Source organism: Lethenteron reissneri, chromosome 20 (genome assembly GCF_015708825.2).
Source record: "Lethenteron reissneri isolate LAM-NWPU_2019-01 chromosome 20, ASM1570882v1, whole genome shotgun sequence".
NCBI classification, from domain to species: domain Eukaryota; kingdom Metazoa; phylum Chordata; class Hyperoartia; order Petromyzontiformes; family Petromyzontidae; genus Lethenteron; species Lethenteron reissneri.
Window position 1 is genome coordinate 6,310,681 of NC_083798.1, and position 60,948 is coordinate 6,371,628.

The following is a 60,948-nucleotide window of genomic DNA, read 5'->3' on the forward strand; positions in this document are numbered from 1 at the left end:
ACCACTTCACCGTTTCCATCCACAACATCGTTGCAATACTTCCTGTCGCAATTTATAGAAAAAAAATGTTTTGTCCGAACAGTTATATATAAGCGGAAGCGTCCATTTGACCGTGGCAACGGCCCACTTTGGTCACGAGACTCGAACAGTCCCGGACCGCGTGTTCATCTTCCTTGCCCTCCTCCCCACGTGCCACGTGAACTCCACTGGGGGGGGGGGGGGGTGCAGCCCCCTGGGTCCGTAGGTCATTGCCGATCGCAGCCGTCGATATATAAAGGGCCTTGCCGAGTAAGGCTCACTATGGTCCCGGTCTGGCCCCCAGAGTGTATCATCATCAGCATCATCACCGTCACCGTCGTGATCATATTCATGAAAAAAACACAACGCATTACACAGCATCAGCATTGTAGTGATCAGTGGAGAAGGGCACGAGTTAGTCCAACGTGGAACCTCCGCAGAAAAGTGCCCAATGCTGCGATGTCTTCCTGCACCGATGTCCAACCCGGGTTTCGCCTCGCAGCAAACCACGACCCCCCACCCCCCGCCATCCCATCCCCTCTCTTCATCTCTCGCGTGCTGAGCGCACCTCCTGTCCCACTCACAACCCCATCCCCAGCAGCAGCAGCAGCATCCCCTCCTGCTCCTCCGCCCCATCATCCTCCTCCCGCTGCTCAGTCACCGCCCTCGCTGCGCTTGCTGCACCACACGACGAGGCCTGCGGCCACCGTGGTGAGGACCATGGGCACCGAGATGAAGAGCGCGAGGATCTCCTCGGGCGGGTCGCGCAGAGAGCTCGACTCCGTCACGCAGCCCGACAGCTGCTGGCGGTGGACCTCCACGAAGAAGCTGTCCACCTCGTGATTGGGCCAGAAGCAATGCTGCCACGACGCGGCCTTCTGCGTGCAGTGCGACAGGGACTCGTAGTGGCTGCGGTGGCGGCGACGGGCACACAGAGGGCCGGGGATGAAGGGGGGAGGGCAGTGAGGGGGGTGGGGGCAGAGGGAGCAGGGGGCGGACGGGGTAGGGAAGGTGACCTCGGAGTTAAAGCTCAAGACACGATGCGTTGCTGGAGCCAGGGCTGCCCGGCAGGCTTCTCGGAGGCACTGGGGGCTGGAGGTGTACGTGGGCCGAACGCTGTTGTCTAGCCCTCCTCTCACAACAACGAGCGCAGTGCCAGGCGGCTAAAACGCAGCAAGTTGACACAGCAGGCGGCACAGGTGATGCATCTGCTAGTCATCTCAGTCAGTCAACCTATGGCCTCTGGGTCTTTCCCGTACACCTGCGAGCGGACATTCGACACTTCACGTGGACTTAAAGTGCACATAGCCTTGCACTAGCGCCGTGGTGATGTCACTGCCGCTCCGTGGCGAATGGTGGTTGTGGTTGTAACCCAATGTGCGTGTGCGTGAGTGCGCGGTTCAGATAATCGCCACTGGTGTCGAACAGCAAATGCCCCCAAGAGTCGGTTAAGGCGATGTGGTGGAGGGGGGGGGGGTCTTTGTCTTTGGTGTGAAAAGTTTCTCTCCCGGTCAGCGGCCAGACACGTCCTTCATCCCTCTGGGGCCGACACTATACGTGCGGTAGTTGTTCCATGGCCAAACTCGATCCTGTCATGGAACCGTGGAATTTACACCACTGGTCCCGGGGCACTTAACAGGAGGTGACGAGTGCCACCCCACGCTTGTTTGAGTCGGAAGCCACGGGGGGCTTTTTTTATTTTTAATCGGATAAGCCGCGCAAATCTTGCGAGTAAATTGTTTTTAGTTTCGCTCATGTTCCTGTTCCGCGAGAAGTCGCCCGCCTGGCGGGGTTTGCCTTCCTGTTTTTAACGTGCCTTGCACAATCGCGCAAGCGTTCACGGTTTTTTGGCGTTTGAAAAGTGTCGTGCTTGAGGTCCTGCTAATGTCCTGTGCTACTGCGCTGGCTTGGCCAGCAAGTTGAGCGTCGTCGTCTCTTCGTCGGCCGCGTGACTCGGTGCGGGAAGCTGTCTGGCCTCGTCGCTCCACACAGAGCTCCAGGTCTTGTAGACCCTGTGATCGTCACATTTGTTTTTGGCAACTGTGTCACCCCCTCGTTGAATGTTCTTTCAACCGAGAACTGCCCCCCCCCCCCCATTGCCTAGCGGCCCTAACCCAACATGGTTTCGGAAAAAGAAATGTTGTAAATAATGAACGGCAACATTTTAACCAAATGTCCATTTTGTCAGGTATCCTAACTGGCTAGCAACTGGTGTGCGTGTGTGTGTGTGCGTGTGTGTGTGCGTGTGTGTGTGTGCGTGCGTGTGTGCGTGTGTGTGTGCGTGCGTGCGTGTGTGCGTGTGTGTGTGTGTGCGTGTGTGTGCGTGTGTGTGCGTGTGTGTGTGTGCACGTGTGTGCGTGTGTGCGTGTGTGTGTGCGTGTGTGTGCGCGCGCCACGGGCTCCACACCTGTATATCAGAGACCAGTTGCAGCGCTCGAAGCTACTCAAGTTGCGCAGCTCGAACTCGAACTCGGGGAGGCAGAACTCGTCCATGGCGATGATCATACCCGTGGTGTTGCATGCGGCGCTCAGCGCCAGCGACAACACTGCGGCACACGGGAGACATGGGGCACATGGCACATGGGACACGAAGACAAAAAGATTCCACCCCGTAGAGCCTCTAACAAACCGTCCGGGGGGCCGGGTGTTGTGAGCGAGCCCCGTAACCTTTGAAGTTCCGTTCAAATATTCGCCGCTGTTGTTGCAGGTCGCGAGCGGGAATCAAACTCGTGTGGCCGGGTTCGTAGTGCGGTGCGCTAACACGCGACGAAGGCAAAGACGCTCCTCACACGCACCGCTACCGCTCCCCACATACATGTTTATATATACACACACACATACAAACCTATGCACTCATGTGCATATATCCATACAAAGACAAAGATCCTCCGTATAGCCTTTAACAGTCTGTAGAGGTAAGTGCTGTTAGCGAGCACCTATAGAGGCCAAAACGGTACACGAGGGGGTGCTTGGGCAGCACAACGCCCGACCGCCTTTGTCTCCCCAGTGGCGATGCTTACACACCCCACCAGGTACTCATTTAAGGCTGAGTCGACCTAGGGGAGGCCTAGAACCGGCTCAGATAATCGTCACCGGTGTTGGTGGCCGTGAGCGGGAATCGAACATAGGTCGCTGGGTTCGTAGCGCAGCGCGTTAACCGCTCCGCCACCGCTCCCCAACCACACTGGTCACAGACGTTGGGCACACGACAGGAGACACGTGGTGCAGGGCAGTGGTCGTCTAGAGATAGGGGGGGGGGGGTGCATTTGTAATTGTACTGTGCTCAGTCTATGTGTATGTATGTGTTGAACTTCTTTCGCGCCATACATAGCCAACCGTGCTAATCGAAGGTGTGGGGGAAGGACGCCAAACGAAACACAAAAAGCAGTTCTAACGAAATTAGTTTTCAATCCAGTCAAAGATTTATAAGAAATAATCATCTGCCCGAGCCGACTTGTGCCAGAGGTATTTGACGAACGTTGATTCACATTTTGCAATATTTCTGATTTCGTTTGTAGCGCAGTTGTTTATATTTGCTTCATTGCTGAAATTTTATTTTAATTTCGTGTCATTTTGGTGACCCGATTCACTGGCTACAAATGAGACTCCTATCGTGGTATCTCCAGTTCTTACCCAGTAACACAACAATCAACGTGAACCTGAGGTGCTGACAGGCCATGGGACATGGATGGCAGCTAGTTACACGGGTAATATTTCACATATACTATCACCATCACCAGTGAACCATGGTCCACCCTAAACCGCATCCGCACAAACCATGGCAGATGCGGATACCTGATGCAGAAATGGAAAAATAAAAACCTTCCAGTATGCGACTGTGGTCATCCACAACATTCCGTACAGTGTATGACTCCGCAATGCCCCGATCCACAAATAAACGAAGGAGACATCACGGTGACACACTCCGCTGCTCCTGACGCGCTCATCGGGCTGGAACACCTGAACGTGAAACGTGCTCGTTGCTCTGCAGCTACATCGGCAGCCGTGCGAAAAACGAACAAGTGAAACCAATCTGGATTTGAAGCTTTCGTGATTGCAGGTTATTTCGGTAAAGTCACATAGGTAGATTATTTTTTTCGATGTAAAGCTTTCGTGACTGCAGGGATTCATCTTCTTGGTTCTTTCGTAAAAATCTCCCCGACAGACCTGTTCTTCACCTGAGGACGGCTGCTTGCGTTGTGGCCGAAACGTCGTGAGAATTATTTTATTATGTTTTATTTTTATTATTTTATTATTTCCCTTCTACGTGACTTTACCGAAAGAACCAAGAAGATTATTTTTGGTTTTATTTTTCTACCTATGTGACTTTACCGAAAGAACCAAAGAGTAAATGAAACCATGTTTGTCGCCTGCCGTGGTGTTTGGCGATAATGCTGATGGGATGGTGCTGGAACACACCGCCGCGTCAAATTATGTCATATTGCCACGCGTCGTATTCTATCCGCAAATCGTGACTTAGGAGAGTGATTGGTTGACGTTCGAGTATTTTTTTTAAGGCGACACTACAATGGTGAATGGAAATCTATGAATTATCTCAGCGCCCTTTGTTGTACGGTAGTTGGGTGCAGCAGATTGCACAGCCAAGCGCCTTGTCCTGCTGCTTGAGTCGTTAGGCTGAGAGCAGTCGTCTGGCTTTCGTCAACGTCACTAAAGCCTCCTGTAGACTTGGAGTTTGCGTGTCATCTCTCTCTCTCTCCCTGTGGTCTCTCTCTCCCTGTGGATTGTTCTCCCGGGTCCTCCGGAGTTTTTTCCCCTCCACATTCAGAATCAACGTCACGCGTTCAGAGCATTTGGGCTGCAAAACATAACCAGGCGACCAGCCACTTCGTTGAGATGTCATTTGTGGAAAGCCAGGTCGCTTCTGAAAAAGAGCAACATTTTCTCAGGGTGCCTTACACCTGGTGAAATAAAAACAAAAAACTAGTTTAGTTTAAAGCGGTTGCAAGTGGTAACTGGTGACGCAGCGTGGTTTGCGTGGCCCCTGGGTGCTTCGGCGGTCCAATGTCCCTCGCTCTTCAGAGCCCAGGGCCTGCCCCCCCCCAGCCCCGGGCACCCCCCCCCCCCCGCTCCTTCCGTGCCCCTCCCTCCCGACCCCTGCCCCCAGCCGGTGGGTCCCAGCCCAATGTCACAGGCTGCCCACTGAGTCGCAGCGTTTCTCTCCGTAGACACGTATAGGTTCATTTACGAAACCAGATATATTTTTTATTTGACCAGGTAAGGCCCACTGAGCTATACTGCTCTTTTTGTCAGAAGCGACCTGGTCACAAATGATCGCTCACCGAAGTGGCTTATCACGTGGAAATGTATTGCAGCCAAATACTCCGAGCGGCATGTTTCTAAGTGTGGAGGGGGGAAAACCGGAGGAAAAAAATCCACGTTAACACGGGGAGAACATGCAAACTCCAAATTTACGGCAGGTGTCAGGATCGGGATCGAATCCACGACCTTCGGTGTACCAGGCGAGGTAGTTAACATCTCGCCACCGTGGCGCCCCATATATTAGACGCGTCCACGGAAGCTCTGGGTGGAAACCAATGCAACACAAACAGCAGATACCTTATAAAGACAGCGAGGCAGATTTGTCAAAACAAATTTCAACTGAGGGCGCAACATAGACTAAACGTAATGTTGAAGTTTAAATTGATGGTTCGATACAGAAAAAAAAAACTGTCTTCTCAAAATAAGTTACACATTCCTATATACTGTGTGCAAACTTAAAGTCTCGTATTCCAAATGGAGACACAACCGAGATATAAAGGGTAAAAATGCAATGCATACAATGTAAATGCGAGTTCAACTGGACATAGCAGAGGCAATTCAAAATGAGGTACGATTTCAAATGAGATATAAGACGAGGTAAAATGTTAACAAATGTAATCTAAGAAACCCATGCTACGTTGTGTCCTGCATGTGACAGTATCCTTGCCTGCTGTGGTCGTGTCACAGAGAATACAATGTCGAGCACGGCATCCGCAGTTATCGGCGATGTTTTAGGCGGTCGCCCTTCTACAAAGTACAAGGGCCCACTAGGTGGCTGTGATTGCACCATGGTGACCGTGCCAGAACATGTGCCATTTGAGGGCACGTAAAGTGTGGGAGGCTTTCTGGCAGGCCAGGTCCAGACCCAGGTGTTACGGGTGAACTGAGATGACTGGCAGACGCACCACCTGTGCTCCCCGCCGTGCCAACTGGCTGTGTATGAGCCGCCCGGCGCTCCGCTCGTTACTTTGAGTGTCGCTCGTCTACTTCCAGTTGTTGTTAGAGGGCAAACTACCTCTCTGGTTTCGATCCCTCTGGTCTATCTGCTGTGAAGAAAGGCCAATGCCTAAAACATCACACGTCATAGTTGTTATTGACGAAAGGTGTTCATTTTTTTCGTGTAGTTGTTTGTTTATGTGCGCCACTGACAATTCAGCAGCAGTAGCAGCAACGGATACCTTGTTGAGGACAGGCAAAGGGACAGCATCTCCCTGCTGATGTCGCCAAGGATCATCAACCATCATCACGCGAACTGCGGTCATCCTCGCAGCAGTAGCAGCTGCGGCAGCGGCCTTTGACTGCTGCCCATCGGTCAAAGACGGCGGTCACCGCATCGCGCGCTTGCCGATGCGCTTCTGCGGCCGTCTGGAACGCTCTTCCTTCCGATATTAGGAAGCCGCTGGAGCCGTGCACTTTTACATCAATCAATCTAGCATCGACATCTCATTTCTTTGGAACTGATTTTTGTGTTTAGTTTGTTGTCCTTCCCCCGCACATCCAATTAACGAGGTTGGATATGTACAGCGCAAAATAAGTTCAACATACACGCATGCATACATACATCTCCACCATGCATCCCTATAGGAACGGCTCCAGAAACCCTCGTGCAGGGTGCGGTGTGCTGGGGAGGAGACGGTGATGAGATGGAGGGACCTGGAGCTATGGACCGGCCCTCGTGAGAAGAAGAGGTCAGATTGTGGGCGATAATCAACAAATGCCTTGGTCAAGAGTGGTGCGATATAACGCAATTAATGAGATTGGGATGTAGATAGCGTCTGAATGAAACTCCGTCTCAAGGCACCGTTCACTGGATAAAATAGGGGCAAATTATTAAATTGAGGGCCACCAAAATTGGAGCTATTTTATATATATTAAAATATTTTACAAAAAATATATTTTATATACGCAGGGTATCGATTAAGGTGTCACCCACCAATAGGGACCCACACTAATACAGCTGAATGAGCAGGGTCAGTTAAGACAAAGAACCCCCGTATAGCCGTAACAGAATGTTGGAGCAAGTGCCGTCGTGCGAGTCTCTTGTCTCTAACCACCCACAAGTCCTGCACACAGCGTTGGTGTGCGGTGTTTTTTTCTTCAATATTTTGCTGTCTTTTCTTGGATTTTCTGTTTGCACTCAGTCACATATTCACTTTAAGATGTTTTTTTGTTCATGTTTTTATTTTTTGTTTGTTGCCGTTGCACCCGATTCAAGAGCCGAATGGCTCACATGGCTATACCTGATAAATGAACTTGAACTTGAAGTCCTGCGTGGAGTCCTAGGGCCTAGAGCCAGACACTTCACTCGTCGCTACCACTGGAGGTGGCAGAACTCTCGCGGTTCCAGTTTCTTTACGAGGCCAATAACAGCGAATTGTGTGATGACTCACTGAAGTTAGTGGCGTTATCAGATAATTCACACTCTTGTTGACCGTATAAATAAATCGGTGCAACGCGTAGGTTTTCATGAGCAATATTATCCAAAATAAAGGGATATTTTGGGTTAGATCGCGTGAACATAAATGTGTCGTTTAACCCACCACCACCCGGCACAGCCCATCAGTAAGGTTTGTCACGTCAACAAAAGTTACTACTTCGGCACACCGGTGTGTTGGAGAGTAAACCCACAACATTTAACAAATAAACGCGTCCGACTATAGTCTTTGCAACCCTTACGCCGGCTACCGATTAATCTTGCTCTGGCTCGTGGACCGAGTGCTTCGAGACATTCCTCCGGCGTTCGCCGGCATCGAGAGAGGAGTTGATTGTCGCGAACGCGTCTCTTGACGGAGCCCACTTGAAGCTCTCCTCGAGCTTTTCAGTGGTAGGTGAGGAAAAAAAAAAGAGACTCGAGCATATATAAGGTGTCTGTTGTGAGTCATTTCAACCGCAGGGGCTTAAACCGCCGTCTAATTATAACCGCTCAACAATGGAAGGGGACTCCCATGGGATGCCCGCTATTTTCAGGGAGTGCGAGAACAAAGTCACCGATTGAGGGCAGCTCTCGGGAGCACGGAGCGGCGTCTACGCGCCACGCCTCCTCTCAAGACGCGGGACGGAGGCGGTGGGCCACGTGCACCAGGAGGTAAGGATGCGATGCCGTTGGCCACGTGCACCACGAGGTAAGGATGCGATGCCGTTCTTATATAAAAAGAGGGTAACGGGTGATGGGTTCTTTTTAAATCCTTTATATTAAGTTCGCTTGCTTGCTTGCTTGCGTGCTTGCGTGCTTGCTTGCTTACTTACGACCGTGCAAATCTTTCGGTCGTTTTTTAACCCACTTCCCGTGATCCAATCGAGCTGACATTTTGCACACAGACTCGTTGTGCGTGACAATTAATTTTCGTGTAATTTTTTTCCCAAATTGTTACACTGTTTAGGGGCATTTTTAAAAATATTTAATTACCAATTGCTTAATGCTGGCAGACAATCATCTGACCCATAGGTGGCAGCCATCTCAAGCCAGAGGACGAGAGGACTCTAGCCGCCACGCATATAAAAGATTTAGAGTGAAAAACTTAGTTTTTACGGGTTAATTTTTTCTCTACATGGTTCATACGGTTGTTGTTTTCTCTCTCTCTCTCTACACACAAAACATGCATTTCGGGTATTTTGCTGCTGTAAATTTCCACACGATACGCCACTTCGTCGGGCTACCGTTTGTGGCAGCCAAGGCGCACCTGAAGAAGAGCAACGCAGCTCAATGGGCCTCACCTGGTAAAATAAAATATAACGTTTTGGGTTGTTTTAGAGTCGTGGGCGAAGGAGAAGTGGAAGTTATTCAGGCCGGACTCGAACGTGAGGTGCAGGGAGTCGACAGCGCGGGTGGCTGGCGGAGATGGGTTTCATTTCCAGAGCGTGGGGATAAAAGTTCCAAGTGGTTATTTTTTAAATGTTTTATACCATTCAGAACTTCTCTCCCACGGCACCAACTCCGGAGTGGTTTTGTGACTCGTAAAGTTACAATGCAGAACTACGAGGATAGAGTCTGTGGCCACGCAGGGGCGTTTACAAAACAGGGGCAAAAGGCGACGCTGGCAAGATAGGCCGCAGTTGATGATTCATTCAAAGCGTCGATACATATCCCCTCTGCCACGTGTGGTTGTTGTCCCTTTCCGCAGTCGTATCCCGATTGTGCTTTGTCAGCTCGTTACTCGAAGAAGCCATCGGGAACTCTCTCTCTCTCTCTCTCCGAGCAGCGCAGAAGCTTCGTGTCAGAGACGAGTTCACGGACGCTGATATCGTTGAGCTACCTCTGAGATCCTTTCAAGTGGCCTCTGGTTGACACAGCAAGGCGGTGGTGGCGGTGGTGGGGGGGGGGGGGGCAGCACTCCCCCAACCGTCACACCCCTGAGAGTAGTCGTCGTCGCATTACAGTCAAACCGATATGTGTAATTCTCAGAGCTCGGATTTAGCCAATTTTAGTGCAGAACCAAATTTCATGTGATGGGGGGGTTATTTTTTTTTCACTCTTTGGTGACCGGGTTGAGACCATCAACCCACTGCACTCGAGAACCCGAGTTTGACGACAGACGGCTGCCGAAATTTGGCAGAGCCCGATATCTCAGCGCTCTGGCCTCTGAATCACCCAGCCATCAATTTGAATTCGTTTATATCAATGGCCTGCGATGAGCGGGCACAAAGCGTTTGGCGGAGCGCGCTACAAACCCATGGCCTGAGATGAATTCCTGATCGTGGAGTGTGCTATCTGAACCGCTCCTGGGGTCCCTCACTTGACCACGTTAGCCAGCGTGGTGAAGTATGGTCAGACTACTCCTATGAACACCAACAGCTTGGAGAAGCCTCAGTGCAGCAGTCGATCGACAAAGGATTGAAAATGTCCGATCGATATTTCTGGACTATGTTATTCTTGGCCTTCATATGTTCTATGCCATTGTTATATTACCTTTATATGCGCGTCTTCTTTCCGTAACTGCTCTAATCTTTGTACTTTACTCACACAAAAAAAAACAACATTGCCACATTCATCTTGATCACCGCCTTTACAGCACAAATATTGACACACGGTTAGTCGACGTCTCGGGAAATGGCCCTTCGTCAGCAGAAAGAGGCACATACTGCAGAGGGGGTGACTCATAGCTAGAGATCACAGTTTACAGGTTACGCCTAAGCATTTAAGAAAGTTGATTAAAAAAATTAACACTTTTTAATCGACTTCAAAAACTGCATCGTGGAATTTTTATATATATAAAAGTGTGCGCTTGTGCAGCACTGCTCACCGCAGTCACTCAACGCAGAGGCACTCGGATGAATCTAGGGGGTGAGAGCGCCGACTCGGGCAACCACTCAGAAACCTGAGTTCGAATCCAGGCGCTCTCAGTCGCCCGCGATTCAACCTCGCGCGGTAGCGAGCTGACGGCGCGGGACTGGTCAGCGAACGGCCGCTCAAAAAAGAGGAATCATCACATGCAGCGTTGGGTTTCGAACCTTCTCGCGCCCAAGTTCCGGGCTCTGAGAAGCACGCGCACACGCGCACGCACAGCAGCGGTCGCAACCGGGTACCCGATACCCGTACCCTACCCGATACCCGGCTACCCGTACCCGGCCGGGTACGGGTACCCATTTGCGACCCTGCTGCGGCCGGGTACGGGTACGGGTAGGCCGTGAGTCACTGGTGAGTAACCGTTTGTCACTAATTTCCCAACGTCTTGACTCTTCTCACAATTCAAGTTCCTAGAATCAACCCACCTGCGCCGGCAACATGGCTTCATCCCAGAGGTCGCAATCGGGTACCCGTACCCTACCCGATACCCGGCCGGGTACGGGTAGCCGGGTATCGGGTAGGGTACGGGTACCCGTTTTCGACCCTGGTGCGGCGGGTACGCACAGAGGTCGGTCGGTTTGACAAACCGTCTCGCGACAAAGAGTGCATGGTGGGAGTGGTTGTGCCTCGTCGCTCCGCAAGAGGGTTCAACGTTGTGCGTTGAACTTCTTTCGCACCGTGCGTAGCCAACCGTGCTAATGGGAATGCTAGTGCTGCTACTCGAAGGGTGCTTTAGGATAAAAAAAAAATCCCGCGAAGAACATCGTTCTCCCAGACGTGAGCGGTACTACATCTGCTCTGTGAGATTTCCGAGTGGATTCCCCTTCTCATGACGCGTTCCCGACGGCACATTCGCGATGTAAATAAAAAAACAACACCAATATTGCACAAGTTGTTGTTGTTTGTACCCCTCCGTGTGTGCGGCACATTGCAGCCTTTAACATCCCAAAGCGTCCAGAGAGTAGAACGGCGCCAGTGCCGATGGGTATGGGAGCTGGTTATGAAGAATGTCGACTTGGTTAATCGATCACGCGAATGACGCAATTTCACTTGGAAGACATTGAATCGAGGTGCACGTGATGGATATTCACGGCAGGATTTCGCACTCTGAAGTTCCCAGCAGAGCCTCTGCGCTGCATTAGCGAGGCTATTAATAATCCCTGTTGTTGAGTTTCTGTGTCGAGACATCGCTGGGAGTGCATGGCAACTCGCCTTATCTCTCTCGGCAGGCGAGTGTAGCTAGGTAGGTGTATGCGAAGGTAGGCAGGTAAATGGATGTATAGGTCGGTTAGTGGATACGCACATAGGTAGGTGAGTGGGTATGCAGGTAGGTAAGTGTATACGCAGATTGGTAGGTGAGTGGGTATGCAGGTAGGTAAGTGTATACGCAGATTGGTAGGTGAGTGGGTATGCAGGTAGGTAAGTGTATACGCAGATTGGTAGGTGAGTGGGTATGCAGGTAAGTAAGTGTGTACGCAGATTGGTAGGTGAGTGGGTATGCAGGTAAGTAAGTGTATACGCAGATTGGTAGGTGAGTGGGTGTGCAAGTAGGTAAGTGTATACGCAGATTGGTAGGTGAGTGGGTATGCAGGTAAGTAAGTGTATACGCAGCATGATAGGTGAGTGGGTATGCAGGTAGGTAAGTGTATACGCAGATTGGTAGGTGAGTGGGTATGCAAGTAGGTAAGTGGATACGCAGTAAGGGAGGTAGGTAAATAGTAAGGCAGATAGCCAGGCATGTAGGCAGGTAGTGGTGCAATGCAGCATGGGGAAAAACACACGCTTGGGATGACTCCGGAGGGACAGACAGGTGAGCACGTGGATTTGAGGACACACGCAACAGATAAGTAAGGCGGGACTTGCGCGGGACATTCCGCGAGAAGAGATGATCGCCGTGGCGGGATAGGTAGATAAGTGGGTAATGCAGGTAAGTAGGTAAGTAGGCAGGTAGGCAGATATCCAGGCAGGTAGGTATGTTTATAGGTAGATAGCTAGGCGGTTAGGTAGGGGTGCATGCAGGCATAATAGCTCGGCAGGTGTGTGCTATGTCGACGTGTCGTAATGCAGGTAAGTAGGTACGGTACACTCGTATGTGATCAGGTTACTTTCATGATGTAGAAATGTAGGCGGGTAGGTAGGTACACAGGTAGGCAGATATCCAGGCAGGTAGGTACGTTTGTAGGTAGGTATATATGTAGAACGATAGGTAGGCGTAGAGGTAGGTACATAGGCAGGTCGGTAGGTCGGTAGTAAAGGAATAAGAACTCACCTAGTAGTCCCAGGACGCGAAGAACGTGTGGACCCATATTGCCCAGCAGCAGCAGACTTCTCACCACTCCCGATACCGATCTCCCTGCGTCTCGCTCTCTTGCACTCCACGTGCGTCCTCTGCTGCTCTCTCTGCGTTGAAGAGCAGCAGCAAGAGCAGCAGCAGCAGGAGCAGCAGCAGGAGCAAGCGAGCGAGAGCCGGAGACCGTGAGAGTGTCAGCCCGCGGCTTCCTCCTCTCGCTCAACGTGGCTCGCGCCGGCCAGAAGTGGAACCAAACACGGCACTCGCGAAGCCACTTTCAGCTGAATCAAAAGTGTGCCTTGCGTGTGTCTGTGTGTCAACGTGTATGCGTGTGTCAGTGTCTGTGTGTGTGTGTGTCTCTCTCTCTATTGTGAAGTGCAAAGTCTTGGATTGAGGCAGCTCACAGAGAGGTTCCCAGCGAGACACTGGAGTGGAGGGAGAGCTCTCGGGTCGTGTGAATTAGCCTCGAGTAGAGAGAGTCATGTTTCCTTCGGGGAGGGAGGGAGGGGAAGGGGCGGTGTGGAGAGCGTAGGGGAGGGAGGAGGATGTGGTTGTGGTGGTGGTGACGGCGGCACGAGGGGGTTGGGTGAGTGTCGGTGGGTGGATGCTATGGGTAGCGAGTGGGTGGTAATATGGGGGAGTGGATGCTATGGGGAGGGAGTGGATAATATGGGGAGGGAGTGGGTGGTAATATGGGGAGGGAGTGGGTAATATGGGGAGGGAGTGGGTGGTATGGGGAGGGAGTGGGCGATATGGGTAGCGAGTGGGTGGTATGGGGAGGGAGTGGATGATTTGGGGGTCTGGATACTATGGGGAAGGAGTGGGTACTTTGAGGGAGTGGGTGATACGGGGACGGAGTGGGTGTTATGCGGAGCGCGTGAGTGCTATGGGGAGAAGAGAGGCGAGTATTGTTCGGAAAATATTCAAAGAGACGGGGAAGTTGAAATATTGAGTTGTGGTGCGTGTGTGTGACGAGTGCGTGTGACAGTGTGTGTGCATGCGTGCGATGGTGTGTGTGTGGGTGCGTGTGTGGGTGCACGAGATAATATACCGTATGCCTATTTTGGGGAGCTTTTGTGTGTGTGTGTGTGTGTACTTGTGTGGAGTGTGTATATGTGTGTGTGCGTGTTTGTCTGGGGAGCGGTGGTGTAGCGGTTAGCGCGCTGCGTTATGAACCCAGCGACCCGGGTTCGATTCCCGCTCACGGCCAACACCAGTGACGATTATCTGAACCGGTACTGGGCCTCTCCTAGGTCGACTCAGCCTCAAACGAGTACCTGGTGCGGTGTGTAAAAAAACATCTCTACGAGAGAGACAAAGGCGGCCGAGCGTGGTGATGGCCACCCACACCCCCTCGTGTGACGTTCTGGCCTTCACAGGTGCTCGCTAACATCACTTGCCCCAACAGTCTGTTCAGGCTATATGTGAGATTTTTGTCTTTGTATAAACATGCATGTGGGGAGTGGTAGCGGTGCTGTGAGGAGCGTCGTTGACTTCGCAGCGCACCGCGCACTACGAACCCGGCCACCCGAGTTTGATTCCCGCTCGCGACCTGTAACAACAGCGGCGAATATTTGAACGGAACTTCATAGGTACGGTTGTTCGCTCACAGCACTCGCCCCCCCCCCCCAACGTTGAGGTTCTACGGGGGATGTTTGATGCTGAGGCGGAGTGTGGTGCTGCTCTGGGCTACAATCACCCACGGGCTTTGCGGAGGAACGGGATTATGGGGGCTTTTATGACTCAGGCACACGTGCAGCCACGGGGCTCCACGCACAGGGACCCACGCACAGACACACGCGCCACTAAAGACCCCCCCAACTAGTTAAGCCCGGCTACCATCAATGGCGATTGGCATACTTTAACCAGCCCCCCCCCTCCGCCTTCCCCTTCCTTCACCAACCAGAGCTTAACCGGCTTGGTGAAGTATGGTCAAACAAACCCCGAAGCCGACACGATGGGTGGGAGGCGGTTAATCCATACTTCACCACCACACTGGTCAATTGCACGGTGAAGAGGATGGGTGACGGTGTTCGACAATCATCCGGTCACTGGTGGTTAAGCGTTGCCGAGAATCTAACTCGGGCAACTGGGTGCAATAAATCCACCCACTTAGACACGCAAGGCGTCGCTCTTTTGCCACGTCCGTTCGATGAGTTACAGACAAAAGGTTCCCGTGAGAGGTTTGTGTTGTTGTAATCTCGTACTGTAATGTCGGGAAAACCGACGGTTTAAAACAGCGAGGCGCATTTGCCGTGTTCACAAAGGACACGTGTTTAGCAGAAATGTGAGTTTACATAGCGTGTGTTTAGATTTTCACATCAGCTTCACCGCGCCGTGTTCATATTTAACCACCGCAGAATACCCGTCGTCAATGAAGTTGAACAAATCCGGTCTCACTCACAACAAACACAAAGACCCCCCGTATAGCCTTAGCAGACTGTTGGGGAAAGTGCTGTTAGCGAGCACCTATGAAGGCCGGCACGGCACACGAGGGGGTGGGTGGCCATCACCGCTTTTGTCTCCCTAGTGTCGATGTTTATACACCGCACTAGGTACTCATTTGAGGCTGAGTCGACATAGGGGAGGCCATGGAAACGGTTCAGCTAATCGTCACTGATGTTGGCCGTTCAGCGGGAATCGAACTCGGGCAGCCAAGTTCATAACGCAGCGCGCAAACCGCTACACCACCGCTCCCCAGACAAACACGCACACTCACATATACACACTCCACACAAGTACACACACACACAAAAATCTCCTCAATATAGGCATACGGTATTTTATCTCTCATGCACCCACACACGCACCATCGCACGCATGCACACACACTGTCACACGCACTCGTCACACACACGCACCACAATCGCGCTCACCGCACTCACGAATGTTGCTTTGGAATAGACGGGGGGGGGGTTGATATCGCGTACTATTAAACGCGATTTCAGTATTTTTTGTAATTACTCGACCATCTCTTGAATGAACCTCACAGCCCAAACCCTTCACACGACACGTGCCAATTCCCAAGCGTCGTCCCATCAAGCAAGCGCTGAGAACCAGCCGAGAACACGCTTTAGCTTTACGAGACCCGTGTGAGCTAAGGCGCTTGATGGCATCAGTGTGCACCCCCCGCCTCCCCACCATCGCCCATCCATTCGCCACCTAAACACACTGCGAACAATGCCTTAGATAGCGAGCCTGGTTAACGCTGTGATTGTAAACGCTCTTCTGAGCCTTTGTTTGTAAGAAGTCGCGCCAACTCGTTGTGGTTCCCGAGACGAGTTGAGACGTTGCTATTTTTCACTTCTGTGTGTGTGTGGGGGGGGGGGACGTTAGCGCGCTACGCTACGAACCCGCACCCCCATTGCAGGTCACGGACAACACCAGTGACGATTAACTGCACCGGTACGAGGCCTCCTCTAGATCGACTTAGCCTCAAATCATAATAATTACATTTCTAGGGCTCTTTCCATCAAGGATCTCAAAGCGCTGTTCAGGACACTCAGCATAAAAACATAATTATGAATACATTTTAAAAAATACTATAACAACTAGAAATGTAATAAGCGGAAGCGTATAAATAGGTTTAAAGACGCATTTTAAACATGTCCACAGAATCAGAGATCCTGATACCTCGTGAGAGAGTACCCAGTGCGGTGTGTAGTAAACATCGCCACTGAAGAAAGAAAGGCGGCCGGGCGTGGTGCTGGCCACCCACCACTTCGTGTGCCGTGTTGGCCTTCATTGGTGCTCCTCGCTAACAGCACTTGCCCCAACAGTCTGTTAAGGCTACACGAGGGAGTGGGGGGGGGGCTGGTGGGTTGGAGTGAGTGAGTTCGTTGTGGCTAATGCACGTGTAAAAAAAATAATCAGAAGTTTACTCACAAACATCATCATGACAGAATAGCGCACTTCGGAAAACAATTCGTTTCACAAGCACGTGTTAAAGAGCAAAACAAACTCATCGCATTTGTCAATAACGCTGCGGCCTTTAAAGGAGGAAAAAAGGCATATATGAGGCGACGTTTCGGGCCCTTCTTCACAGCGCACGATGACTATGTTCGAGTTGTTGTCTTTGCCGGGATATGCGAGGAGCAAAAGTAGCTACATATGTAATTACGGGCCCCGCACTTTCAAGGGCCCCGCGCTAAATACTTTCAAGCTATCAATTCCGGTTCAAATGATTCTACACTTGCTCTATTACTATAGTACTATACTGCCTTCAACTTTTATGAACGACGGGGTGTTTAAGGTTAGCGATTTGTCCTATTATCTGACTGTATAGCAAATGCATTTATTTTGTTACTTTACTATGCAAGTAAAAAAATGCGTGTTTTTTTATATTTATGTTTTTTTCATTTTATAACATATACTACAGGCCCGCACTAGCTTAACCCGGCACTGGTTGTTGTAGTCGTAACGTCTCACTTGTCAAGTAAAACGCTAAAAAGGCTCGGCTTACCAAAACGTTTGGCCGGAGCTAATTTATGATGCCACTCGCAAATCTGCGAGGCTCAAATGTGTCCCCAGTGTCAGGGCTCTGTGCAACGACACTTTCCGTTACGTCACTCGGCAATTCAAAAGGAGGCAGGGCAACGGTATTTGGATATACAAGACCAACTTTAGGGCGCCACGGTGGGTATGAGATGCTAACTGCCTCGTCTGGTGTACAGGAGGTCGTGGGTTCGATCCCGACCCTGACGCCTGCTGTATATTTGGAGTTTGCGTGTCTCTCTCTCATCATCATCTTCACGGTGGCTAGGAGATGTTAACTGCCTCGTCTGATGTACAGGAGGTCGTGGGTTCGATCCCGAACCTGACGCCTGTTGTAATTTGGAGTTTGCGTGTCTCTCTCTCTCATCATCATCATCACGGTGGGTATGAGATGTTAACAACCTCGCCTGGTATGGAGGAGGTCGTTGGTTCGATGCCGACACTGACGCCTGCTGTATATTTGGAGTTTGCGTGTCTCTCTCTCAGTGGTCGCGTGGATTTTTCTCCGGGTCCTCCGGTTTTTCCCCTCCATATTTAGAAACATGCGCTTAGAGTATTTGGCTGCTATACATTTCCACATGATAAGCCACTTTGTTGAGCTAGCATTTGTGGCTGGCTCGCTTCTGAAAAATAGCTACATAGCTCAGTGGGCATTGCCTAATCAATTAAAAAACATCGTTAACACGCAGTTTAACTCGATATCAGCTGTAAGTAAACGACAGTTGAAATCCCTCTGGAGTCGATATAGTGCATACCACTTTTTGGTTTAGTTTGTAGTCTTTCTCCCGCACCTCCGATAAGCACGGCTGGCTACGCACGGTGCGAAAGAAGTTCAACATGCATACATACACACCATTGGTCGTCTTATGGAAATAATCGCCCCCGACATAGGAATGTGGAATTTCCTTTCCTGGCGCAGGGCTACAAACGCAACATGTGCACTACCCCAATGCTCGTCTGAGCAAGGAAATCACTTCGGACCTTTTGACTGCGGTAGAGTGGAGCATCTCTGGAGCGGAAGCACTTCAGCCAACAGTTGCGTGAGCAGGCACTTGCAGGGCTGCGCCTGCACCTGCGGTGTGCCTTCATGCACGGCCCTTGTGTATCGATCCACTGCCGGATTAGCGCCACGCTACGGCGCTAGACGACAATTATTGTGTCGCTCTGTGGCGTAACGCAGGGAGGAAGGGGGCAGCTGAGCGCACGGCGAGCCAAGCGGATATACATGCAGTACCTACGGCTGTCACAACACACTGACTGACACACACGCACACACTCTATGCTATCACTACACATACGCACACTCCCGCCGCCAAAGTTTCCAATTGACTGCGCGTCCCAAAAGTGTGAAGGGGCGACGCGCGGTGCTGAATTCGGGGGTGAACCAAACAGCTGCTCCCTCCCATCCTCCACCCCCCTCCACCGACAAGGTTCCACCACCCCACCCCCTGTACATCCCCCCCCCCCCCCGTTCCCCCGCACCCACAACCCTGTACCCTTCCACCCCACGCATTGCCTGGCTCCCACCCAGCTTGTAAGTTTTAAAGGGGCAGCGCATCGCGCGCGGCCGTGACGGATCGCTCGCACGGAGGTGGTGAAAACAGCGCGGAGCGGTGGCATCGTCAGAATCAGAATACGTATTCGTAGTGGACGAATCCGATGAGCTATGAAGCTCTTTTTGGCGGGTGTTCAGTAGGAGCGGTGGCATTGAGATTGTACAGGCGAAGGCGTGGGGCGTCAGTGATGCAGCTGCGCATTGGGTACGAGATCGTCTCGGTTGGGTGGACATCAGTCGAGTCGAACTGTGAGTCTGGTTCCTTTAGTCAGGCAGTCAGCCAGCCACTCGGCCAGATCGTCAATATGGCCCATCAGTGAATAAATTCGTAATTCAATAAACCAGTCATTGAGTTAGCCAGCCGGGCAATCGGAGAATGAATCATCGATTCAGTCGGGAAATTACTCAATGAGTCAGGAGCTCAGTCAGTCAGTAGATCATTGAGTCAAGTAGGTGAGTCAGACGGTCTTTCAGTAAATCAGTACTGGGAAGACAAAGGCGCTCGGGCGTGATTTTGGCTACCCACCCCCTTGTGCGCCGTGTCGGCCTTCATAGGTGCTCGCGAACAGCACTTGGCCCAAAAAGTATGTGATGGCTTTTTACGGGAGATCTTTGTTTCGTGTTAGAGATAGGGTGTGTGAGTGTGATTAGGTGTGTGAGTGGGTGTGTGAGTGTGAGTGGGTGTGTGAGTGTGAGTGGGTGTGTGAGTGGGTGTGTGAGTGTGAGTGGGTGTGTGAGTGGGTGTGTGAGTGTGAGTGGGATTGGGTGTGTGAGTATGTGTGTGAGTGGGTGTGTGAGTGTGATTGGGTGTGAGTGGGATTGGGTATGTGAGTGTGTGTGTGAGTGGGTGTATGAGAGTGAGTGGGTGTGAGTGGGTGTGAGTGTGAGTGGGTGTGTGAGTGTGTGTGGGTGTGTGAGTGTGTGTGTGAATGTGAGTAGGTGTGTGAGTGTGATTGGGTGTGAGTGTGAGTGGGTGTGTGAGTGTGATTGGGTGTGAGTGTGAGTGGGTGTGAATGTGAGTGGGTGTGAGTGTGTGTGTGAATGTGTGATTGCTATGCCACCACCTCGCGTGACGTTCCATGCCTAATAGGTAGTTGCGAACGGACTTGTCTCAAGAGGTTATGAAGATTAACGGGGTATATATTTGGATGTCACGTGAGTGTGTATGTCTGGGTCTGAGCGTGGCTACTATGGGCAGCGGAGGCGTATTGCTTGGCGCGCTATGCAACCGAACACAGCAAACCTGAATTATAATCCGGCCCACCGAGTGACAGACTTACACGAGTTCCAGGGCGGTTGGGTGTGAGGACATCCGCACTGGGAAGACAACGTGGTGGGGGGGAGGGGGGAGGTGTTGCTCATACAGCCCCATCAGTCGTCGTCTGTCCTTGACCAGGTGCTCGATTACACGTCCAGCACCTGGCACAGCAGTCGAGGAATCTCTGCGTCTCGGTGTCGCTGAAGTGGTGACCCCAACGGCTGAGGCATCTCAAATAATAATCGCACGGCTCGACTGGACAGCTGTGACAAGCGAATCGACCGCTCTTTGCGAGCACCTACTGAGGCCGGTTATGGGAGCGTACATAAATGACGTCACGTAATTTTTGACGATTTTGACCCCCCCCCCCACCCTCGTCACACAGCGCCATAAAAAAGTCATACCCCCCCCTCAAATATGACGTTACACAGCTCTGCCCCCCCCCCCCCCCAAAACCATATTTCCATTATGAAAATAAACCATGCTTCAAATCGCTTTACGCTATCGTCATTGTAGTGTGTATTTAATGTGGCGCTGCACTCTGATGCTGTAGGAGAAAACATTTATTTAAAAAAGTCTAGGTGCGTGACGTCATTTATGGACGGCCCGCGAGGTCATCTCATTGACACGTACATGCGGTGCATGCACGTGAACACCATCTTGTCAGTCGACTGCTGGATGAGGTCGTCTCTACACAGCGCGGCCCACACAGAGGGTATTTGTGAGGAGCGGTGGGGCAGTGGTTAGCGCACTGCGCTGCAAATTCGATTCCTGCTCACGACCAATATAACAGTGACGATCGTCTGAACCGGTCCTGGGGCTCTCCTCGGTCGACTCAGCCTCAAATGTGTACCTGGTGCGGTGTGTAAATATCGCCACTAGGGAGGCAAAGGCGGCCAGGCGTGGTGCTGGACACCCACCCCCTCGTGTGCCGTGCCGGCCTTCATAGGCGCTCGCTTACAGCACTTGCCCCGAAAGTCTGTTAAGGCTATACGGGTGACCCTTGCCTTTGTTTGTGTATTTGAACATGACCCCAAACAAAAATAAACAATCCGCTGGCACAGACTCAGAGCGAATAAAACACAGTGCAATAAAGATGCTGAAAGCAACTGTTGTTTGTGTGCGTACACCAAACACACACAGGCGAAGTCGAACTATGGGAAGAGGCCCAGGACCGGTTCAGATAATCGTCTCGGATGTTGGCCGTGAGCGAGAATCGAACTCGGGTCGCCAGGTTCGTAGCGCAGCGCGCTAACCGCCACACCACCGCTCTCTACAAAGAGCTCCCGCATAGCCTGCAACAGACTGTTGGGGCAAGCGCTGTTAGCGAGTAGCACCTATGAAGGCCGGCACGGTACATGAGGGGGTGGGTGGCCAGCACCACGCCCGGCCGCCTTTGTCTCCCCAGTGGTGATGTTTACTACACACCGCACCAGGTACTCATTTGAGGCTGAGTCGATCTGGGGGAGGCCCAGAACCGGTGCAGATAATCGTCACTGGTTGACCGTGAGTGGGAATCGAACTCGGGTCGCCGGGTTCGTAGCGAAGCAGCGTAGTGCTAACCACTACACCACCGCTCCCCGCTCCCTACAACACACACACACGTGCACGATGGAAAATGAAAAGACGCTTCAATACGCAAGTAGTAGCCCTGGTTCACGTCGGGGATGCGCTCCTGGAAGGCGCGACCGACGAATATGGAAACAGGGCTAATGAAGCGATCGACGGGGTAGGCGGAGGCGAAGGCGACATGAGCGTGTGGGGGTCGAGTGCGACGCAAATCCGGTGGTGAAGTTCACAAAGTGACGACGTATTTGCGAAAACGACGTAAATGGTGGTGGTGGTGGGTGACGTAAATCGGGGCATTGCTCGACTGTTTTTTGTTACGACGGAGTCAATCTACCAGAGCCCCACTACGCCTGCTATTGTGTTGTATTGTCGGTGAATGGGGGGAGCATAGATCGTCGCAGCATCGTATAGTAGTACAACAACGAATCGCTTGCCCAGCATTTGCTCTCTGATAACGTAGCCACCACACAGCAGCCTCCGTGCAATGCTCGTTGATGCATTTCAAGCACGCGCCAGACTCAACCCTGCGGAGGCCGTCTGGCAGTTGGAATCGCATGGCCTTAATAGGCGCTTGCTAACAGCACTTGTCCCGGCAGACTTAGTAGAAGTCCTCACGAGATGGGGTTTTTCTCCCCCCCTCTTCTGCCTTGCGCGTTCAGGTATTTTCCGACCATTTTAATAGCGTCATTCATTTTAAGTAATGTTTCCACCCAGGGAATAAATTGGACTGGCGTTGCCCGCTATGTAGTTTTCTTGGAATCGGATTCAACGCTTTTAATCCATTATCGTTTGCAAGCCCTCATCCCATCCAATATCGCGCAGTATATTCTGGGCTAACACTGAGCAAAAGAGACTGGGTTGAATATCTGACACCGTAAAACGACGCAACCAGCGTAGTCAACTTCGCGATTCGTGATATGTGTGTCGTTGACACTTTTTTTACAATAATAATAATTATTTCAACTTGTAACGCGCTGCATCAGCTTCATGCTCGCTTTCATGAAGAGAGAGATAGTGGCATACGAGACGCGAGGAGGAAGCACAGACGGGAAGGCAGCAGCCAGGCGGTGAGCCAGCGCCAACTATTGCCAAAGCTTGGCTGTCCTCTATATATCAGGATGTTTTCAGCCAATTCATGAGTGTTTATATACGTGATTTTTTACGATTTTTTTTTATTTTACCACGTGAGGTCCACTGAGCTATATCACTCTTTTGCAGAAGCGACCTCGCCACAAATGATAGCTCAACAAAAGTGGCTTATCGCGTGAACATTTATCGCCGCCAAACACTCCAAACGCATGCTTCTAAATGTGTAGAGAAAAACCGGTGGACCCGGAGAATATTCCATGCGACCACGGGGAGAACATGCAAACTCCAAATGTACAGGCGTCAGGGTTGGGATCGAACCCACGACCTCTGTATACCAGGCGAGGTAGTTAACTATTTTGCCACCACGGCGAGTTTACTCGCAAGAGCCGTGCACTGCCATCACGCACAGTCTTGGCAACTGGCAATCTGTGTTTGGGTGGCAGGGTTTGATTTGCAAAGAGATCTGGTGCCGGTGTTGTGTTGAACTTTATTCCAGTACCCTGCAGGGGTTTGATAGCAGACCACCGCTAACTGAGACAAATCTCCGGGTTTGATCTGTGGAAAAGGATGGAAACCCTGGGTTACGCCGTGTACTGCGACATCACAGCCTGTTCTGTCCAATGCTACGTTGCAGCCTACGTGTTGTTAACTACCTCGCCTGCTGTATATTTGGAGTTTGAATGTTTTTTTTTCTCCCGTGAGCACGTTGATTTTTTCTCCGGCTGCCATACATGTCCACGCCATAAGCCACTTCGTTGAGCTATCATTTGCGGTCAGGTCGCTTCTGACAAAGAGAGATATAGCTCAGTGGGCCATACCGAGTAAAATAAATATATACCGAATAGTTTTGAGAGGGCCCTAAATCCGGCCCTGGCCACGTCCATGCGGAAGGGTCGTGAGTTGGACAATGTCGTCCCCTGGTGTCCGAGTCGGGCATTACCTGCAAACTAAGTAGAGGCGTTCGTGACTGCAGGGATTCATCTTCTTGGTTCTTTCGGTAAAGTCACGTAGAAGGGAAGTAATAAAATAATAAAAATAAAACATTAATAAAACAATTCTCACGACGTTTCGGCCACAACGCAAGCAGCCGTCCTCAGGTGAAAACCAGGTCCGTCGAGGCGACAGAGTCTGAATGAATTCAGACTCTGTCGCCTCGACGGACCTGGTTTTCACCTGAGGACGGCTGCTTGCGTTGTGGCCGAAACGTCGTGAGAATTGTTTTATTATGTTTTATTTTTATTATTTTATTACTTCCCTTCTACGTGACTTTACCGAAAGAACCAAGAAGATAAGTAGAGGCGTTTTACCCTGTCTCTCTCACTCTCACGAAGCCATCTCATCGTGGCTCGCGACAGAGCCTCGACATCAACATTTAGCTCCTGAACGTATCGCTGCCATACACCAAGAGCGTAACGACAATCTGTCCGGCGTCTGCAACTCTGTGACACACGATTTATTCGCCTGAAGAAAAAAACAACGAAACAAAAAGCCACGTTGTTGTGATACTGCGTTGGCAGTGGCGCACAACAATGCCCTAAAAGGGGCAATTATATACATGCTGTATATAATTGGTAACATTTTCAGCAATTGGCATTCTTCATAGCAGATAAACATTGGGCCATTACCCACAATATCGCCTATTAGAGGGTTTTTTTCTCTTCCCCTTCTAAGGCCGCAGTGTCTTTGACGTGTGTGTTGAGATATTCACCTCGGTTGACATCGTCGTAAAAGTGGCGACAACACGATTCTGCAGTGCCACACGAGAGCACGTGTTGAAGTTACATCCAATTCATGTGTCCATGGTTGCGTGTCCTTCTCTGACTCGATATCTGCTTAAATTTGTGGAAACAACTTGTGTACAGAGCGATACACAAATTAGCCCGCGTGTCAACTTTAATTTAACACGTTTTTATTTTACCAGGTAATTAATGTCCACTGAGCTACATAGCTGTTCTTCAGAAACGAACCTGGCCACAAGTGATAGCTCAACCAAGTGGCTTATTGCGTGGCAATTTGTAGCAGCTGAAGACTCTAAACGCGTGACGTTGATTTTAAATGTGGAAGGACAACCCCAGAGGACCCGGAAAAAAGTCCTCGCGACCATGGGGAAGAAGATGCAAACTCCAAATACACAGGCGTCAGTGCGCATTCATTAGTTCCCGCGGGGTATATTAACGCGACCTAAAAACCGCACGTCCCAACATCCCTGCTCTCAACTAGGGCCGCGGCTGATGACAAACGTGGCGAGGTTTATGTTTTGTAAATTTTACATTACAGCAGACGGGGTTAGTAATTACATAACACTGGTCAACAAAAACATTTCATTTTTTTCTGGCCTGGACTTTTGCATCTGTTTTAGACTAATTCCAGGGTGCTGATTCCAAATCTGATCTCAGATTTGCTCTATCACATCTAATTTTTATGCTATCGGCATACCCCATTTTCATTGATTTTACCCGAAATTAACTCTGTCACTTATGATTGCAAGTTGTTGCGAGTCAGTGACTGCTTTAGTGTTAAAATATGGTGCTGTATTTTTTAGCATAGTGTGTTTATAATATAATTGTATGTAGATATCCACATTTATTTAATATTTTTCTTCTGCAGTTTTTATTTAAAATGCAATATTTGATATCTCAAAAACCCGATGTGATAGACAAAAACTGAAGCCAGATTTGGAATCAACACCCCAAAATTACCTTAAACCCGTTGGAATACCTTATGCCAGAAAAAGTGTTGACCAGTGTAATTAAACGCGTGCGGTAGGCTTTCTTTACAAATTAAGAAATTCCGCTAAACTGCCGGACGTATGATCATAACGGAACACCAACGTTCTCACGCGGCCTGCGGGTTTTAATAATGAGAGAGTTTAATCGTCCAACCCACAGACGTAACCATTGTGAGTCGTGCTCTGTCCACTGCTGGCGATGATATAGTGAGCCGTGCAACATCTTCCGCTGTGGATTAAGACATCACGAGCTTTGCTTTGACCACGACCAATACATCATCACGAGCAGTGCTCTGAATACTGCCAATTAAATTAACACACTGAGCTCTATCTACTGCAGAATAGAGTCTTTCATTGGACCCCCCGCTGTGACACCATGGCCCATTCATTATCTTAGTTGGGAGCGCATAGCAGCTTATTGAAATTATAATTTATCTCATGATGATGTTTTTATGAAAATCGGATTGATGCTTCCTCTAAACATATCGGTCATAAATTACATTTGACAGAAACTTACGGTATTTTGCTGTCTCGTCAAACTATTGATTTCTGGAAATATTAACGATGTCTTTCATCAAGGTGACTCCTTTACTTGCTCCAACTTTGCCTACTTCTCTTCTTAGTTCCACTCTGTGTCACGGTGGCTGGGAGATGTTAACTACCTCGCCTGGTATACAGGAGATCGTGGGTTCGATCTCGACCCTGACGCCTGCTGCTGTATATGTAGAGTTTGCGTGTTTCTCTCCACGTGGTCGTGTGAATTTTTCTCCAGGTCCTCTGGTTTCCCCCTCCACATTTAGAATCCACATGATACGCCACTTCATTGGGCTATCATTTGTGGCCAGGTTGTTTCTGAAAAAGAGCTAAAAGCCAAGTGGGCTTCATCTGGTAAAATAAATAAAAATTCGTTTAGTAGTTTATCCTCCCTCTCCTTCAGCGTATGCTTTCTTTGTGGCAGCACTACTCAAATCTATTCTCAAACACTTCCATTGTATCCTGCCTCTTTACGTATTCCTCGCCTCTTTTGAACTCTGCTATATGTTTCCGACATCACTGGCTTTCCCAGAATTCGCCCATTATTCTGTCGGCCTATAAATAGTCGAGAAAAGTGACCATTTATCTTTCGGAAAACATTACAGCACGTTCCATTCTATACATTCTCTTCTCTTAGCAGGAATATAATATAACATCTGGCCAATTTTTGTTAATCGTCCATCGAATCCCCTACCGAATTGTTCAAATGCCTCCCAGGAGTTAATTCGTTTATAAAAGAGCTTGGCGTGGCGCAGAGAAAAATCCGTCGGGGTCTTTGACCGAAACTCGTGGGCTTCACGGTAGAACGCTCACCAAAGCTGCGTCCCGACCTCCTCTGCCGTTCTGAGACACGGCCGACTTAGAACGTCCAGAATTGTACCTCAGGGTACGAGGGCGGCAATGTCTCTTCCGGGTTGGACCGGCCTGCAAGAGGTGGCGGCAGTTGCAATGTATGTTCAAAAGGAATGTATTCTGCCGTCTCCATCCGCACCATCTCTACACCGAGATTGCCTTGAAGCAATTGTGCTAAACGTTGGTCTACTAATGGAAAATCGACCCTTGACCCTGATGTGCTACTATTGGCTGCCTAATGGTTCTGGTAGAAGCCTGTTTCTGAAGTAAATCATCTCAAAATTTTGACTTAAAACTTTCGTGACTGCAGGAATTCATATTATTTCGTTATTTCAGTAAAGTCACGTAGATATAAAAAATAAAACAAAATAAAACATTTTTTCTACGTTACTTTGCTGAAAAAAAACTCATGAAGACGATCGCTTGTGTTGTTTTAATATTTGTATTTTGTTTTATTATTATTTCTATCTACGTGACTTTACCGAAAGAACCAAAAATAAATCATCGCTACTCAACCTAAAGGTGGATTCATTATTATTGGGGACTTCAATTGGGACTGGAATAATCCCCCACCAGAAGCTCTCCGATGTTATAATAACGTTAACGTTGAAAGTTTAATTTCACAATCTATCGGAATTATGTAAAGATTCCTACCCGATCACCAACTTGAGATATTTTTCTAAGTAAATAAATGTTGTTTATTGTTTTATATTAGGTTATCTTTCTAATCATCATCATCACCATCAGCCATAATCAAGCCGCTGATAAATTAAGGCATCCCAAAGGATTCCGTGGTATTCAGAGGGCTTCGGGTTAATGGTTGTTGTCCATTATTATGCTAAGTGGAGAGACGCAACTGGAAACCAGCAGAATGTGGATTGCTTAAGGGGCCGTCCATAAATGACGTCACGCGATTTTGGACGATTTTTTACCCCCCCCCCCCCCGCCTTCGTCACAAAGCTCTGCCCCCCCCCAAATAAAACATGCTTCAAATCGCTTTAAACTATTGTCATTGTAGTGCGTATTTAATGTGGCGCTGCACTGTGATGTAGGAGAAAACAACTATTAAAAAGTCGATTTAATTAAGTAAAACGTGTTGTCTATATTTATATAAAGTTGCGCATTTTGATGTGACGTCACATTTCTCAAACCCACCCCCCCTCGTCACACATCGCCACAAATGTCTGACCCCCCTCCACTTTGCTACCGCAGGCCCCAGAAAAGCCCCATAAAATCGCGAACGTATATGCAACAACTACAACTGTCATTTGCCACTAAGTGGCGGTAACGTCACCAGGGCGCTTGTGCCAGGCCAGGTGCACTTTAGGGCCACGTGAAGTGTCGAACGCCCGCTGGCAGGAAATCACTGGACAGAGACCCAGGTGCCATGGGTTGACTGACTGGGATGGCGTATAATGAATACAAAGACGCAAGCACAACGGACAGTACCAGAGGTGACCAGTCGACTTACGGGTCAGGGAACTGACCCCAGGTTTCAGCCACCAGTGACTAACCTAGGGTGTGTTGTATACTAAACGTATGATCTCAATCCAGTGATCAGTGGCTTACGTAGAGACCTGCAGACTTAAACAGCTACCTACAGACTTGCATAGACTGAGTTGTGATTAAACCGGGTTCTCAAATGTCGCGAGTTGATCGCCTGCGCCCAATCACCAACGCCTGCTCAAAAAACCATCGCGTGAAATTTCTGATTTCTCACAAAATTTTCTAAAGAAACACCATCTCTAAAGGGCAAAAGTAAACACGTATTGCCATGTAACAAATATGTATTCTTGTAGGAGGGCATGTGGGAAGGTGAGCAACCTACTACGTAGATAACAAAAGGGTCGCTGGAAGGGATCTCGGAAGTAGTTCTGTAAAATCTGCTTCCGTGGCCCTTTCTCTGACATGGGGGGGGGGGGGTGATGAACTGCTCGGTGGAAATTTCTGATCGGAAACTCCATAGTGTGACATCGATAGCATGATCGGAATAAACTCACGAACAAAACCACAATCAGAGTATTTCGTCGTGAGCCTTGCGGGGAGAAAACTGAGAAAAACCCGAGGAGATGGATTTAGTCATCCGTTTGCCGAACTGCCAAATTGCGTGCATGTTGAACTTCTGTTGCACCGTACATAGCCAACCGTGCTAATCGGTGGTGTGTGCGGGGGGGGGGGACAACAAACTAAACACAAAAAACTGTTCTAGAGAAATGAGTTTTCAATCTAGAACATTCTGGCCACCTTGCAGACCACAGGGTTTGGGAGGACGTGATCTGTCAACCCTTGTTTCCAAAGCGCTAGGGTCGGACGCCTGCCCTATCAATCCCCGCGGAACTCCCCGTGTCTGCTCACCTCTGCGCTATCATCTCGTCGAAGGCTCTCGCGCACTCGGGGTGGCGCTTCTTCATCTCCTGGTAGCTGGAGAAGGAGCTGAAAAGTCCCACGATGTCAGGCACTCGCATGTAATTCACTCCCTCGATGCTGGTGTCTCTGGTGAACAGATGTCGTGGGTAGCATTACGCATTATCGTCGTCGTCGGCGTTATACACCACTGCTCGGTTGAAATTTCCGATCGGAAACTCCATCGCGTGACATCGATAGCATGATCGGAATAAACTCACGAACGAAACCACAGAGTATTTCGTCGTGGGCCTTGCGGGGAGGAAACTGGAGAATCCGGAGAAAACCTGAGAAGATGGATTCAGTCATCCGTTTGCCAAACTGCCAAATTGTGTGTATGTTGAACTTCTGTTGCACCGTACGTAGCACCCGAGTCAAGAGCCGAATGGCTCACAGGGCTATACCTAATAAATGAACTTGAACTTGAACCATCAACCCATTCATCAAGTCCTGATCCTGGACCGCGCTGTCGCCATCCTAGAATCTCACCCAGATCCGGAAGAATGCTGATGACTCAAAGTGGAACAACGTGAACGTCCAGAATAAACACCTCCTCATTCGAGACCTAAACATCGCGACCTTCTGGCTTTGACTTTCCTCGAAGACACCAGTCGTGTAACCAGCGACCGCATCAGAACATCAACAGGCCGATGCACACACCTCCTTCATGAATGGAAAGTTAAAGACAAGCCACCGCAGTGCAAGTGTAGCCATGTAGCGATGTACCGGAGAGTGATCCACTGAAGCCTGCGCTCATTCACTGGGGAATATCACTACACCAACTCTCAGCTGAAGCCTTCTCGTGGCTGGCAGACCTCGACATATTTCCACACGCAAGAAGATAATTACTCTTTGGTTTTTTCGGTAAAGTCACGTAGGTAAAAAATAAAGAAATGAAAAACAACTAAATTAAATCACGACGTTTCGGAGGCAACACAAGCTTCCGTGACTTTCCCGAAAAAACCAAAGAGTATGAATCCTTGCAGTCACGAAAACTTCAAATCTAGAAGACAATTATTAACGAATTAATTACCTGTGCAAAGTTTAAAGTTCACAAGACCCACGACAGCGCACACTACAAGCACGATAATAGAACGGCGCCTGCGATGTTGACAGTCGGATGGAAAGGCTTGAGAGCTGTCCTTGACAAGAAGAAGAAGACGAATCAAAACAAGACCCCGGTCGACACTCTGCGCGTGTAAGAGGGCGCCAAGCTGGACGACTTCGCGTGCTCGCGCCGTACGCACACAACAATCAAAGCCACCAGGCCAGAGGTGACGTTGCTATCGAGCGTGCACGCGGCGTAACTTGCACCGCAGCACCACAGGCCAGAGCCCCCCCTCCTCCCCCTGGGCACAACGGGATACGCAGAGAGAAGGCGCTTACCGCTGCACCACACGGGAGAGGTAGTCGTCAGTGCAGAAGGGCCCATCGGCGGGGCTGGTGAAACTTTCGTTTGTTTTCGTTTGCTGTCCTTCCCCCCCGAAACCTCCGATTCGCGCGGTTCGCTACGTGCGGTGCTAAAGAGGTTCAACATACGGTTCATAATAATGTTTTTGGGTTAGATCGCGTTATTTATAAATGTGTCGTAACCCTCCACCACCCAAAATATAGTAGTAGGTTTTTACCCTTTAAACTGGTACAAAAACTAGCACCTTTATACAATCCATCATGTTTGCAATAACCACAACACAAGCAGTCAAAATCCAAACAAAAAGAGTTGTACGCCTTTTGGCGTCATCTGGTCCAACACCAATGGCTCTAAGAAAAGCTGTCTCGGGTGTGGACCAATCAACTTCAAGAACAGTGCATATCATTATCAGAGTTGTTTATTTTTGTTTGCATTTTGACTGCTTGTGTTGTGGTTATTGCAAACATGATGCCTTGTATAAAGGTGTCAGTTTTTGTACCAGTTCAAAGGGTAAAAACCTACTACTATATTTTGCCACTGGTAAAGGAGGTCTCATAGTGTAAATGTTTACCGAAAGAACCAAGAATATGAATCCCTGCAGTCACGTAAGCTTTAAATCAAAATATAACTGTGGCTGTTGTTGTAACCCAGTTCAGACGCGATCACACACGCGCAGTTCCACACCGCCTCGTGTGTGACCGCCCGCCCTCCACTCTGTTCAAAGTATTTCTTTTACTTGTTTGCTTTACTGGGTAAGGCACCCTCAGCTATATTGCTCGTTTTCAGAAGCGACCTGGCCACAAAAGAAATCTCAACGAAGTGGCTTATCACGTGGAAATGTAAGTCAGCCCAATACTCGAAACGCGTGTCTCTAAATCTGGAGGAAAAACCCAGAGGACCTGGGGAAAAAATCATGTTCTCCACGGGGAGAACATGCAAACTCCAAATATACAAGCGTCATGGTTCGGGATCGAACCCACAACCTCCTGCATACCGGGCGAGGGAGTTCACGTCTTGCTACCGTTCCCGTGCTCGCTGACACACCGCCCCGCACACAACAATCCCGCTCGTGTGCCCGCAGCTCTCAAGTCGCACACGCGGCTTGGCAAGGCCCCCTTCCAGCCCGCTGTGAGTAAAGAGGGCACGCCAAGTCGGGCACGCGGGGCTCCTGGGCCGTGCCCTTCCACATCCCCGATGCCTCAGTCCTCCCGACTGGATATCCCCTGATCACGAGCCCTGCAGCAGGACCTTAATTACGTGTTTTTTCCCAAATAAGAAACACCGGAAAGGGATTCGACCAATTTTGGGCGATACAAAGTTCGATCAATATGGTGAAAAATGTAGCTGTTAGCCCCGCCCATCGATGTGGTTTGGCTTCCCTCCGCAGGAACATTGTATTAATTCTGTCGAACATTCATTATATCCTGTTACAGCACTCTTTTGCAATTGGAACGCCTCCGCGTCCCACGAATTCGCCGTTCCGGCTCAGCCTTTTATATATCCGAGACCCCCGCCCGGTCCTTGCCATTGGCTCATCGGTCTCATTGTGAAATATGGGTCACCTGTTACCAACTGATGATTTTAACTACACCCCCCACCCCCTCCACTTGGCTTAATCAGGCCTGATCGACACCTCTGACAATAGTTTGCTGATAATTGTATCAGTGGCAAACCTGTCCGGACCAGTTCTACCACCCTGGACCAAACTTTTTAAGCCGGTACGGACGAAGCGTTCATTTACCCCGTGACACTGCTTTGATATTGTGGAAAATAATTAAAAAAAAACCTTTTCCAAACGCCAGTGATCTTTGGTTAACTAGTTAGGTGAGCACATTCATACAATTTTTTTAAAGTGCGAGTTGGTTGTTTAAAAGGTTGCAGAACACAAAAAGCTTAGTAATTTGTAGAATCGTATGCTTTATGCACTCATTACGCAATAAGCATGCATTTAGGATCAGAGTAAAATATCTGAAATGTTACTGTTCTTAACAGTTATGGAGATGTAATTATGTTTTTGAATCGGTGTGTCTGCTTTATGACCATACTTTATATAACACCAACTCACCAGCTACAAAGCACATTACGCCAACACCACCACCACTTCTGTCGATTACAGAAAACGCGTACTGGAACAAAATGCTCAAGTAAACCAGAAGTGTCCAAGAAAATGTTTATTCAATCTTGAATACAGCCATGTAACCAAATTGGCATACGAGGTGGCTGGCTGCCTGAAAATTTTCCAAACGCGACCCTGGTCTTGGATGCGAGCCTCGGCGACCGCAAAACCCACTTTCCCCACGGTTCCATCGTCAAAAAAAGAATTCCCAACGGAGCTCGCAAAATCCCACAACCCAGTCCCTTGGCTTCAGCCCAAGTCAAAGCAACGGTGCAATCAGGGGGGGTGGGGGGGGGGCTTCTCTTGCATACCGAAAGGCACACCACTGTAGCCAGACTCGTGAATGTGACCGGGAGAAAACAAGTTTGTTGAGAACACTTGGGTGGTGTTAGCGAGTCCAAGTGGAACCGAGAGATACGGATATTTTGAGAAGCCACACAATGGATGCAAAGGACAATGTTTGCACATAACGCGTTGCTCTGTGACGAGACTCTGCTAAAACACTCCGCAGGGAATAATTTTCAACGCCACGCTCATCCACCAGGCTTGGGGGAAGGGGGGGGGGGTCACCGGCGGCTAAAACGAACCTGTGCTATATTCTTACAATTCATTTGTTCATTCCACACGGTTTGTTCCAAGACCGGGTTGCACGCAGCCACGCCGCTGGCTGGCATTGGCCACTGGACATGCGTGAAGAAAAATTCATCCGCGCCACTTAACCTGCTGGAATGATTTCAAGGTTTCTTTTAAGGATTTAAGGCCGCTTGGTTACCGTACAATGCATTTTCATGTATTTTTTTTTTCATTTGCATATACTTTTTGATGAAAACAAAAAATCTAATTCACCAACATTTCATTTGTGTCACGTTGAAGGTGTTTGCTGTAAATTTGTGTGCATCAATTATCCAAAAGAAATTAGGAAGTCGGCGCCTCCAGTGCGGTGTCAATGTAGGCCCTTTCGAAGTTCAAAACTACGCTACAACTTACACGTGCAGCTTCCACCATTAGCACCATTTCATACAATGCAGCAATTACCATTAACTGTAAAATAATAATAGAAACAATACCAACAATTAAAAAAACAATAACCAAGGGTAAAAATAATAAGTGCCTTCAAAACGAGCATTTACCGTCAAGTCGACGCACATTCGAGCGATATTCTAAGCAGTGCGCCTTTAGGGGAAAACAGCACCAAAACAAATTCCGTTCTTTCTGCTCCCAATGCCGTAACATCAGCCACCATGAAAAACACAGCGCTTCACTAACTCAACTTCATATTAACCGTGCATCACCTCCGTCACACGCGCCACCCCATCCCCGAGCAGATACGCTACTGCGTGTAGTAGTAAACAGTTGTGGCGCAACAGCTGCCAGATTAATTTCTTGCGGCAACAAAATACAGGATTTTGAGATGACGCTTTAAACCGTACGCAGACACGCGTCGTCGTTCGCTACAAAAAAGGGACAGTGGGCGCAGCATACGATTTGAAGTTCTCTGCAAAGCCAGTGAGCGCATGGTTAATGTGAACTTGGTGATAAACTTGCGATGCCATTATAAAGGGGGCGGATATTGTTGAGGTTTCCCGGTTTGAGGTGTTCTTTTTTAGAGGTTTCTTGTTTTGACTGCAACAGGGGAAGGGAAGAAAAAAAACCGCACAGACTCGTCCCGAGCGGGCTGTGAGCTGCCTGGGCAACACGTGCCCCCATGGAGTTTTACAGAATCCCAGTTTCCAATGAGACGTTATGAGGTACCAGTGAATGAGGTAGCTGCTGCTGCTAAGTCACAGTCTTGGAAGGAAGACAGAAGTGCACGCACGTACGCGCGCACACAGAGTGTGGGCCGGCGTCTAGAAAATCATAACGAAAATCACCTGCTTTAGTGTTACACGTTCCAATTTGCTAGTTTACAAATTGCCTTTCAGCACAGTTTGTGCATTAAAAAAAATATACCAACTCGTGTCAATTACAAAAAAAGCAATCTCAAAAGCAACAATAAAATTCCTACTCTTTTATTGCCTTGCACTGTGGAAATGTTTTTTTTAAATGTCTTTTCTAGACGCTGACCAACGGCATACTTTTTTTTGGTTTCAATAAATGACACGGACCAAACACGGCCAACAATTGACGTCGAACCGTTGTCACGCAGACTGAAACTGCTGCGTTTGGTCAACACAGCGGTGAGGAAGGAAGGACGCACTGACAAGGGGGGGGGGGGGGGGGCACACGAAGCTGCGGTGAGAGAGCTGCGTGAGCAAAGTGCGCCCTCGCCCCCCAGCCCCCTCTTCCCTCTTCCAGCGTTTGGCAACAGTGTGTACGAGAGTAGCAGAGACTGTTCGGAACACGTAGTGTTTTTTTGACCTCTGTGGTTGGGAGCAGACTATTTGAGAGCTTTCGGTAAAACACTCTTTGCGCTGGAGATCTCTAACCCAGTGGGAGACACTTGAGAGAGAAGAAAGCACAGTAAACATGCTCGGTGTTCCTAGAAACAAACTTCAAGCCACATGGCGACTCCTGACTGAGCCACGCTGGTCCGAGGATTCACTTTTTTTTCTCCTTTTTTTGTTAGAGGAATACAATACAAATAAAATAAATGAAAACAATTACTAATCCCGAAGAAGGGATATGCATTTTTTTTGTGGGGAGCAAAGGAGCCGAGAGAGTCGGAGGTTTTGGAACAGGGAGAGGATCTCTCTAACATCAGTAAGAGAGGAATATGAAAAGGCACTTTCATCCACCCAGGTATGAATACAGAAAACAGGTGGTTGTGTGAGTGGGTGAGAATCATAGGGCTGGCTGACAAGACTGCCTCCACAATCCAACCAACCATCCCTGTGGTTCTGCTCACTGAAAAACCTCCCCCCCCCCCCTTCCCACTCTCAACCCCACTCCTCACCCTCCCTGACATGGCCCCGGTTTTAATCTTGCTCCTGCTGCTGCTGCTTGCCTTGCCGAAGAGGACTGGGCCTCTGTTTCAGCCGAGCCACGATCTCACGGATCTTCCTCTGGGCCATCTAGAGAGAACACATTTCATTTGCACAATTAAAAAAGACCATTCAATTAGCACGATAAGCATCAGATCTCGTACAAAGGCATACATTAAATGTTCTTCTCAGCTAGTGGGTCTGTGCATGTCTTTACGAATGGTGGCTGCGTTGTATTGAGATATGGCATTTACGTTCAAGCAGTCAATGCGCTCCACCTTGCCGGTCACCGCATTAAAAAAATCTCACGACGATGCCACAAATAGTGTGGACATACGGCTGATGCCATCGCACCTGGCTGGCGAAGAAGTGCCCGACAATCTTGACGAAGATGTAGTCGTCTTCATCCGGGGTCTGGTCTCGCGGCACCAACACCTCGGCACACGTCAGGTTCTGCAGCTCGGTCACCTGTGCCATCAACGAGGGGACAAGCAGTAAAACGCACACTCTGCGTTCTTTAAGGGGAGGAGACCGGGGAACAGTCAAACAAATCGAGAAAACTAGAAGGGGACAAGGAAATCAAGACAATGGAATGACAACCCAATGAGGCCCATTGGTGAAAACTGAGGTGTGAACCTCGCCGTCCACCTCACCGCCCTGACCACACCAACGGCGTCGGATGTGCCCCCCCCCGTGCCACCTCCCCAAATGCTACGTGCCCCCCACCCCCTGCACCCCAGCTCACCGTGCGCCCTCCTCGGCCGATGACTCGTCCGGCTGCTGCCGTCGGCACCTTGATGCGCACCTCCAGCCTCACTTCCTCTCGTGGGGGCACGAAGTTCTCCTCCTTCAGCTTCCGGAAGATCCTGCCCTGAGCCTGCGCGGGCGATGGACAGCAAGAGCGTCGTTAATAATGACGACGGCGGCAATAATCGTCGTGTCACTCACTCGCCTGTCCAGGATGACTGTTTGCCCAGGAGAGGAGCCTCACAGAGTCAGGACTTATTTTCAAAGAGGATCCTGTGCTCATCGGGGTACATTTGGCCAATTCCACCCGAGATTGCTTTGCTTCATTGTGGGAAAAAAATTAACCCGGAAAAAAAAGTTTTTCTTTATAAATCCTTTAAATGCGTGTTCAATGGGCCACAACCCAGCCCACATTGGTCTTTGAAATGGGCAGCTAGAGTCCTCTCGTCCTCTGGCTTGAGATGGCTGCCAGCTATGGGTCAGATGATTGTCTGCCACCATTAAGCAATTGGTAATTAAATATAATTTTTTTTCCTAAAAGGTGTAAAATTTTGGAAAAAAAATTCACGAAAATACATTGTCACGCACAACGAGTCTGTGTGCAAAATGTCAGCTTGATTGGATCACGGGAAGTGGGTTAAAAAACGACCGAAAGATGTGTACGGTCGTAAGCAAGCAAGCAAACTTAATATAAAGGATTTAAAAAGAGAAGTCCTGAAGAAATCTGGCCATGCAAAGGAGGGGATATTTGTCCAAGGTCCGCACAGATGGGTTTCACCAACCCACTTCGACAATTCCATCTCTGGCAGTCCAGCAAGGTCTGGAAATTTCACAAATCTGCATGGTTGACAAACCCTTGGCCTCCACGGTGCTGAACCACAGGTTTGTACCAGCACTGCTTGTTACTATCTGTTTGTAGCAGAGGTTCACTATTTGGGGTCCCGTGGTTATTATCAAAGGGCGACAGCAGAGAGCCAAAAGCCTCAGATGATTACAGCATTAGTGGGTCCCCATTAAAAACAAGCATTTCATGTATTCAGGGCTGGCTTCTGTGCTGATGAACGTGCATGATATAGCATCCAGAATGTCAACAATAATGCGCACATAAAAAACATTCTTACGGGGGGTCCATGGCAAATTCCAATGGCAAACGAAGTATTGAATAAGACGTGAATATAACGTGATTTGTTGTGAAATTTCAATACCAATCCTGCTATAGGCACGAGATATTTATTTTTATGCTCGGCTCAAAACCCACCTTGAACTGAGCCTCGGCATGGCCTGTGATGATGACCATCCTTTCCTTGCTCTCTGGAGTTTCGGCCGGGGCGATCTGAGGACGACAACACAGCTCTACAAATCCGTGCAATACTATTTTTTAAGTATTTTTTAAATTTTACTTACCAGGTAAAACCCACCAAACTATTATCTCTTTCTCAGAAGCAACCTGGTCACAAATGACAGTTCAACGAAGTAGCTTATCATGTGGAAATTTATAGCAGCCAAATACTCTAAATGGTAGTAGCTCATACAGAAATATGTCTGGCCAAGGCAAATATATACATATTGCCGATATGAAAGCAAGATAAACAAAAGCTGGAGAGGGGAGCTGTAGACAATCGAGACAATGAAAACGCATTTCTTTCTCACTGCTTTTGTGTTTAGTTTATTGTCTTTTCCCCGCAACTCCGATTAGCACGGTTGGCTGCATACGGTGCGGGAAGACATTCAACATACATACATAACCAATAACTAGCTGAAAGAGAGATAACAGAAAACCACCTGGAGAAAAGATTCAAAAGATTGGTCACATGTCCAGACACCACGAAACGACATCACAACATCTGTAATTGTGAACTTTTGATGTCACGTGGCCTGCCAGCCACATCACAACTTTATTGTGGCCCGCTGAACATCAGGGCCGAGTCATCCTGTGCTACGAAACCACAACGCCGGCGACCGCACCTTGATGTTGGCGCCGGCGAAGCGCGCCAGCTGCTGGATGTGCTGGCCCTGCCGCCCAATCATGGTGCCCACCGCCTGTGCCGGGATAAGCAGGAACACGGTCTCCTGCTCGCCCTGCATGCACCAACACGCGCACGTGCAAAACAGAAACATGCACACTGTGCATTTGCTATACTGGTGTTTTAAATTGTCTGCTTTGAGATTGGAAGTGTCCCAAACAGTATGAGAATCATTTCTAAAGATGTTGTGCTTGGAAAGAAATATTTTTTTTATTCTTGTGAATTGTATATTTGTTAATTCTTTTTTTATTGTGCGTTTTTTTATATCTGTAATTGTTTGTTATAGTGATAAGAAATGTTTAAGTTTGTGCTCTCAAGATGCCTTGGGTGAAAAGTGGGCAATGTCCTTGCCAAATCCTGGCCAGCTGGCTCTAAAACTCAACCAATAGATCCCTGTATTCACATATTAGTACAATTCACTCCATTTCTCTTACTGTTTTTGTAATTTAATTATTATTGCACCGTTTAATTACAAATAATGTGCAAAAGAGCCAACTTGCTGCACGGAATGTGTGAATTAACATTCATGAATGTTTGTGCAATGTTTAAGACTTAAATCACACGAAACTTTATTTTGCTCCTAATTTCTACTCGCTTCATTGCTTTACTTTATAAAGTTTAACTTTTGTCATTTTGGTGATCCAAGTCACTTTTGCAAATTAAATGAATCCTCGTCTCTCAAGTTCTCACGGGTAAAAAAAAAACATCAACTTTACTCGACTTAAAATGTGTTTTTCCACAAAAAGTAATCGCCAGTTTCATCATCGTCATGCAACTAATGTATGCTAATGTCATTTATTTATAATACAAAAATTCAGCCCTTTGTCAATCCACATGCTGGAAGGCCTGCCGATGCTGTTGTCAGTTGCGTGGGTTATCGGACCAACTTCACCACCCTGGTCAATGCAGGTTGGTGATATTACTGTGCACTGTCAAGATCATCATGAGAATCCTGCATTGTGATGTTTGGCCAAATTAATGGAAGTGCGTTCTAAATACAAGAAGAAATTTCAACTCCCAGAGAAGACCAAATGGGTCAAAACACTCAAATGTCTGGAAAAATGGGTTCACAAACCCACTTGCTAGACTGCCACTGACTTGCTGGCCACCTCACAGCCCTTGCCCCCCCCCCCCCCCCCCCAAAGCTCCATGGTCTGGTTGGACAACCGGAAAAACCGCCGTTGGCGAGCGCATATTCAGGCCAACGCGGCAGACACAATCTACCAGCATTGTTGTCGACGACATAACACCGGGTAACTCTTATGGTTCAGGTGAAATCGAAACACAAGGAGGTACCTGCCATCGAGCACCAATGCGCATAGCTCTGAAACCACAAAGCGACTCGCTGGGATTTGCAAGGCAGTGCACACATGAACGCGTGCAAGGCCACCCATGCACATTACACAACACCCAGGGCACATGCAACGCGCGCAGAATTTTCACGGCATGCTGCTCAAAAAAGCACGCCAGGCAGCTGGAGCCCGAGTGAGACCGACCACAGCTGTTGCAAGTTTTTTCTGCTGTGCCACATTGCCTGCAGCTGTTCGTGCTTTCTAGTTTAAACGGCCATTCGTGCTCCGTCCAAGAGCGAGCGAGAATGCGGGGATTTCTTTGTTTCGGACTCACGATTTTCACGGTGCAAAGAACATGCTCATTCTCTCCACGTGCGTGTGTGCGCGGGCATCCGACATTTACAACGTATAAAAAAATCATTCATTGTGGTCTTGGTGTTAAAATAACTGTCGTCACCAGGCATGTTACGAGTCCCATCCCCCCGCCTGTTCCGTGGAGTCACGATCTTGGGTTGCATTTCGATTGAAACAATCGTTATTTATTGTCTCATTTGTGCTGTCTTTTCTTCCTTGTTCAATCTACCTTCTACCGTGTTGTTGACTTCATTAGCCTCTATGTACAATATGCATATCACCTGGATTCATCTCAATCTACATGCTTAGATGCATTTAGAGAGAATACATTTTATATGCGAATTGTTAAACCTTCCCAATCAGCCTGTCCGCCCCTTAGAATTCGTACTTAAATGACACTGCAAAGTCAAGAAATGTTAACTCGTTTAAATATATTTCACTATCTTGTATTCAAAAAAGAGGACAAGAATTAGCATTCTGGAATGGAGTAGTAGCACACTGGAAAGCACACTGCACTGTGAACCTGGTGTCCTGAGTTTGACTACTGACCACGATTAATATAATTTAGCGAGTGATATCTGAATTAGATCTGAACCTGGTCCTTTACCAATTTGCAATACCCGACGTGGTGAAGTATGGTCAAACAGCCCCAAAACCAATACAACGAGTTGATGAAGCCTTTTATCCAGCAGTGGATTGACAAAGGGCTGTAAATAATTATACGGCTGTATGCATGTGCGCATGTGCGTGCGATGCATGTGTTTGTAACCGAGGAGGCAGACGACACGGTAGAGGTTTTGCTATACAGCAGTTAGCAGACGCTTACCCTGGGGGTGTTGGGCATGCTGCCACTAGGCGGAAACAGCCCCACCATGCCCAGGTTCATACCCGGAATGAAGTTGGCCTCCATCTGCGACACAATTAAAATATAACAATTTTAATTATATACACATACGCACGTACACACACACAGCAGGCATACATATCCGTAATGCAATACATAACTGGACAGACAGCTGCAGCACAGCAATCTCTATTTAATGTGCCGTGTATATAGTCAAACTCCTCTGATCCATTAATCTAGTACTCATTACTTATTATCCATGCCACCAAATCAGTGTGCACAAATCCTACGATGTTGTTGATTCTTACTATTTTCTATGACTTTGCGATGTTAATAGAAGTAACCTGGAAGCACCAGCTAATTTATTCTATTGTCCATATCTCCATTCCTTATCACATGGATAAACAGTCAATATTGATAAGAATAACTGGATCTACCCCTAATGCCCCTACATCAGTATCAATGTACCAATTCAAATTTTTTTTTTGCCTCTGATCGAACTTATATTTTAATTGTCCTATCGGCACCATGTCACAAAAGATGATACATCCATTCAGAACTCGTGCAGAGCAACACCGTGTGTTAGAAAATGGCTCAAAGAAGACCAAATTACCTTTGATCCACACAATAGAGGTAGCACTTAACAACCGAACCCTGCCACAAAGTAACGTTCGTCACACGACAGTCAACAATTGAACTATGAATTTGGAGCGGCGGCTACTACTTTACGACTTAACTTTAGGGTACAATTTTGAACTTGGTGGATGCGTTCCAGCCCAGCACCGGCAGTGTCTGCACGCGAGCTTCGGCACGCAACTCGTAAGAAACCGCAGGAGGAGGGGAAACCAATTCCTGTACCTCGTTACTCACTTGAGCCGACTCGGCGTCCCGGTCGCACATCTCCCAGACCTGCTTCACGATTTCTGCTTCGGCCTTCATGCACTGCTCCGTGCTCCCGTCCAGAGAGATGGTCCGCTCCGGGTTGTACATGGACAGATCTTGCAGACTGCGAAGAGAAAGGCAACGTCACGCGCTTTTTCGACAACCAACGGCGCCATTGCGTCCAGTGCGAAACAAGGCGTAAACGTGTTATGACGACAGAAGAAACCGGTTTTATGTGACTTGATGTCGGCCGAAGATTGGAGGGTTTTACAGAGAAATCTGCTTGCGTTTAACCAACCGAATTTGAACATGACTAAAGCTGAACGAGCAGTCAGAATAATCCCATTTCTCAAACACACATTGATGCAATAATGTATAAAATAGATCAGGTCTGATACCGCATGGCTAATTTCCACCCCCCACAAGTGTCTGGCTTCACACACTCCTGTCTGCCGCAAAGCAAATGGGCTTCGGAAAAAACAAAGGAATGGATGATAACCGACTGCACTTCACAAAATGGTTTCCAAACCTAAAAAAAGAGCAAATAGGAATACAATTCTGAAATTTCTAAAACCCCAGAAAATTAGCAGGGTGAAAGTTTTCTATCACTTTTGTTGGCTTAGGTTAAAAAGGTCAAAGTTTTTTAAATCATTATCAAAATCAGGGACCCTTTTCTTACCTTGTAGACTATCATGGATAATGCTGCTTTCTCTTCACTGAATTTCAATATCGAACTCTGTGCATACAGGCCATATATGCTTCGGCCAATCCACCCCTCAGGTTCGCCATCTCACCGGGAGATGGTGATCTTCGTTCCAGATTCCTGCTCGATCCGTTTCAGGTTGCGGCCCTCCCGGCCGATGATGCGACCCACAAAGTCATTGTGAACCAACAGCTTAAGAGGGATCTCTCCGGAACTGTGATACACGTACAAATAAGTGTTAATGTTTACACGCACAGGACACGCCGATGACCAAATCATATGGAATGCACACAATCTCCACATCTCAAAACTAAGCAGGATACAGCTTGCATAGTACTTGGATAGGTGGCCAACAATCATAGCTTCGGGGCTGCAGGGTGCATAGCAGAAGCAATGCAACAATACCCATTACTGTATTATGCTTCTATCGTTCCACATCTACCCCCACGATGGCATTGCGTTGAAAAAACTGCTGTACATGTAAATACATTTTAAAAAATCACGGTTATACATGTAAACTGCTCTCATCTGAATTGGTGTGGAATCAGAAGGGGTGGATATGGTTATTGTTTTTATCCATGCCAGTTACCCCCTTTTATCCATGCGGTAAAGCAGAGATGGATGCTAACCATACGAATTTAACGCAAGCGAGTCGTACAAGTTGGTGCTCTTGGCCTCGTCGCGAACGATGTCCAGGATGAGGCGGCACGCCTCGATGGAGCCCTCCTCGCTCGAGTGGATGGTGACCACCTTCTCCGCCGAGCCGCTCCACTCCTTGCGCTGAACGTCGATTCTGCGTCATTCGAACACGCGCGGCACACACACATTGGTGTCGGTCGGCGGTTTACAACGTCGCGCACCGTGACGTGGCACCATCCTGAGACGCAATGGGTTAAACGGCGGCTTTTCAAATTCCTTGCACATGCTGCACATAGGACAGAATTGCCGGCTGAAATTTAGATAGTGATTTAACGGACGTAATTTTATTTAAAACTGGACACACAATATCTTTGCAGCAATTTCAATCAGTGATCTGTCACAAGGTATGTGCGTTCACCAACCCTCAAGAAACAGATGAATTGTGTCAAAAAAATCTTTAGAATTTTACAGAAAATGTAATCAATCCTGAAAAAGGTACCAGTGGGCTTACAAGGACTGGGGGGATTTGGGAAACCCTGGGTTAAACCTATTGCACTCAAACCACGCCAAGTTTAAATTGCTCTAACAGCAAGCGATTGATTCTACAGCCAGTGAGCCAGCTGCAGTGGCACACACTTGCAATCCAGCGCTTGAGAGAGAGGGGGTGAGATGAATCGCACACATTTTGAAATGCACCCAAACCTGTTGGATTGCAGGTTGGCCAGACGGGAGTACAGTAAATTGGTCTGTGAACCCATCTGTGTGGCAATTGAGTGTCAGCCCCTTATGTATTGCACTGTTTTTGTTATCCTGCATCCAAGAGCTCCTTGAAATAGAAATGCCCAAACTGCCAAATATAGGAGTCTCCTAAAATATACTGTTGAGACTAAGTGAGGCTCTGCTGGATAAATCATAATCTTAATTACAATAGCTTTCATTCATTTATTTTAATCGTCAAACTATTTCACCAGGCGAGAGAGACCGGGGAGAAAAGTCTCCATTGCAACGAGCGACTTTGGTAAATATGCACTCTTATTAAACTACACAAATTCATGTGCCGAGGAAGGTTAATGTCCAAAGTGTCTTTAAATCCATGTTTAGCAGCACAGAACACCATGGATTATAAAACACTGCACGGAATATGCCAAAAGCAGCAGGAAGGGCGGGTAAAACTTTAGACGAAGGTACAAACTTTGAGCGCGACTCCTGCGTGATTTTCTTGATGGTGGCACCTTCCTTCCCAAAAACGGCTCCCAGAAACTGGGCAGGAACCAGAATGCGCACGGGAATGTCCGGTCTGCTGACAGAAAACACACACACAAAACACACGCTCCTTGTAAAAAAGGCATTGTTTCGCGTTATCCAGCTGAACAGGTACAGTAAAAACCTTGGATTGCGAGCATAATTCGTTCCGGAAACGTGTTTGTAATCCAGAGCACTCGAATATCAAAGCACTCGTATATCAGTTGTGATCACGTGACGCTCGGCAGACAAAGCGTATACACGTACTACTCGTATTGCAAGACCTCGCTCGTTTATCAAATTAATATTTACTTAATTTTTGCTCGTCTTAAAAAACACTCGCAGACCAAGTTACTCGCAATCCAAGGTTTTACTGTAATTAAAATAGCTATCAACATTACGTGCAAGCCTGTAATGATATGCAAAGTCGACTTGACCAAATACGTTTTTTACGTATTTTAGCAGCAAGGCAAAATGCATAGCTGTCCCATACTGTTATGCTTCCACGTCTCTGCTACTCGCTTTACCAACCCCATACCGATCAGCGTAACGCATGGTCAACTAACATCCACAAAGGACAAGGGGGGAGGGGATCCCTCATCCAGCAGGAAATTGCCAAAAGTGTTGGCTATACATGTACATTGTCCCAGTTAGGAAACCCCACTTCATCACTGCTGAGCAGTTCATTAATATTGCTGTACATTAACTATTAGAATTATTACTTCACACAGAAAACTGCAAAAGAGGTTATTATAGACATTAACAGCCACAGACTCGGGTACAACATGTGATTGCAAAGATAATTGCTTGTAAGATGACCACAAATTCCCATCAATATATCACCCACAATACAAAGCACCCACACTTAATCTGTTCTGGCTACTGTGGGAGTTCATGACAAGCAGCATAGTATGACAACATATACGCCACAGGGCCACTATGTTCAAACACATGCACAAGCATCCAAAGTCGATGTGAAACTATTTTTAAAACGGCATTACACGTGTCAACATTTAGTTTTTTGCTGTTGAGCACGTTGCTTGTTTGACAATTACTGTATAATCGGCATCATAGGAAGAAAGTTGAATTCAGAATTCACAGAAAAGAGTACACAGCCTTGTTAGAAAACAGCGTCAAATTGCTTCCATTGAATTGGCACCGCCGAAATGGAGCTATCTGGATTTTAGCCACGAAAAAAATCGGTTTGCATCTTAAGTGGTGACCAAAGACCTCGCGAAAAAAAACAATTGTATCATTGTTGGTTTAAATTCAATGAGCTTATACGAGCTCTGAGAATTAAAAATGTGTTTGATTGGCGTGCACCACTCTTTGAAAGGGATATTTAAAGGCGTTTGCCAAGTGTGGATTAAGAGGCCTAACGAGGGGACTTGAAAATTAGTAGCGACATTTGCGGCCATTCTGACAGTGATGTCGTCTGCTAGGGCCCGTTGTGAAACATGGCGATGTACTTGTAGATGCAAGGGTTCCAAACGAAAAATGTCCAACTCCTGAAATAACACCAGACGAGTTATAATTTTAACTGCAATATGCAATTAATTACGATCATAATGCAATTGTGATGTCAGCTAACGATGTTGAAATCATAATTATAATTGCAACCAGGTCTGCTTGACGTATAGCACACCAATTTAAATGCGACAAAAACAAGTAACAGAAAATAAATCCGGGTTTTGAACCCAGGATCTCGGCAATGTTTGGCTCCGTGCTCTGACCTTGAGCTTCCCTGTCAACCTCAAGTCATCGTTCTAATTTTAATAACGTAACAGCAGCTCAACTTGGGGACTTCTATGAAGTGGACAGCTGTGATGGTCATCTTTACCCTTGCCTGGGCGCATCCTGCCTGGGGAAGTAGCCCCCCCTCTTGGGGTTCCGCATCGTACGGCTGTCACCCGCCTCGCGAGGACTCTGGTTTGGCACGTCCTCGTCCGGAATGTACGACGCCTTCAGCTGCCGGCTGCTCACCTCCTTGTTATTCAGCATGTCCAGGGCACTGTGCACAACACACACACGTAGATAAGACAACGATGCTCCACCCGCAGAGCCTCACAGACTGTCATGGCAAGAGCCGGAAGCGAGCACCTATCAAGGAGAGCACAGCACAAGAAAGTGGTGTTGTAGCCAGCACCACGCCCGGTCGCCTCATCTCCCCCTTGTGCCGATCTTTCCACAATGCAGCAGGTACTCGTTTAAGGCCGAGTACACCTAGGGGAAGGCCTAGAAGATGTTCAATATCCAAGATGTTCACGGGATCACACGCCATTGTAGGGCTTGAGCCGACTCCCAAGTCGAAAGTCACATGATGTCGGTGACAACACTTGCTACTCCACTGCAGTTCCATGCAATGGGGCTAAGTTTACAAAGGGCAGTGCAGCAAATCTATTGTTGTAATGTATCATGCTCCATGTATGCGCTCAAGCCTTCACCAATGCGCATCTACCAGCATGCCGAAGTATGTCAAGTAGATCTCACCGAAAAGTGCCACAACCCAGGTCATGTGACAGAACGAGGGAACTGATTAGTCAGTATCCTAATAACTTTTAATTGAAATGTCCTATTCGCCACTTTCTAAACATAATTATCACCACGACTATTTGCAACCGATAGCAAGGTAAAAATAAATGCACTACCTTTCCTTAAGGTTTACAAACATTGCTACAATTTCGGCTTCCAATTCAAGTTAAAAATAAACTTAATTATTTTACTTACTCTGATCGTAATGATTCTCAAATGTGCAAAATGTGTGTTTTTTCAGCATGTCATTTGAAATAATTGTAAATAGTGAAATGCACGATTGATTTAATGAAATGGTACCAATCGGTGTTTTTCACATGCCTCCTAATCCACACTTTTTTTTCACAAGTTAAACCATTACCTTGAAAACAAAAACCTCAACGAGTGTGAAGGCTTACATCTCCGCTTGTTCCTTGGTTGAAAAAACAACGTTCACCACTGTGGAGGATCCTTCAGAATTTACTGCAAGACACAATTGGGGTTCATTATCATTTTATTAAATGGCCACATGTTTTGTTAAACCTAAAAATACTACACAGTGTAAGAGAGGAATGTGTCAGAAACAGCATTTACATAGGCATCAAATCAGCATTAGTGGTGTAATAATTCAAACACTTTTCAAGAGAATGAGAAAAGATGGAAAGGCCATCCCCAAGCAATTTTGCAAACAGTCGCAATTAAAGGGTGCCCTGTAATAACTTGAAAACCCTAAAAATCCTCACGGTCAAGAAAGTGGGCTGAGGAAAGTGAATTAAATGCGCAAAAATAATGCATTACTTATTTCAACGTGTGAAAATCTGTGCGGAGACCATCCAATAACGATCAAAAATGTATAAAGCTTTCCCATGATGCCAGCATGAACAATCAAATACGTGAGTTATCACAATGTCTTAGGATGCCTAAAAGCAACTGATTATTTTTTTTTATAAATCGGTGAACGATAGAGTATATATTACAGCTGTAGGAGTCGCATGCAACTGTCACATACAACATATACGAATCGAAACCCATGGTGGCGAGATGTTAACTACATCGCCTGGTATACAGGAGGTCATGGGTTCGATCCCGACGCCTATGCCTGTATATTTGGACTGTGCATGTCTTTCCCCGTGAATTTTTATCTGGGTTCTCCGGTTTATCCCTCCACATTTAGAATCAGCATGCGTTTAGAGTATTTGACTGCTATAAATTTGCACATTTGTAGCCAGGTCGCTTCTGAAATATAAATCTCACTGGGCCATATCCGGTAAAATAAAAAGTTAAGTTTTTAGCTTTAAAATGATCACTTCAAAAATATGATTCGATGTATCACAAGCTGAAGAATTAATATTAATCAATTAAATCGCTACACCCCTACTTTTAAGATCCTCATTTCATCCAAGCATCAGCTATCCACAGTTCAGCTATTTTAAACTAAAAGTAGAAGTAGAGACTACGTCAATCAATCTTCCAATTTGTTTTTGTAATGTCAAAAGCCGACGCGCCACAAGGCCACAATCATTGCATTACACCACACTGCACATTCCGTTCACATGCTAAATATAAATGCACCAAATTGTGCGTCTGCCAATGTGTGCGAATGAAACGTCGTGCGAAGAAAACGAACACAAGAACACGATCGCCAATTGACAAATGAGACGGCACGAACGAGACAAAAAATATACAACTGTTCAAAGAAATTGCGACTCCATATTGAAATCTCATCAAATCCGACAGAATAGGCGAATCATCAGATGCGCGTGGATGTGTCAAACTGCAGGGGCGGTGGGGACTCACCACGATTGCAGCTCTCCACGCTGCCACATTCGGCCAGAATGCTCAACAGCTCCTGCATGCCAAACAGACGACAAAGATTCCCCATATAGCAAAGTTGTTGGAGAAAGCACAAGATGGGAGCAACTAGGTGGAGGTGTTGCCAGCACCATGCCCAGCCTTCGTCTCCCCAGTGCTGATATTTACACACCAAACTAAGTATTAAAGGCTGAATAGACCTAGGGGAGGTTCAAGACTGATTGATTACATTTTATGGAGATCCGTGACATTATTTTCACCAGTTTTTATCGTGGCTTCCTTAGGTTCCACCGATAATCAGTTGCCTTTGTTTATATTTTAATTTTATCTTTGGTTTTATTGCATTAACGCTGGATATTTACGGTTGTCAGTGTTTATTTGTTTTACCTCTGATGTACAGCGCGAGAAATTAACAATTTGAAAGGAGCTTTGTGAACATGAGTTTATTATTATACGACGGATTCAGATATTCACCACTGATGTTAGCCATGGCTGGAAATTGAACTCGGGTTGTAATTGTCATAGCGTAGTGCGTGAACCACTACCCCCCCCCCCCCCACGAGAGAACAACAAATGCCACCATATGCCACAGTGACGGTGACATCACCATGCGGCCCGGGCCAAGGCGCACTTGGGCCGACAGAACACACAAGACACGCACGCCGCCGTAGACAGCCGGTCGACGACAAAGCCGCGCGCGCGGCTGGGCGCATGGAACGATGCCAAGTTAAAAAGCTTGTGTGGTGAGTTTTGGCGGACCCCCTTCCAGCTCGAGCACGAATACCGCTGCGAGCGCACGCGGACGCGCCTTCAGCATCACTCACCTCCCACTGCAGGCTCGACGGAATGTCACGCACTTGTATTTTACGATATCTAAAATGGGAAGCAAAACACGTGCACGTGTCCGATGTTAACAGGCTAGATACTTACAACGTGTATATATTTTTTATTTTCTAATACAAACAGTTTTGAAAAATGTTAAGTTGAATTGATGACTCTGAGCAGCATTTAAGTGTAATGCGATTGGAAAGTACAGTAGACCGAGCAGTATTATGTAATGTATTCACTTTAGTAAAGATCACCGAAGGAATATGAAAATCATTTCTTACACAGCTGCTTTTCCCCTCAAACACAAACCACTATGCTCCCGGTCCACGATAAATTAACAAGCAACGCAGTATAAAATAACAGCCATTTAATTAATTTATTACATTATGGACTGTGATTCGTGAAATGCAACTCTGCAAGCACATGCAAGAACACCGGTTACCTCTGCCACCTTGGCACGGAATGCTCGATTTCAATAGTACTCCCCTGAATCTCTGCCTTTCCTAGAAAACAGAAAAGATAATGACCTTAATTATTCAATTACAACTGGCAGGAAACTTGGTGTTAAATTGCAACAGAATATGCAGCAATGAATTAAGTTATTTCCACCGTTTATTTCCACTTTTATAACTAAAGCCATTTGGCTTAATTTTCACAACACACAACGTCAAAGGATACCCCGACAAAGACACAAGCGTTCATATTTTACAAGTGCAAATGCCTTCTTCCATTTACACCTCTCTTCCAATTTAGTGTTTGGAGCGATGCACGCACAACCCGCGCTCACCGCCACACTTTACTGCTCGGGGGGGGGCAAGCAACAGGGCAAGGGGAGATGTTTTTTTTCAAAAGCAGTCACTTTTTGTTTGATCACTGGCCAACGTGGCATGTGTTTACCCAATTGCTAGAGGGGTGGGAGGTGGTGGAGGAAGAGAAAAAAATAAACCCAAAACCCACTTTCAACCGTTTACTATGCATTGTCATAAACTTTCTTCGATAATGCGTGGCATTGATTTTGCAAGTGTCTGCGCATAACATGACAAACACAGCGGTATTTAGTCGGCTGCAAAGCCCATAGGACGTTACACAAACAAAAAAAGGGAAAACCGTCACGTGGCCATGTTTTATAGAAAGACCTTACAGTACAGCGAAAAAAACCAAAATGCCACGTTCATCCGTTTCTGAGGCCTGCCCCGGACTTTGTACACAGAAGCCTTGCGCTAACTGGAAAAATGTCATGCGCATGCTTGCACGCGCTCGCAAGCAGCTGCGCCGGCTATTGTACACGCAGTGTACTTTGCGGTGCCCCTCGACTCCAGAACTAATTTAAAAAAAAAATCCCTCGCTCCAAATACCAGCACATGAGCTATATAATAACATCCAGCTATGTTTCTTACTTTCCTTAACAGCGATGGGAATAAGGATTTTTAAGCACGAAACAACCAAACAACGCATTTGCACATGCGTTCTACATAAAACTGGGATGAAACGTCGTTCTCTGCCATTGCGTGTGCACATACTGAATTGTTTTTTTTTACCCAGGACAGTCACTCTCACAGACATTTTTCAAGATGGTCCTGCAATGTGGGATGTTTGGCAACTTCCTTTAATGCGTTTTGGCATATGGGAAAACATCGGAGCACCTGCAAAACCTCCACGTGCAACAAGCTAACACTGAAAGATCTGCACAGATAGGTTGAATTAATCCATTGCTGTACCACCATGTCCTGGACACCTTGCAGTCCAATCCTATAATGAGTACCATGCAGCCCTCTCATTCATTTGCTAAGCAGGCTCCACCATACAAAAGTTCCAAAACCTGACAAGAATTGCAGCATTCAGGGCGATTTGGTCATATACGCATGAACACAAATGTAGTCTAGATTTGAAATGGTACACACTTGTATTATCATTGACGTTTAAGCGGGGACCTTAACAGAGTAAATGTCCTAAATAAATATAATTCTCAACACGTGAAATTGAAAAAGGCAAAGGGACATCTCCTTTCATCCCAAGGCGACTTCACAAAATGGTGTAAACGAGAAAATGTTTTAATGTTGTTTGCAATTACGGAATAGAACTACCAACGCAGTGAACGGGTATAGAGAAAAATAATATTTCTTTCATTACGTCGAATAATTCCTAAAACTAAATAAAATTAGTAAATGCTGCGTGACAAAAATAAATACCAAATGCACAAGTCAAAAGTAAAATTCGTTATGATTAAATGTTTAAACATAAATTGCACAATAACAATGTGGCATTGATATAAATCATTTACACTTCAAGCCGCTTTTGCCTGAAAGATCACAAGGCGCTGTGCAAAACACACAAATGCAGCCTCAAACCAATAAAATCGAACCCCAAAGCAAAGTATTCAAGAATCAGAACAGGCCCATAATAGTTCATTCTAAAAAAAGTGAAGTTAGAAATCTTGCATTGCATGAAGCATTTTAAACAAAAAAAATTCTACAAAAAGCTGAGAGAACCAGTAGCAATTAAATGAGCTACATTTATATGGTTATAATTACAGCATAGAGATATAGGGAACTTAAGTGAAAAATATTTGAATTATAATTTCAAGTAACTAAATCAGTGAACAATTGACCTGCTAAGTAGTACTCCACAAATGAAAAATCAAAAGTAAATTAAATTCATTTTCACGATGAAATTAAACACATGTAAAAATGTGAAAAAGTTTAATTAAAAACGAGACGAAATAAAATGCATTAAAACAATAGCAAGTTACCTTTTAAACAAATGTACCATTCAATTTCACTGCACCAAGACCAACTGAAAACAGCTGATGGGTTAAATTCAGCATTCACAAGTTTAACATTAGAGCTCTGCTCAGTATATTTTTAACCAGAGGAAACCCACGCATATCAGGAATAGCAGCACTCAAAAGTGCTCAGATGTGTCACAAATACGCTTGGCTATACTGCCATCCCTCGGCCACCTCAACAGGTTGATGGCCTTACAACAGCGGACACCTTTGCAAGATCCACGAAACAAAGGGTTGGATTATAGGTGTACAACACACCACCACATCTGGCTACATTTACACCAAAAAAAATATTTCTTCCGACTGCACAGAACGTTGATCCACGTTAAAGTGATGGATGTGTTTTTATCATTGCACTACCTTGCTTAAATCCACAATAATGTATTGGCAGATTTTCTAAACAAAAACCCAATCATCCATCCCACTTGAAAACAATGAACAATCCATTTTGAACTCTCAGTGCACCACTTCATGTGTAATCAGATAATAAAATTACTTCTGAGATCTCACTTTTATACACATCCTACTATTAAACGGCAGTCTTATGGATAATTAAATGCTCAGTTGAAATTTAAGAAAATTAATTCTAATGTTATCAATGGCAACCTGGCTGAGAACAACTTGCTAAAATAACCCGGTTCAGTTACAAGAAGCTGAGACCCATATTCAAGCTCAGGATCTCTCCACAATGTTAACTCAGTGCTTTGACCCCTGAACCACAAGGTGACCTTATGACTGTTTTTAAAAGCCAATGAAACACCCACCCAAAACAATCTAAGTGGGTATCCTGCTGAAAGGAGCACGAAGAGGTGATGCTCACCACCTGTTTTGCAACCTTCAGCCAGTGGTGGAAATTCCGTCATCCTGTGGTAAGGTTGAAAATTAAATCAATAGGAAAACCACTTTTAAAATCCTCGTGGTACAGATTGTATTGACCCTCCCACCTACCCCCACCTGCAGCAATCGATCACAAAGTCACCCGGCCACAAATAAACCATCACAAGGTGTTAACGAAAACACAGATCCATGTATGTTGCTTTAACTGTATTACCCACAATGTATCATGAAGATGCGCACTGTAAAGTTACTAAAGAGGAAAACCAAATAATGTATATACAGTACTCAAGGATGCCCAACTAACCAGTGTCCAAAACTTAAGAAGCTTCATTAACGGTAAACCATACCCTGTACTATAAATCGATGAGAGGTTTTTGGGTTAGATCATGTAAATGTGTTGTTAAACCCGCCACCACCCAACGAGATAGTTGGCTGTGTCGGGTGGTGGCGGGTTTAACTGCACATTTATATATTTACGCGATCTAACCCAAAAAAAATCTCTATTATGGATATTGGTCGCGAAAGCCTTCTACGTGTTAAACAGGCTATACATTGATTTTTACTCCGTTTGAAGGAACACTACCAGATTCATCCTGGAAGTAGCTTGTAAAGACTTTTAATAAAATCTAACTTCATTCAAACCTGGTTTCAAACAGCCAGAAAGACTGCGTTGAGTGTAGTTTCAAGATAATACTCGTTTGTCTTTTACAATACAATGGGAGTGTATGTATGTCAACCGTGCTAATTGTAGTAATGCGATGGGCCAACAGAGATTGCGAGATTTACCACCAGTAGTGTACTTGCGTGCGTGATTACACATAATTATTAAAGGAGCCCTTCTTAGCTGGCAGATGGATGGATAGAGACGGATGAGAAATGTTTCGATGAATATCGAGTTGGATGAATGGACAAGGGTTAATTGAATGGGACTAGCGGATTGGATGTGTATATTGACGAATGTGGCAATTTTTGGGGGGGGTGTTTGAACGAGTTGGTTTACCCAGTTGATGGATGTTATTGTACGGAGTGAATGGATTGGGTTAGACGTTTCGGATGAGAGGCTAAACCGGATGGAAGCACTGGGTTATGAACGAGTGGCTGGATACACGGCACACGAATTAATTATGGATCTCCGCCACCCCCACACGGATGGAAACGTTGCCGTTCCTGCTGTATGGATGGCCGTCGAGATTAACAAAGTAGTGTATTACTGATGGGATGAGAGAATAGACGAATACGGCGGGCGGCCACATGCTTATGGGCCCGACTGGCTGAACGAGAGTTCGCGTAACTTGTTAAACGCTCGAGTTTACTGGGGCCAGCGTGCGGTGCGGAGAGGAGGGGGATGGGGAGAGAGAGCGAGCGAGATGGGTTTGGTGGTAGTAGCTACAAACATAAATAACCACGACACCACCGGCGGGGCCGAGACGGCAACAAAACCACCACCACCACGCGAGACTTTGGAGGTGTTCGGGCCGCACGGGACGCGAGAGGTCTCTGCGTGTGGCCCGCGTGGGGTGGTGTTGGTGGTGATGTTTGTGGGTGATGGGGGTACGTGTGGCCACACCGGAGAGCAGGTCGATGGCCTTCTGCGCGGCCCTCTCGTCCGCGCAGTCCACGAAGGCGAAGCCCCGTCTCAGCACGAAGCGGCCCCGCGGCGGGACGCCCGCCTCCGTGAACACCCTCTCGAGATCAGCCGCCTGCGTGCCCTCGGCAAGGCGCCCTATGTACAGCTTGTTCATGCTGGGGTCCTTTAAACAAGCAGCAGCAGCAGTAACAACAGCAGAAGAGCAGCTTCAGTATCATCGGCGTCAAGAACGCGCGGTTTTAATTGCGCGCAACGCCGTTTTGCAAAGCTGAGGGAGGCGGGGTGGGGTGGGGAGGTCGATCACGCACCGGAGAGGAAACTTTGCTCGTCAAAAATATCGCGCTTAGGAGTTAAATCGTCGAGAAATAACGAGCGCCGCGGCGACACAAGATGGTCGGGCTCACTGTGGTAGCGCGACGAGCGGCCGATGGCTCGAGGCGACGGCGGGAATGGACGGATTGAAATTGGAGGCGGTGGCGTCGGTGACTGTGGCGCGGATGGCGGCCGAGCTGGAACCCCCTCCTCCTCTCGTGCTTCCCTGCCCCTACCCCGCACCCACCCACCCTTCTCTGCTCCCTCCCCACGGGAATCAGGGCAGTAAGCCGCGGTGTTTCTCGATACAAAAAATGGAGGGGGAAAAAATAAGAGTGGAAACCTAATCGAGAAGGACAACAAATGCAACAGAAACAATGCAAAATAAATAAACGATTTTTTGTAAGAATGAATAAAAAACTGCACCCCCCTGATTGATTGAGTTACGTCACGCCCACCTCGAGCCGTTAGCGCCGCCTACACGCGATGGCCACGCCCATATAGTGGACTTGGCCACGCCCATATAGTGGACTTGGCCACGCCCATATAGTGGACTTGGCCACGCCCATATAGTGGACTTGGCCACGCCCATATAGTGGACTTGGCCACGCCCATATAGTAGACTTGGCCACGCCCATATAGTAGACTTGGCCACGCCCATATAGTCGACTTGGCCACGCCCATATAGTCGACTTGGCCACGCCCATATAGTCGACTTGGCCACGCCCATATAGTGGACTTGGCCACGCCCATATAGTAGACTTGGCCACGCCCATATAGTGGACTTGGTCACGCCCATATAGTCGACTTGGTCACGCCCATATAGTCGACTTGGCCACGCCCATATAGTCGACTTGGCCACGCCCATATAGTCGACTTGGCCACGCCCATATAGTCGACTTGGCCACGCCCATATCTCGCGCGTTCATTGGCTAGAGGCTCGCTAGCCTCAGTCCCCGGTTGGTCACCTTCACTCCCCCCTCCCCCCCCGTGGACACGCCCACTCAGTCCCTATTTGCCTCCACTGTTGTGATCTAACCTTATGTAATGGCTCATTGCTGGGAGGTATCGATTAGTCGATTATGTTAATTATTAAACTGATGGTACAATCCAATGGAATCGATGTTTTTTAATCCGTACGTGTTGCATGAAACCACTTGATGCAGCTAATCTGGCTGTGACGGTCCCACCTGATGACGGAGACTTGTGTTGCCTCCGAAACGTCGTGATCTTTATTTTATTTAATTTTTATTAATTTTGATGTTTTACCTACGTGACTTTACCGAAAAAACCTAAGAATATGAATCCTTGCAGTCACGAAAGCTTCAAATCTAGAATGCATGAAACCAGTTCACGTGATTCACTCACTAGAGGCCGCTATTTTCACCAGCAATTGTTTGCAAAGTAATTGATTATTGAATTGAATCGCCGACGTTAATTGGACAATTCAAGTCATCTCCTTCGAGGCGGGGTCAAATCTTTCCGCCGCTGCTCACCACCAACAAATACATAAACAAACAACATTCATTAAGGTTCACCAGTAAGCCAACGTTTATCCACTGCTGGATGCTTTTAAAGTCTTACATCAAGACTTGGGATAAGAAACAAAATAACGACACATTCATATATTTGCGCGATCTAACTCCCAAAAAAAAACCTGTATTATGGATGATATTGGTCGCGAAAGCCTACGTGTTAAACTAACAATATAACTTTTTAACCATCAATAAAATGAGTGACTTCATCTAAATACAATTGAATGCATAATTACAATTAATCTCACACGAATGGTTGTCGTCAGATTGCAGCGAGATGATTCCGCCTCCACTTGAGCCCGTCCCGTCCACAGCCTCCTGTTTTATAAGTCAAATTGCCTCGTTGGGCCTCACAAAACCAGGCAATTGAACGAATACACACACACACTGGGAGAAACACGTGTACATGGGGTTAATGATCTATCCAGCAATACCCCACCCATGTCTAACGATCCCGTTCCTTCTCAACAAGGTTGGAAAAAGAGATAACTCCGTATGTTACAGAGGAAATTGCATACCTGTTAAACCCCTTATCAGTGCCTACCCTATTACAGCCCAAATTCAGACCTTATTGGTGACCCCGTGCCCTTATAAATCTCAACGTCGATCCTACAAAGTCCCATCGCAAGGGAGAAAAACAAAGAGACAAAAAAATGTGCCCGTATCGAAACGGCTGTACGCCGTATGGACCTGAAAACTCAATTTCCCTGTACAAGAATACGACGAAACCGCATGGGTTGTTGACAGGTATGACCTTGCGAGATGTAATGATGACACGCGAACTGAGATCGGCGGGTACAAAGAATGCTTTGAAGTAAAATGTCCAGAATGTCTCCGCGTTATTTTCGTTGGCCATCTAATATTAACGCACCATCTGTTATGCGTTAAACAATAGCTTTCACATTTGAAACGCCCCATTCACAATCAACAAAGGCTGATTTATCGAAAGAAAAAATAAAGGTGTGATTGTCGTCACGCCCTGCGTAAACTTACGAACGCTTAACAAGACAATCTAATTACAAGGCAACGTGAAGTAGGTAAATAATTTTTTTAAGGGTCACTATAAAAAAACGCGTGCCTGTGAGAAAGAAAAAAAGATGGAATTAAAGGGGAAACAAAGGTGAATCAACGCACGATTAAACTAATGACTTGAGGGCATCCACGAATCAAGTTGGCTTCTTTGTTTAACCAGGTGGGAACTCGAGACACGCGGGATTAAGTCTCATTTGCATGCGTGACCTGTGTGTAAATGAATGAATGCTTTAATTGCCTCGCTTGTTCCGAGGCTGAAACCCCCCCCCCCCCACCTCGTAATTGTTACAAGACGATAACATGTTTAACAGTTGAAGATAACACAGATACAACTCCGAATACACACGTAAGTAAAGATTATTATAATGCTGCAGAATGTAGACAAGTGGGACCTCCATTCCATTCGCTGCGGTTTCGTGATTACCCCATTCAAGATCCCACCACCTCCCCCCCCTAATCTGTGACTAAATCATTGGAATGCGCCCATCTCGTCCGCAGCTCAGCAGATGTGTTGAGCCACTAAGTCACTACGGCGCTTGTGCCAGGCTAGGTGCACGCCGTGGCCACGTAAAGTGTCGAAGGCTCGCTGACAATTGGTTACGGAGACAGACCGAGGTGCCATGTGTTGACCGACGAAGACGACTGTGTTCCCTCCTTGCTGTATTTTAACCACCCGGCGCTCCGCTCGTTGTTGTGAGCGTTGCTCCTCTGCCCTCCGCTGTTGTTTGAGGGCGACTGCCTCCAGCTACCCAGTATCGTCCTTCACGAACCTCCTCCTGGCAGGCGACATCGTCTGCTGTGGAGCGAGGTTTTCTTTTTGCTTCGGGTAGTGCATACAAATCTACATTACTGTTATGCTCGACTATACCTCAACGTCTATGCTCCCCGCTTTCACAGACCACAATTTACCAGCGTGGTGAAGTATGGTGAATTAGCCGCCACGACTCGCACGGCCCTCGCCTACCCATTGGGAGATTTGATGGTCTTGGTGCAAGATCCGAAATAAATGAACGAATCGATGATTTGCTTCGTTTTCACCGTCTCGTTTGTATTGTTTGGCGTATTTACACGTGTGTTCGCTACGTTAACCTTGAATAATTATCATCATGGCATTTGTAGGTATTAATTATATGATGCAAACATAAAAAAAAATCGGACACAAGTTATAGGATTCAAGTTGTGAGCCTTCATTGTGATCATTAGCCATGATATATCCACTGCTGGGTGAAGGCATCCCTGAGTCCTAGCCATATCTCTCGGTGCTGCAATGCAAAAAAAATGCAATCTGTGAACGATATAATTTCATCGCTCCATCTCAACGGTGATGGTCCTCTGGGTCGAGTTCTCTCCTTTGTCTACCACTCCGTTGTTAGTCTTGACCACCAGTTATCATCCCTTCTAATCTATATTTATCTTTTACCAGGTACGGCCCACTGAGCTATGTAGCTCTTTTTCAGAAGCGACCTGGCCACATATCATAGCTCAACGAAGTGGCTTATCACGTGGCATTTTATAGCAGAAAAACACTCTAAACGCAAGTTTATAAATGTGGGGGGGACCCGGAAAAAAAATCCACGCGGCCACAGGGAGAACATGCAAACTCCAAATATACAGGCGTTAGAGTTGGGATCGAACCCACGAGCTCCTGCATAGCTAGGCGAGGGAGTTAACATCTCGCCACCGGCGGGGTTCGATTGGCATGTTGTATGCAACAGTTGCATGCGACTCTTACGCCTGTTATACTCTATCGTTAACTGATTTATATTTTTTTTAAATGCAATTGCTCGGAAACAGTGGCGCCTGTAGAAGGCAGTAGAGAAAGTAGGGTTGCCACCAAAGTTGAGTCATACGCTTATTCATGATGCTGTTTTTGTGAAAATCGGATTGATGCTTCCTCTAAACATATCGGTCATAAATTACCTTTGACAGAAACTTACGGTATTTTGCTGCATCGTCAAACTATTGATTTCTGGAAATAATAACGATGTCTTTCATCAAGGTGACTCCTTTGCTTGCTCCTACTTTGCCTACTTCTCTTATTTCCACTCTGTGTCACGGTGGCTGGGAGATGTTAACTACCTCGCCTGGTATACCGGAGGTCATGGTCAATCGCGACCCTGACGCCTGTATATTTGGAGTTTGCGTGTTCTCCCCGTGGTCGCGTGGATTTTTCTCAGGCTCCTCCGGTTTTTCCCTCCACATTTCGAAACATGCGTTTAGAGTATATGGCTGCTATAATTCTAGATTTGAAGCTTTCGTGACTGCAAGGATTCATATTCTTAGGTTTTTTCGGTAAAGTCACGTAGGTAAAACATTAAAATTAATGAAAGTAAAATAAAATAAAAATCACGACGTTTCGGAGGCAAACGTCGTTATTTTTATTTTATTTTACTTTCATTAATTTTAATGTTTTACCTACGTGACTTTACCGAAAAAACCTAAGAATATGGCTACTATAAATTTGACATAAGCCACTTCATTGGGATATAATTTGTGACCAGCTATTTAGCTCAGTGGGGGCCTTACCTGGTAAAACAAAACATGGTTTGAATCATCTTTGCGTGGTTTTTCTCCAGTGGGCTTGATCAGATGTCGCTGTATGGGGGTGATCGCCTGGTACTTGTGACTGAGCATGGAATGTCAGCTAAACGCAGGGACACACCCGAGAGAATGTCCATGAATTTAGCTGATGTGCAAGAGCTATATGGATTGTTGCATATTGAGAGCGTGAGAGATGGTGACAGCTTTCACTGGCCTCAATCCAGCAGTGGACAGACCATGGCTGATAACAAACGCATGAGGATCTTATTAACACACAATAAACATCACCAAAGCAAAATTGCTATTCCCAAAGTGAGCAATGCGTGCATGGATATCAGCTCACACGGTTGCATTGTGGGAATTTCAATCAGCGTGTAATTAAATGCAGACTGGTATGCATACCACACGATCGCATAACTCATAATTCCACTCGCACGGCCACCCATGCAGTGTTGTCAATTTAAGAGGTTTTCCCCTCCAGCTTCGAGAGATTCGTTTCACATTCAGGGCAAATTTACATGTGGTGAATGATGAGGGGGGAGGGGGGGTGCCCAGCAGTGAACCATAGTAAAGCAAAGTGGCAGACACAAAGGCCTATTGATATATGTACATGCACACACACAAAGATCCTCCTATAG

General features: G+C 47.3%; 2 protein-coding genes across 6 annotated transcripts in view; both read right to left on the reverse strand.

Annotated features, from left to right (window-relative positions):
- LOC133344646 (receptor activity-modifying protein 1-like) overlaps positions 1-13,472 on the reverse strand; it is a 16,246-nt gene extending 2,774 nt beyond the window's left edge. Inside the window, exons 1-4 of one of the 2 annotated variants that reach the window (XM_061554675.1) lie at positions 13,277-13,472; positions 12,852-12,982; positions 2,426-2,564; positions 1-927 (exon numbers count right to left, since the gene is read on the reverse strand). The exon at positions 1-927 is cut by the window's left edge and continues 2,774 nt beyond it. In XM_061554675.1, the coding sequence (XP_061410659.1) occupies positions 672-927; positions 2,426-2,564; positions 12,852-12,888 (432 nt within the window). In that variant the 5' untranslated portion in view covers positions 12,889-12,982; positions 13,277-13,472 and the 3' untranslated portion in view covers positions 1-671. Of the gene's footprint in view, positions 928-2,425; positions 2,565-12,851 lie in introns of both variants that reach the window. The other variant, XM_061554674.1, reaches the window with a different exon arrangement.
- Positions 13,473-32,921: 19,449 nt separating this feature from the next.
- Positions 32,922-55,452, reverse strand: LOC133344647 (insulin-like growth factor 2 mRNA-binding protein 3-B). Of its 4 annotated transcripts, none has more exons than XM_061554678.1 (17): positions 55,295-55,452; positions 54,870-55,053; positions 50,123-50,183; positions 49,677-49,725; positions 48,838-48,889; positions 47,460-47,523; positions 46,376-46,540; positions 44,480-44,584; positions 43,307-43,441; positions 42,740-42,862; positions 41,922-42,069; positions 41,046-41,129; positions 38,515-38,628; positions 37,808-37,882; positions 36,548-36,679; positions 36,157-36,270; positions 32,922-35,892 (listed from the first exon to the last, which is right to left on the reverse strand). In XM_061554678.1, the coding sequence occupies exons 2-17, from the start codon at positions 55,042-55,044 to the stop codon at positions 35,797-35,799; spliced, it is 1,692 nt and encodes a 563-aa protein (XP_061410662.1). In that variant the 5' UTR covers positions 55,045-55,053; positions 55,295-55,452; the 3' UTR covers positions 32,922-35,796. The 4 variants fall into 4 exon arrangements, with proteins under 4 accessions (XP_061410662.1, XP_061410663.1, XP_061410660.1 ...); XM_061554679.1 differs by having other exon boundaries at positions 41,934-42,069; positions 46,370-46,540; XM_061554676.1 differs by having other exon boundaries at positions 46,370-46,540.
- Positions 55,453-60,948: the final 5,496 nt, after the last annotated feature.

Bases quoted from the DNA above. Each gene is read 5' to 3' on its own strand.
- LOC133344647 (XM_061554676.1), bottom strand. From the start codon at position 55,044: ATGAACAAGCTGTACATAGGGCGCCTTGCCGAGGGCACGCAGGCGGCT. The intron at 50,184-54,869 runs GTGTGGCCACAC...TCTGTTTTCTAG, and splicing joins GGCCATCGACCTGCTCTCCG to GAAAGGCAGAGATTCAGGGG. The intron at 44,585-46,369 runs GTAAAGATGACC...TTCTGTCAGCAG, and splicing joins CAGGATGCGCCCAGGCAAGG to ACCGGACATTCCCGTGCGCA.